Below are 72,089 nucleotides of genomic sequence, written 5' to 3'. Positions count from 1 at the left end.
CAGTCAAAAAATACACTCCTACTAAACCTTTTAATTAAACTAATTAATACATTTTATATCCACTTTCAATACCGAATACATCGGTATTGTCTGATTTTTAAAACCGGTATTTCGGTATCGAAAAATAATCCCTAACTGATACATAATAATCACAAAATATATATATTTTTTAATTTCCATCACTGTCTATTACGTTATAACTCAGAAACTACTACACCAATATTGATGAAATTTGTACAACTTAACGACTAGATTATTGATACCAAATACAATGCTTGCAACATTTCATTCGAGATGAGGTGCGGAGAGAGAGGCGTGCGCCTTCATACAACCGTTGTCGCTCACTCGGCAAGGGTGATCGAGCTACCAGTTGTGTGTGATAATGTGTAGATGGGGGTGCGCCTTATCTAATGTATTATTAATACTAGCATGAATCATGTTCAAATCGAATTAGTTTACTTCTTATTTGTATATAATATAAGTATCAACTTTATATCTTCGTATTTCATGGACGAAGTCTTGAACAATCGCTAAGAAAAATAAAACTTTTATTGTATACAAAAATTGTATGTAACTTAAAACACCTGAGCAAACCCGAGTACTTCAGCTAGTTTAATATTATAATATTTAAAAAAAAAAAAAACGACAATACGTATCCTTCTTGCTTATTTTATTTAAAATATTTAAAATTATATACGCAAATTCGTAAGAAGATGGAATATCAGATATTGCAAAATATTCTATATTATTAAATCTCAATTCAATTGAAATTTAGTCTGAAAAAATAAACTTGAAATCAACAATGACAAATTAGTGTGTTTGTACCTCAAGATCTCCAATTAAATACAACTTTATTATTGAAACATCTAAAAAGATGCCAACCAGCTGCTGAAAATCATGAACTGGAAAAGACGTGCGGAGACCGTTCCGGCTGGAGAACGGCGGTGGAGAAGGCCAGGGCTCGACTTGAGCTGTAGCGCCATCAAAGAAGAAGCTTGCTAAAGCACCAATTCGAGGTCAAGAATCTTGGAATAGTATTTGACTCTTTATCTTTTCACTGTCAAATCACTGTCATAGCTCTGTGTGCAAGCAAACTTCTAGGGTTCATCATGAGATAAGCTACACCATTCAAGAATCCAAACATACACTTTATGTGACGTTAGTATAGTATAGATAGAGTATTCTTGAATATTGGTCCATTATCTCGAGTACTTATTAGGTTTCTACAAGATTGTTTTAAACTTTTAGAGCGTGTCCAGAAGAAATTGCTTCGATATCTTTATTTGAATGTATATAACTGTTTTCCTCAAACATTTTTTCTCAAATTAGTATTTTCCGACCATCTTTCTTCAAGGGATGCTTGCTTTTTGCTTTCTTGAAGTTCGTAGGTCACTTCTGCTGTTAAATCAGCCCTGTGATAAAATTGAATTTGTATGCACCCATCAATTACATGCGTGGTTTTCTAGGTAAAAATTGTTTCCTCGTGTCGGGCTTAATATCAGGCACCAATAGCAAGGACTATGCACCTAGAGACATATACATTTTTAGTACTTAATACGAAATGTATTCTGTTTTTAAAACTCTATTTTATCATTTATTTTTTTGCTATGATTATTTATGTTTCGTCAATTTTATTTCATTGTTAATTTTGTATTTCTATTATAATGTGAATTGCTTGATGCGTTTATTCTATATGTAATGCTGTGATTAATTTGTCGTGCACTCAATATGTTTTGTAGTAATATAAACTTACCTCGGTGCTGAATAGGAGACAATTCTGAAGTTGTCGGTGCTTCCAATGGTTCTTCCGCTTCCATTGGTTTTTTTAAATCGACATAAAACTTTTTAACAGTTTCCATAGATTTCACGGCAATCATAAAATCATCCCCAGTAGAAATCGATATTATCTCATCGCCGTCTTCATCTGAAAACATAGTGAAATTATAGCTACCTACCACCATAAATTCCTGCTTTCTTGCTAGTCGTATACATACACGTCATATCATATACACACAAAATAATTAATTACCTACTTAGTTATATTGCTAGAATGTTATGTTAATGTTAATCTACCGATACATCCCCAAGCTGGATCCTGTGTGAGGATGCTCAAGAGTCCTTCATTACGTGATTTCAATGGGGGGACGCTTTTTGTATAAATACGTCGATTGCATGGGTGGTTTGCAATAAAAAATAAACCAAATCGCAGGAGTTGAAATTTTACCTGTATCATCAGAACATAATATACCATAACGTATACACATATACTCACAAAATAATTATTAATTAAAATATATTTTATAACGATCGTTATAATGCTCAATGTCTTTATATTTGATTATCTCCTATATATTATTATCCTAAGAGATTATGGAAAACACACCAACTGCTCATTTAAGCGACATTTTATTGTTATTTTTACATCTTCACTTCGAAATGTACGCTGCCGAATTGTCTACCTATTGAATTGAACAGATTTGAAGAATATCCGACGATTTCACAGAAACGTGACGTTTAAAATGCACATTTTCTTAAATACCCTATACGATTCGCCATATTGCTATTCACGGCCGACGGATTGACGTCTTCGTAGCTTAAGACCTTCTAATCCTTTATTGACCAGATGTAACTAGTTATTTTCATTCAAATATCGTAATGTAGGCATTGGCGCACTTTTTTCCGGTGAGAAAACCATAATATTAGTAACAATTCACTACGTAAATTATCTTTTGACAGCCGCGTCCGCCACTGCAGTAATTTCATAGATAACGTGATATTCCAGATTTGATTTTTTTTAAATACTTTTTTATGACTGTCACATTTATTATTTTTATTACATATTATTACCTACACATTTTTTTATTGAATAATTACCTTTCCATAGATTAATATAACCAAAATTTATGCCAAATTTGAATCTACTGAAGACAAAATTGCCATTGTAATGAATGAAACAGATAATTTAAATCTTTATACATATGACCCCAAATTTATATTGGCAGTGACGACTTGCAAATCGTAAAACTGACAAATCAGCGAAATGTGTAAACTGTCTGGGGTGAATGAAAATCCATTCCGAAGGGAAAACTCTGCATACTTCACAATAAATTATATTAAAATCCAACACCGCCAAGCCGTCTGAAAGACCTAGCGAGACAGACTGGCGACTGCCAGCTGGCTCAGCTAGTATTAATATAATAGTAATAATTATTCGTTTCGTGTTCTTTGCGATCGGTCTTGTATAATATTATTATGTTTATGGTTATTGATTTTGGTTGCTATGGTTTTCTACTCTCATAATATATTCAGCCCATTTAGCTTGTCTGTCCGCCGGTGCTGCCATCTCCACTGCCACACTATCAGGTGCTACATATTATATTACATCACTTTTACTCAATAATAGTAAGTGTGTAACCTAATCTACCGATACATCCTCCTGGCTCGATCCTATGTGAGGATGCTCAAGAGTCCTTCATTATGTGATTTCAATGGAGGGACGCTTTCTGTATAAGTACGTTGATCGCATGGGTAGTTTGCAATAAAAAAGAAAAGAAATCGCAGGAGTTGAAATTTTATATCATAATATCAGAACGCTGTAACGAAAATGCCATTGTTTGAGACATCGATAATTATTTTGGAAACATCGTTTGTAGAAAAGTCGATTATTATGTAACGTTTATGATATTTTTTGAAAGTGTTAATTTGTTTATAAATGTATCTTCTCTCTTGAAACGGAAAATCTTTACTAACCAATTAGTGTGCTCTCCAAAACCTCTCACGATAATATCCTGTACACCCATAGGATAAAAATATATTATTATTTGAAAAAAAAAACTGTCCAATGTCATATATATTATTATATAATATATTTAAATTATTAATGCTCAGAATATGTAATATAATATTTAGTTTTTATTATCGGATTTTAGTGATCCGAATGTGTCAAAAATCGCAAGCACAAGAGACATAGTTACTCGTATATTATGAATTTGAATGGGACAGTATAAAATTCCAATTGATTTGAGTATACTACTATTCCATTTATTGTTATTTAAAATATATCAATTTAATACAATAGTATTCATTGTCAGTGTGTATTTACCATTGGTGAGAATGCATATTGCCTGAAACCCGGGTGACAAAAAATTACAACGGAACAGCACATAACTCAAATCGATTAGAATTTTAATTAAAATTCCATTGAGTACCCTCGGTCGGTAGTATTCAGAACAAAATCAGCTTCTTAAATTTCATATTTGGACGTCAAATATTTTTACAGCAATGATACAGACGGACATATTGTAGAATAACTCAAATATTGAAAAAAAACTACATACCTACCTATACAATATAATATTATGTGCACCAACCCAGGGGTGGGCTACATTTTCATGTTTGGAAGGCTGCCTCGAGTTAGCTGTAATCTAATAATGAATTTAAGATACACTTCGAGGCGTGCATTATTTTGTATACAAAAATAAAGAGGTACAACGTAGTTAGGTACTATGTAACTATAAAAATTAAGCATTTTAAATGCCATAATATATTTTGGTTTAAGACTGATAACTTTTCATTATTTATAAATTAATATTCACTTTAGTATGCAGCTTATGCACTTATCTAATTAACTTAACTAATCTAGATAAATTTTATTGGTTTATTTTGGAAAGAGCATTTCTTGGAATCTTAATATTTAATTATTATTTTAATCTTCATTAAATTAATTTTCCTTTAAAATTTAATAGTATAAAAATATATATTATTGTAGGTAATATATTATTCTTTAACAGATAACAATGTCCTTTTGAAGCGAACGAAACCGGTACTGATTAATATTAAATTGAGTGAAATAAGTACTACATATTGTATTTTTTTATTAATACAATGCATATTAACCAAGAATCGACACTTATTATTAACACCGTAAAAGAAAATACACATGGTTGAAAATATAAATCATGACGTGATAAAGGCATAGCAGAGCATAGCAGAGCATAGCATGTCTGCATGTCACCTTTAAGAACTCGCGGTGCATATGGAGTCCTCGGATCTGGCTCGTTGGTGTATGTGAGTGAGATATTGTATGGGCTTTGTTTAACATTATTATAGGGTTCGACACAATTAATATATTATCGATAAACACAGATTTTTAATTTGTTATCTACGCACGGAGGTAGATTAATTGTAATTATTCAAACATGAGAAATTATTGGATTGATTTGACTTAAAGGGGCTATAGATTTGGCACGGCACTGTTGTATTTAGGGGTTGATTAATTTTTGTCACATTATCGGGATCACACAGTTCACTTTTATTAAGATGTTTTTGGATGCATTTGGATTTACACTAAAAAAAACCATCCATCAATGGTAATATTAGAAATGTTTATCGGTAGTGGTACACTACTGGGACGTTGGTCCTCTACTGGCGTCCACTCTAAAATATTTGAACGGACTAGGCATGCCACCTGATCTTAAGTAGTCGCTTGGGTAAACGAACCGTATGCCCGAGTTCCTTGATTAGTTAAAATGATGATTCTGTGTAAAATCAGCATGCATTTTATGTATTTGATAAATAAAATGTTAGTCATATGTTAGGCATGGTCATATGCGTGTGATTGATTATGTGGGGTAAATGAATAACATGAATGATATTACATAATAATATATTTACTCGATATTAGAATAAGGAATCTTTATATGTAATACTCGTAAGGCTTAAATACTAATAAAATGTTCTTGGATGCAATGCGTACATCTAAGGCGTAAAACCCACTTAACGGAGCGAGTGGGGCTCTCGCGTAAAATTTCACAAGTGGCGCGTAAATCATCGAAAATACAACGTAATCAAATACGCCAGCGCACACTGGATTTGACGACGCTTTGTGCCCGTCTCCCCCATGAGTCACCGTTGGTGGCTTTTCAGCCGGACGAATTAACGAAAATACAACGTAGTCCATTCATTGAACACGGCGAGCAAAATCACGCTCTGGAAGTGTCCTCGATAGAAGCCGTCGTCGTCGGCGAGAAGCCATTATTTAATAACAGAGAACTCATTGTTTAGTTATTGCGTAATTACAAGCCCCGAGAAATAATATAATATTTTTATTGCTTTGTTACGAGAGACGCTGATAATAATAATTATTTTGTGCTTCTTGGGCCCCTTATTACATAGGTGAATTGTAATGCGCGGGTGGGAGGGGGCCTACTCAGTAGTGAGCGCACCGAACGCTTTTTTGGTGGGCTTTATGCCTAAATTTTTACTAAAAGAGTCGTAAGTGTTGTCACGCGATGAAAAAAATAAATAAGAAAGGAACGCGCGACTTGCGGACAGTCGCTTGCGGGCGGTCGAGTCGTCAATAGCTCTCCATCGGGAGAGGTCGAAAAATTTCAATAGCCAAGAACACACCGTCTGGAATCGTACAAAAAAAAACTAAGAATAACGTTTGTACGAAACTCGCGTCGACTCTCTCCGTATTAATAAAAAAAAGATAATAATAATACACACTCTAGTAATATAATTGTAAACAAAACAAGAAGTATACAAAAGAAACTAGTGCTTTAATCCGTCTTGAATTTACTTTTGATCATTGTGTTACCCATCCCGAAAACAAACTTAATAATCAGACACTTACTTTTAACTGTAATCTTTAATAACCACACTACAGAGCTAGCGACGTAAAGTGTTGGTGTATTAGTAGGTACCTATATTAATTATAAGCATACGGTACCTAATTGTTTAATCTGACAAACAATGCGTTTTCAAATTCTTCCGTTTTCCAGTGACATAATAAATTAAAAACTTACCTTTCCACGAAACATAATATTCGGAGTCTTTCAGCGACGGAAAAACCTTTCCAACTTGACACGCATTTGACTATACGTATACTCGCCATCTCCCTCAGTATCCATTGAAAAGCGAACGACCTCCGGTTTGTCTTTCTCTCCTTGTCTCACAAACACTTTAAAAGCGACAACATTATATGCTCTTATTTTGACCGTACGTAACCTAAGAAATACAAAAATACATTCGTTATTCATGTACATACGTCAGGTGAATATAGTATTCGTCTTTAAAAACTGTAAACCTATTGAAGGTGAGTGACAATATAAAATTTGCAATTTGATACAATCTAAAGGGGCCCATTAACGAGCATCAAAAATTGCAGATTGCCGATAAAATTGCCGAAAAAATGGTGCAACTATTGCCAGTTGCTGGGCAATGTATGGCCCGACGTTAGTGTCTGGCAAGTGAGGCCGATGTATTTTGTGCGTACACGTGACTAGAGATAAAGCAACAACGGCCGACAATTAAATTTCTGCACCATATAAATAATCACAATATAAACAAATTAATCCAAAATGAAAGAAGGATTTGGATCGGGTCCTACTTTAAAAAAAACGTGAAACAATAAGTAATATAAACCAGGAATTAGTTATTGATAATTATTTATTTAAAAACTTTAAAAGAATGTCAAAATTTGACGTTTGTGCAGCTTTGATAGTTGGCCTTTTCATATTAGGATCATTATTATAGTCTTGATTCGATGTTCCATAGCTCCGGACGTAAATAAACCACATTAATAAGCACCAATACCCTGTCATTTGCCCATTTACTCATTGTACGTAGTGTGAATTGACGATTAGTAATAACTAGGGCCCGGATTTATATGCTAGTGCATGTTTTGTTAGGGTGTATGCACAGCTATGTGAGTTGCACAGAAACCCGTTTCGCTGCATGATGCAGAATCCAAAAATAAAATTTTATTGTGCATATAAATGCATATTTGAGACGTTAGAGCAAATTTGAGCCCTAACTTACAGGATGAAAATACACCACCGGATCCGCGACTACGGCACCAGTGCGACGAACCATGCATCTCTCCACCCACGCTTAGAGCATAAAGCACCAAAAGCCGATAACATCCCTGCAGAACTTCTAAAGTATGGTGGACGCCGATTAATAGCAGCAGTGCATGAGTTCATGCTTAAAATCTGGGAGTCCGAAAGCATTCCAGCGGATAGGCAGATCAGCTTTATCTGTCCACTATATAAAAAAGGAGACAGACTGCGATGTGAAAATTTCAGAGGGATATCACTCCTGAGCACAAGTTATAAGGTATTCACAATGATCCTGAAGACAAAACTGGAAGGTTACTCGGAAAACATAGTAAGTGAATACCAAGCTGGCTTCAGGGCAGGAAGGTCTACAACGGATCAGCTCTTCACAGTTCGCCAAATACTGGAAAAATGCTGGGAATTCGATGTGGCCATTTATCAGCTCTTTGTTGATTTTAAGCAGGCATATGACAGCATCGACCGGGAAAAACTATTCACTGTCCTTCTGGACTTTGAAATCTCACCGAAACTAGTCAGGCTTGTTAGAATCAAGCTGCAAAATACACTCTCCCAGGTGAAGGTGAATGGCCAACTGACGGAGGGCTTTGAAGTATCTCGGCGTCTTAAGCAAGGAGACGGATTGGCTCCCATGCTGTTCAACTTAGCCCTCGAACCCGCTATCAGAAAGTCTCAAGTGAACAGGAGCGGCACCATATTAAGCAGACCGAGCCAACTGGTTGGCTACGCAGACGACCTCAACATGATGGGCAGATCCATACAGATTGTGAAGAAAGAATTTGACCACCTCCAAAAGGCCGCACTAGAGATTGGCTTAAGAGTAAATGAAAACAAAACTAAAATCATGGTACAAAGCCGACAAAATCAGAGTAGGCTGGTCCAAAGTTCCAGTTTTGGAAACCATCAATTTGAGGTTGTCAACCGGTTCACATACCTGGGTTCCAATATTACAAAAGAGAACGAGGAACTGGAAGAAATAAAAGCCCGAATAACCGCTGCAAATAAATCATACTTCTCATTGCTGCCCATATTCAAATCCAGAAATGTCCACAGAAAAACTAAGACGCGGCTCTATAAAACCGTCATACGCACAGTCGTTGCATACGGGTGCGAGTCATGGACGCTAAATGTGAAAGCAGCTGAAATGGTGGATTGCTTTGAGAGAAAAATCCTTAGGCGGATATACGGACCCATGAATGATGGTGGGGAGTGTAGAATTAGGTACAACACGGAACTATACCGCTTATACCAAGATTCAAAACTCTCCAACTTCATAAAACTCCAGAGGTTTAATTTGGCAGGCCATGTCCAGCACATGCCTGAGTCACGGATACCGAAGAAAATCCTCGAAGGAAACCCAGGGGGAAAAAGGCCAGTGGGAAAGCCACGCACACGATGAGGTGACAATATTACAAAAGATGCCAACCAGCTGCTAAAAATCATGAACTGGAAAAGACGTGCGGAGGACCGTTCCGGCTGGAGGACCACGGTGGAAGAGGCCAGGGCTGTGGGGACTTGAGCTGTAGCGCCATCGAAGAAAAAGAGCATATTTGAGACATTAGTGCATATTTCATTAATAAATGTGACACCCCAGAAGTCCGGGTAAGGAGGGGAGTCGGGGCCGCACAGCCCGATCCGACCTCCGCGCTCAACTCTCCGGTCGACCTGACGTTAATGACGCCCTTGGTAGCGCGCCGTCGATCGATACGTGTAAGTCACACGACCAGCTTCCACCCTTCGACTAGCTCAATGATGGTAAATCATTCAGGGTGGTCAATCGAAGCTGGCTTTGGTTTGGTAGAGCACGTTCAGTGTAAGGTTAGTCTTGACAGTTGGGTTAAGATGTAGGATTGCCAGTTGATGATAGTGGATATTCAAAATGAAACACACGTTGTTCGTAGCATAAATCTTAGAAGAAAGTTTTATTTTTACAATTAAGGTTCACAAAAAGGTTACTCACTATTACACACAGATACACAAATATTAAATTTTTCACATAAATAATTTGCAACAGCCCTTAATTTGTTAAGAATGGGCGCCGTGGACTGCAGCAATTAAAGTTTAAGAATCTATGAATCACTTGATTCGTAACACTAGCGAATTCTACACTACAACGTACGTATCACACGAACTCTGAAATTATTTGACAATTCAGCAAAAATTATAACACTAGGAGTGGCGCGCGGGGACACCGTGTCCAGTCCAACTCTCTTGGCTAACTGCCTGCTAGATTGGACACCTACCGCGTGCCGCCTTCACCAAGGTATTTCCCAGAGAGGATTTATCCGCAAGTTAACCCGACCAAATGCCCTATGCCCTGCAGCGAGCGACTTTGCATTCGGCAGGGGTATAAAATGCTGGGCTGGTCTTAGTCTTTCACGAGATTTTACATACAGCGGATCACAAACAAAAAATAAAATAATACCTATTACATTTAAAATATTTATCAGAAGAACACAAAGGAATTATACCATCTGCTATGGAATCCACCACAGATATTATTCCCCGGCGAACAACAAGTCGACAGAATCTGTGATCGGGAACAGACTTAATTCCCGACGGTCATCGTGTTCAATTTCACTTTTCACCAACAGTGTTACTAATTTTGAAATACCTACAATAATAGTTACCATTGCTATAATTGATACAGAAGGGCCGTCGGTTTCAATTGGAAGTTATTAAAATTAACATCGGTAATCAACAACAAAATTCACGGAAAGAATGTAATCTATAATAATCATTAAATTATTAGTTAGTTGCAAAATATATCAAAATCAAATGTAAATAAAAGCAATACCTTCCACAGCGTGACATACTCCTGGAATTCCCGTCTTCAATGGGGAGCCGGAATAAAGTTTTATAGGCCTACGCGTGCAGCTTGGTCACATAGTCAATTAACAAAATATGAAAGGCTTATGACGTATCACTTGGCTATCTGGATAAAAAGAAATAGTTTGTAATAAGTTTGTAATGAGTGGAAGAGAGTTAGTATGAAAGTTCCTTTTGTAGCAACTGTACCACTCACTCAATTGTCAAGTGAGATTTTTTCCTTTTATTTAAAGGCAGTCGGAAGAAACACGTGTTGCGAGCGGACGCAAGTTGAATTTGTGTACTCCGCGCTAAAAATAAACTATTGTTTTAATTATTAGCATATAAGTGTGTAGCAAAGAAAAATCACTGAAAATATGAAGCCACGTGCTTATAACCAAAAAAAAGACAAATATTTTTCATTTAACCCAAATCTATTTAATTAATTTTTGTGAATTCTGAGTTCGACACAGTTCTGAGTTAGACCGGAACTCGGGATATCTCAGGGGGCAACATAATAAAACAATTCGCCTGTAAAGTTTTGCACCCCTTGGTTACACCTGGCGTTTTATTTACCTGCGCTTCTTAATGCAATGGAAACATGGACTTTGGTCTAACCGCTACCCCAGGTATTCTTCCAAAATTAACCTGCTTTCTCTTGCCTTAATAACGACCCAAGGTTTACAAAGTACGGTTCAAAATTTTGTAAAAAATAAAGATTATATTTCCGCGCCGTCGAAATGTTATACCTACCTAACTTACCCTTTCGCGTTACGGTATTGTTATAAAAACAAAAATTATTTCTCTAGGTATCCTTTAGATACGTACTTCTTATGTTTAGTTTTGTTAATTAATAAAAGTACAGAGCACTTTATTTGATCAAGCGGCGATAGACGGACTTTGGCTTAGCGGACTATAAGAAACATGAATATGGCATCCATAGCTTTGCTCGTAATTTACCCTAAAGGGGTCCTCCATAACGGGAAACGTGGAGGTATCAAATGCATATGTTAGGGCTTTTGCATTTATAATTTTATCGAAACATAATTAAATCAGGTATGATTTACTTGGATTTTTAATGGCATCCCCGAGCATTTCATTAATTTATTAGAAAAGTGAAGTCAACTCGGGCACCTTTGTTAAAATTTTGCGCTATCACCTCTGTGGACGTTGAAAGATCATTTTCTGCATATAAACAAAATACTGACAGATATACGGTAAATTTAATGCCAGAGAAAATTGAAAAAAATGTTTGTACTTATTTTTTCGGACAAAAAACAGCAAATAGTATTTAGGAATAGTGAAGTGTGTCGTTTTTATTTTTTAAGTTGTGTTTTGTTTCCATAGTTTACATTTACATTTCGCATTTTTTGTTCAATTATTTTTAGGTACCTACCTACTAGTAAACAAACTATTTTGAAAATTGTAATTGATTAACTTTATATTGATAATTTGTGTTTTTTTGTTATTGCATTATACCTATTGCTTAAGATTATTAATTTGTTATTCGATTTTTTTATCGGTGATTTATATTGGGTGAAGTGGGTATTTACAATATTTTCCCATAAAAATGATAATTTTTAACTGCATATTTATTTAGTTTTAGTGTATATTTCAATGATTTTAAGTGCATATTATGTGCATGCATAAAATCATCTTTTTTATTGCATATAAATCCGCTCCCTAGTAATAACACCATAATAATGTTACGGCGAAAAATTATAACAATGTATTGTCGAATCGGCTGTCACTAATGTTTTTATTGATGCTAGAGGTGAGGTCAAACACAGACGCACATATGGAGCAGAGCGAGAATGAAATAGATGTATCTAGCAATTATTGCCGTATTTTCGATTAAGTTTGATATTCAATATATCGATCAACCATGCTGCCAAAAGCAAAGGCAATAGATGGAAAGTTTTGACAACGTAGACTACTATTTTCATATTTTAAGGAAGTATTAACAGCAACACAATTGCCGTATCATATTGCCGTAAAAAATTGGATCGTTTACGAGGCCTTTAATACGAGTGAATAGCATTTATTGTTGTACATAAAAGCGCGCAGTGAAGGTTTTTCCACACTGTTATTTGTTCACATTGTTATGATACGCAGACGCAATTTTCGCGTGAAAGAGAAAAAATAATAAAATGGATAATATTATAGTAGAAGTGAATGAAACCAAAAAAACGAAGGAGAAAAGAAACGATGATGAAGAGGGAGTGATTGGAGAAAGAGAAGAAGAATTGCGATGAAACTTTCGTCAGTTGCTGTGCGTACACCGCAAAGGTTTCTGAATTAGATAAACCATCTTCTTCTTCTTCATTCTATCTTCTTTTATTCGTATGGTTCTTATACCATTCTTCCGATTGCGATGAAACTTTCGTCAGTTGTTGTGCGCACACGGCAAAGGTCTCCGAATTATTATAACCATCTTCTTCTTCATTCTATGTTATTTTATTCGTATGGTTCCTATACCATTCATCCGATTGCAATGAAACTTTCGTCAGTTGTTGTGCTAATACCCGCAAAGGTTTATGAATTAGTACAACCATCTACTTTTTCTATTCGTATGCGTTCCTATACTATTCATCCGATTGCAATAAAACTTTGGTGAGCTGTTGTGCGCACACCTGCGAAGGTTTTTAAATTAGTATTTAATATATAAAATACAAATTTTGTTTGTTTTTTTGTTTGTTCCATCCAATTTTGAATGTTTTTACTCCATATTAATACTAGTAATAACGGTTGCATATTTTGAATTCGATTTTAATTTAGAGTTCTTTTGTTTGACCTTTACTCCAATTAGAATTATTTTCATATTGCCATATTGTATTACACAGATATTTTAATATAAAAAAAGTAAATACTTATTATTATTTTATATATCTAAGACAATTGTATCCACGAAGCTACCCTGTGCGAAGCCGGGTACTTCAGCTTGTTTATAATAAATACAACACTGTTAATGACGAGTGTAAATAAAATACCCACTCGTTGAAGCCGTTTATCTTATTTATTACTTACTTACCTGATAAATCGTAGTTTTATCATTTAAATGTAGTCTTTCTATAATATTATGTTGTAATTATTAGTATGTTATTACGATAGCACTTACCTTTGAATTTAAAAAAAATGTCTATTTTCCTTATTTATATTTTTAGATAGGTACATTCATATTCTATCGATAGATGTCCCTGGTGCAAGGCTTGAAATGGAATGGAACGCACCGGAGCGCCGTTCCGGCTCGTGAAATTTGTAAAATTATCGCTCCGTCTCGTGGAAAAATATGTTGACCATCTGAACTAGATAGGCCTTAGAATAGAAAATCTGACACAATTATGTTTATAAAATACACATACGATTTGATCACTATGTAAATATTTTCAAAAAATTTGTCGAGCGCTCCGGTTCGTAAACTTTTCCATTTCGAACGCTGCCCTGGTGAAAGTGCATTCTGGCTTAAGGCTATTCATTTTACTATTCCATCTTTTTTGTCTCGAAATGATCTGTAAACCTCGTTACCTCGTTACGACGCAAACGTATGACCGTAAAATATGCGTTAATATAAAGGTTTCTTAAAACCAAATTTTTCATGTACACTGTTTTACATTACTATTTTTGTGCTGTAAGTCGTAAAGATTGTTAGCTGTCAAAATATATACACAAGAATAAACGTATTTACATTTTTATTTAATATCTTCATCATTATTTTATCTCGTATTTTGAGAATGGGTTTATTTTTCAATATAAATGTCTGAATAAATGGAATCTTTGTTTTGCAACACGAAAAGAAATGTAATGTTTGCCAATTCACCTACAAACATAGACAACGTAACAGAAACTTTGTGATGTTTCATAATTAAATGAGAATTCTTGTGTAAATTATAATTTTCTGATAATTCGAATATTCTCAGTCTATAAAACCATTGTTTTAATTAAATATGAAAGTTACTGCTAGAAATGCTTGGAGAATATTTTTAAATATATAAATAATAATAGTATATTATGTAAGTACATAAGTATTAATCATTTTACTCACATTATTTTAAAAGACACTACTTATGGGAAGGACACTTGCTGGTACAATGTTACGATTGTGATTATTAATATAAGATAGAAAAATAAATTGATATGATAGCAGAATCGATAAGCTGAAATTATTGATAGATAGTATCACTAATAGAAAAAGTGGGGGCATTCATTTTGAATACGTCATTACGACGATTTTAACTAGTAGTTATTATAGATAAATCAGCATATATTGGCACCATACGTAAGGATTCCAATCCCGGGATCCCGAGCTATTTTTGATACCTATGAATCCTGTGATTGATAAACATAATCCCGAAACCTTCGGGATTGATTTTTTTATCAATTTTTATGGAAATTAAATAAAAACAAAAATATAACAGAATAAATACTTTTAATAACAAATAACTACATTAGAAATGAAGAATTTGAATGAAGTTTGATTTATACCCATGTGTAAGTATATTTGTTTTATACATATATAGTTTATAGTTTATATTTATATGGTTTTATTTATACCCATGTGTATATGCTTCGCACTATTAACAAAGTAATTCCACCATGATCTCATACGTTTTACGGCAGTTTCATATTTGGCTGACTAATTAGATTTATGAAGCGGAAAGGCCATAAGTACACCATGATTTGCTTTACTATTTTAAATCTCACTAACCCATTCAATAAGTCTTTACTATCAGAAACAGCAATCTCATATTAAATTCACATTTTTATTTATAATACAATATTATTTACTCCATTAAACTTATGTTTTCCCAAGATTGAACGTATACAATATTAACAATACATGTCTTAAACAGTATTAATTATACAAGATATATTTTTGATTGATTTTATCAATTTTATTATTGTAAATATAAAATTTTTGCAATGGAAAAAAATGCCAATCCCGGAATTGTCAAATTGTAATCCCGAAATCCTGGGATCAGAATTGTGGCTCGGGTTTGGATTCCCTAACCATGAGTGATTCGTGCGTGTATTGAAATTGTTTGCAGCAATGCCTTTTTCTTTGCTAGCAAACCACACCACTACAACTGCAAGACGCTTTTACCGTGTCTATGTTGCCACTGTATACTGATTTACCTATACATGAAATGCTTATCCAATTATTGCGTTATAAAGTTGGCTATCGGTTTTATTATATTAAATTAAGGTAGGTATCAATTAATTCCTTAAAAACTAATCGACATCGCCATGTACACTGCCGTACTAAGCACAGAGGCCGTATCTGCATTTTAGGCAAGTGGGAGATCAGAGCTTTCATATTATTTTACTTTTCCTGCTAATACTGGGGAACTTTTTATTTATTTTATTTGCCTATAATAGTTAATTCTAGTTTAAGATTTGTTTACATACCTTGAAAATTTGATTTATGTTATTATTATTATTATTATTATGTATTGATATTAGCCATATATATGTCAGATACGGCTAAAATGCCTTAGTAAATGATAGTTACAACCAAATCGCTTAGTATTTATCGAGTTTATTTCTCAAACTACGTAGATACGGCTATTAAAACCCTTGATTTTTCCGTAATTATAGCAGTTACGGCTTGGATTTATTCACCGATCTTATACAAAAACTCTGCAGAATCCGAATATCTAAAAACATGAAAATACCTAAATACGTCAGTTACGGCCTCTGTGCTTAGTACGGCAGTACATGCGTCGTATGTACATATTTGTGTTAAATATAGAATGTTACATTCTCAAATTTTGTGTCTTATTTGTTGAATAAATGAAATTGAATACATAAAAATCAATATTTGTTTGTTTGTTTCTTCGTATTTTATGCGCTGCCATACCGTTCATCCGATTGCGATAAAACTTTGTCAACGTATTGCTTACACTTGCACGTAGAGTAAAGGCTATAATTAATATCTTATATATAAAAATAAACGTCTGTCTGTCTGTCTGTCTGTCTGTCTCGTAGGCGTTCCTATACCATTCATCCGATTGCAACGAAACTTTCGTCAGTTATTGTGCGCACACCCGCAAAGGTTTCGGAATTAGTACAACCATCTTCTTCTTCTTCTTCTTTTATTCTTCTATCCGTATGCGTTAATATTACATTCATCCGATTGCAATAAATCTTTCGTCAGTAATTGTGCCAACACCCGCAAAGGTTTCTGAATTAGTACAACCATTTTCATCTTCTTTTTCTTCTATTCTATCTTCTTCTATTCGTATGCGTTCTTATACCATTCATCCGATTGTGATGACATTTTGATCAGTTGTTGTGCGCACGCCTGTGAAGGTTTCTAAGTTAGTACAACCATATTCTTCTCTTCTATTCGTATGCGTTCCTATATCATTAATCCGACTGCGATGAAACTTTTGTCACTTGTTGTGCGCACACCTGCGAAGGTTTTTAAATTAGTATTATATAAAATACAAGTTTTTTGTTTGTTTGTTTCATCCAATTTTGATTTTTTTGGGGGGACATGCTCGTCGAAGGTCAAAATTGAGTTTTTATTGTATTTTCAAACCATGATCCTGGACACTCCTTAAACGTTGTAGATGATCTATTTATATAATTTTGAAGCCTTATTATCCTTTATAGTTATTTTAAACATTTAATGACTGCATGAAGTATTTTTGTTACATAAAATAGTATTCTTTTAAACCTCTCGCTCTAATGTTTTAGAATATAGTCATATTTCGGTACACAACTGTGCAGTGGTGTTAAGATTTTTTACATTTATTAATTTTTAAACGCATTTATAAAACAATTAGCATAATTTATTACGAGATAATTTTTGTAATATATTCACGATAAAAAATTATATTGATAATCTCTGTGATCCCAAATTTGACAAGAATTAGGCATTTTATTATTCAAAAAATCGGCAAGATTAACACATTTGAAAATGATTCTAAAGATACTTATTATAAGCTATGTCTTTGACCATTCAAGTGTGATAAACATCTTATGAATAATGATTGCTTTATAATAATTATTGACCTAAGAATAAGGTAGTGTTTTTTTGAAATACGCCATTTCTTTTGTCATTCCCCAGTGGTTAAGCTACAACATACGGCCGTAGCCATAAATTGACAAACTATAATTAAAGTAGGGAGTAAAATGATATTGACGCACGTGTTTGAACATGTACCGTTTAAAAAAAATTAAAAAAAAATTCGGTTAGGTACATGTTCAAACACGCGCGTTAACATAATTTTACTCCCTACTTTAATTATAGTTTGTCATTTTATGGCTACGGCCGTATGTTGTAGCTTAACCACTAGGGAATGACAAAAGAAATGGCGTATTTCAAAAAAACACTACCTTCTTCTTATGTCAATAATTATTATAAAGCAATCATTATTCATAAGATTTTTATCACACTTGAATGGTCAAAAACATAGCTTATAATAAATATCTTTAGAATCATCTTCAAATGTGTTAATCTTGCCGATTTTTTGAATAATAAAATGCCTAATTCTTGTCAAATTTGGGATCACAGAGATTATCAAAATAATTTTTTATCGTGAATATTTTACAAAAATTATCTCGTAATAAATTATAATAATGGTTTTATAAATGCGTTTAAAAATTAATAAATGTAAACAATCTTAACACCACTGCACAGTTATGTACCGAAATATGACTATATTCTAAAACATTAGAGCGAGAGGTTTAAAAGAATACTATTTTATGTAACAAAAATACTTCATGCTGTCATTAAATGTTTAAAATAACTATAAAGGATAATAAGGCTTCAAAATTATATAAATAGATCATCTACAACGTTTAAGGAGTGTCCAGGATCATGGTTTGAAAATACAATAAAAACTCAATTTTGACCTTCGACGAGCATGTCCCCCCTTAATACTATCAATAACGTTTGCATATTTTGGATTCGATTTTATTTAGTGTTCTTTTGTTTGATCTTCACTCCTATTAGAATTATTTTCATATTGCCATATTGTATTTACACAGATATTTTAATATTAAAAAGATAATTACTTTTAATTATTTTTTAAATATCTAAGATAAATATGTCCACGAAGCGACCCTGTGCGAAGCCGGGTACTTCAGCTTGTAGTTTATAATAATAAAATAATTCTCTAGGATATTTTTAAATATTTATGTTTCTGAGATGTGTAGTTACTCGTATTTATCACTTCATCGGGATCACCATTTGATTTGGTATGATGTCCAACTACTAAGCTTAATTTTTATATCGATACACAGTGACGTCCCGTGGGGGTAGGCAGATTGAGCGTCGCTTGGGGGCGGCAGTTACCCAAAGGGCGGCAAATCAAAGAGAATCAGTAGGTATACATAGAAAGCTACATAAACTTAGTAATAACGGAAATAACTAATATCGGAAATATCACTGGTTGGTTGGGGACTTTATGTTTTGGTCGGGTTCGCGATGTTTAGTGTACCTCCGTTGTCCTTGGACGTCACGTTCTTGGTGAACAATAATGACACGTGCATACCTAATTTAAAACTTATCCAACTATGTTTGGCATTCACTCGCGAGTTTTTGAAGTTGGCAGGTGTATTTTTAAATGTACCTACCTATCTGAAACCGAATACTCACAATATTGTCTATCGAAGCAGAGATGGCATTTAAATTAGATTTAGTGGTATACCGAGGGAACTCAGAAATAATGGGAACTGAAATACACAATGGGTAAGGCGATAGCAGGTGACTGACTCGAGTAAGGAAGAATCCGGGCTAAACTTACACACGTGTTAAGAATACGTTTTACGTCGAATACTAAAAACTGCTCTCGGTTTATGCATTTACGCTCATTTAATGTTGGTGTATTACACACACTATTGCACGTGCATAATGCGTGCTTCATTTTTGTAGGAGACTCACACAAAAAGCCTGCTTCACCATGCGGCGTTTGAATATTGCCTATCGGTATTCTATTTATTATCTGTTCTGTGGGTATACCTATATCTTGTTAGTAATGTATCCATAAAACACGTTTCTTAAATATTTGAGTCACGAAAGGATGATAAAAAGTACTGTATAAAATAATTTGGCGGCATTTTGGCACTGCCTAGGGGCGGCATCTTGTCTAGGGGCGTCACTGTCGATACATAATTGATTGATAAACACAGAACTGTTTTAATGGTTGTTTATTGTTTCATAAATATTTTTATATTACATGATATTATGGCTTTATTATATTAGTAGCTTTGTGTATATTGCGGACAAAGACAGCATGCGAGGAACGATTATTCAGTTGAAAGATTATTTGTGAACTGCTCTATTGAAAGGTTTGATATTGACTACTCATTTTATCTAAACAATAATATGATAAGTTTGAGTGACGAGTCCTTAGTTATATTATAGGTTCATCGTATTAACATTGACTCTAATTGTATTCATTATACGCGGATACAAGTGTGACTAAATTATGAATCCATCGAGTCGTCATTAACAGTGGGTTCCATGACAAAACAGAACAGTGACAAAACAGAACATGACAAAACAGAACAACGATAAATATAACTATGACCTTTGAGGAAAAATATTAAATTAATTAAGATTTTATATAAATAATTAAATAAATAAATACGAAGTTTCTAATCTTAATTGACAAACTGAACGTGTAACCAAAAGACTATATAATATACAAAAACATTTATTATAAATAAATTGGTTCCTATAAATATATTAAATATAAACTTTAATAATTTTATATCACGAACATTACCTTGTGACCTTGACCTCAGATAGAGGATTGTGTTATTGACAATAAAATACAAAATATTTTAAAAGCGAGTTATTATTAATAAAGTGCCTTTAGTGGAGCACCATTTACGAGTGCATCCACCACCTACTCCAATTCCTCACTGGATGGAATCTCTCTAACGCTACTGAGCTAGTTGAATATCAGGGACCACCATTTTGGTGGATACTTCAGAGGGACTGGTAACATCTTGCCGATCAACGCGAGGCTTGCTATCAACCCTTGGCGGTCACACCTGAGGGAGGGGTGACATTAGATTAGGTTACGTTAGGTCATTATTTCGTTGTACCTAGTCACCCAATCATTTTGAACATAATATATTGATTAAGATGAGATATTTTAAGTTTTCCGGCAACACTATATATACTGTACGGCAACACTGTATAATATAATTTGAATTATTGTGGCGTATTGAAAATCTGTGCTATTAAAAATCACATAATAAAGATAGGACAATTTCAATATTACATTTATATTTTTCCTGAAAGGTCATAGTTATATTTATCGTTGTTCTGTTTTGTCACTGTCCTGTTTTGTCATGTTCTGTTTTGTCATTTTCTGTTTTGCCATGTTCTGTTTTGTCACTGTTCTATTTTGTCATGTTATGTTTTGTCATGTTCTGTTTTGTCCAGTTACCATTTTAACAATATGCATACATAATATAAGAAGTGGATTGTTAATAAAAGTTTCATCTTATCTGAAAAGTTCTATCAATCTTATTTTTTAAACATGTGTTGGCGCAGTCCCACCCCATGCGGCGCATAGTCAGCCTACACCCTAGTACCACCTGATGGTGAAGCTTCCTCTTTAAGCCAGCTTCACTTTATATACCATAGATTCTTCAACTGCGCTGCAATCATTTCACGTACAGTAAAGAAAAAATCGTTATCATTAAAACACTGCAACTGAGGCAGTGAACCATGAACAAGTAAAATAAAACCAGAACCTGCCACTTAATACCAAAAAAATGACGGGAGCCTCAAATTTTGTAGAGGTTGAACCACCGATACAACGACATGTCGATATACTAAACGTAGTGAAAAATCGATTCAATATTGCTCTCTAGTCTTCATTGTGATCCTTGGTTCTACAGATTACTTCACCTCTTGTGGACGATCAATATGGAACCCTCAAATGAAATACAATGATCCATACAAACAAATATATCACCATGCTCATTCGATCATAAAGTAACGTGAATCGCGTGATCGAATTTAAGAAATCAAAAGTGTAAAAGGTAAAAGGAAAATTTCCCAAACAAATCACCGAATTATGCGGAAAGCGAAATAAAAATGACCTGTGCTGTAATTCTCTTTGTATTATTTTTACTTTCTTATAATTTTTGTTTAACTAATATTAACTATTTTTTAAGTTCAATTAACACTTTCGATCTGGTTAGTTAAATTTTATGTTTCAATGGTTTCCCTTTATACCAGGGGAGGGCAAACTTTTTGAATGGAGGGCTAATTTCAAGAATTCAAAATGAGCGGCAGGCCGCAAGTAAAATACCAATTTTAGATATACACTATTTATTATCACGAAAAATAAACATTACAAAAAAATTAACGAGAAGAATGAAACTGTTGTACGTTTTTTAATATTTTTTTTAATTAGGGTATTAATTTTGTAGTTGATATTCTCAAAACTGCTTGTAAATGGGCATCGGAGATATTTGATTGTAATGAATTTTTATTGAGGTTCAAAATGTTTGTTCACATTATATAGGTTGATCCCAAAATAACGAACATATTTCTTGCATAATTTTTAAGTTGGTCGAATTTGTCTGAATTAAGGACATTGTAAAATTTGAAGATTTCTTCACGACGATACAATTCTCTTAAACCAGTGTCACACTGCAGATCAATAATCTCAAGTTGTAGCTCTGTCGGTACATAATCAATATCTATTGAAAATGGATCGTGTACTATTGCTAAACTTGTCTCAATTTTTCGGAAGTCACGAAATCTTTGTGAAAAATCGTCATTCAGAGCTTTAATAATTTTACCATATTGTTCAAATTTATATTCTGGTATATTCAGCAACTTCAAAGTTGGAAAGTGGTCCACGTTGTTATTCGATATTTGTCGAAGGAATAACTTGAGTTTTAATTGAAATCCATTCAAACTTTTAACCATATCATGGGCATATATTTTTTTCCTTGAAACGCGGAGTTAAAACTATTTAAATGTGTCACGATGTTCAATGTAGAAAATAGTGGTTACATAATGTGAGACGAGACGCAAGGAAGACGTACTGAGATAATACATTTACGAAACAACAATTCTTCAAATTTTAATCTATTGTCAATATTAAAAAAAAAAATGATAAAAAACTACAATTAATGATGGCGGGCCGCAAAACAATACCCGACGGGCCACATGCGGCCCGCGGGCCGCAGTTTGCTCCCCCTGCTTTATACGGAACTATATGATGTTATTTTGAGTTTTACTTTGAGTGAATAATACAACTGAGTGTTAAGTTATTTTTTTAAAATGGTAGTAAACATTTTGTATTTGTATGTCTTAATAGTAAGCGATATGTTGATTTTAATAATAATGTTTTGAGGCAATATTTAACATGTATTATTTTTTTTAAATCACTAGGTACGTAGTTAGGATTCAACTTTCGTATTATAGTTATACAATGGATGCATTTTTCATATCCCAGGTGCTAAAGGATATCGTTCTACTTCAGCACAACCGCACTGAGGGCACCGTTCTTCTTCAGAGACTCCAGCAGTAAATCATTATCCGTGGTAAACTTTATATTCTGTAAAACAACAAAAAGATTTATGTTACATGGGTCAATTTTAAATTCCTATGCTAAAATTATTTCTATTAATTTAGGATAACACAAATACGAATTTAAAGTGTTAAATTAATAATAAATAAAAAGATCAATATGTTGACAGCTAGAACCACCTAGAAATTGTATTAGAAGAGAGTCTGTGCTAGACGCGAGGTTTTTTTTATAAAAGCTGCAAACCCTAGAGGTATTAAATAAAGGAGAGGCAACGAATCGGCTTTCTCATACAATTGAATGAAGCAGGCCAACAATATCCGACATCGTACGAAAAATAGTGACGCATGGTCATTATAACGTACCCATATAATATAATGTTAACGTGGAAATTTTGTCGCAAATTGATTACCAGCCTGCGTCACCATATTTTTTCACCATACTTTCATATAACCTGCCGCCCCTAGCTGCGAACCCAAGAGGTTGTAGAGCAATATCAACGATATGACAAGACTACCAAATGGGTTCTTCTCTGACGTCATTAATTATCATTCCTTTAAAAAATCTTCATAATAGACATCTTGAATCACCAAATAATCTTCAGCCAGCGAAAATAAAGCCGTCTTGCAGGTTTCTTATTACTGCAAGGGTGTCCAGCAAGGCGACATAATCTGACCCAAACTATTCACCCCTACCCCAGAAAATCTACAGAGACAACTTAAGGCTATACTTCAACTGGGGCACGGTCTAAAACGATCGTGACTACGCGACGCGAAGATTGTGCAAATGACGCGTGCAGAACAAAACATAATTTGTCATAAAAAGTCAACATGCGTCCATTTAATGTTATGTTTATTGTTCTATTACTAATAATAATAATATATTCATTGACATGTTTTCTTTTTCAAGTAAATGGTAACGTTTTTTAGTCATCTTTACACGATTTTAGAATTGTTTCCCCGTCGCCATCACAAAAAAAATTGACGTGTTCACAGCTCGACTTTCGCTCTCCGATTGCCAGCCAGTCCGAAATTTCGTCGCAGTTGAAAATTATTTGCCGTTTCACTGAAGTACCGTCTTAACTGTGATAACAGAGAAATCACAATTTACAGTGAATACTTCAGTCACCTGCGCATTAAAGATGTAATTGTTGTTTTTGCAAAATTTCCAAAATTCTTCCACGGCAGGATCTCAACCCGGAAAGTAGGTGTAATAATAAATATGTCGACGATAAAAAACATGATAAACTGCTTTTCTGAACGAAAAGCGATCCTCATCAATGACACTCAAATCAAATAGGTCAACAATTACGTCTATCTCGGGCCTCGGCAACACTTAATGTCATTTGATGGAGGTATGTACGACAGATTTCTCGCATAACCAAACTGACGTGGGGTGCGATTGGGCTACTAAATAATAGTATCTTCAAAAGTGACCACAGATTATATCTAATGCGTGAAGTCACTGAACCTGCCCGTATTATCAACGGACTTCCAGAAAGTTGGCCGTTTGGCTGGCAATGGCTAGGGTTTAAGAATAATTGTATTCAAAATTTGTTCAGCATGTCCATGTGGCGGAGGAACACAACATTCAAGCCACATTCTCTGAGGATATTGCAAAATATGTAGGGAAAAGGAAGAGCTGCTCAAGTCTTTTCAACAGCTCGATTAAGACCGAGTGTGGTGCGTGGTGGGTTTTGGTTTGGAGGGATTAACTTCAATGGCTGTTGGTCCCATCGAACCATTCGACCTGGTCGCCACAAAGACCAATTTTGTTGCATTTAGAAAATTTTCATCTTTATACTGTCAACGTGAAGATTTCTTTACTTACATAGTTCCGCAGTTTTGTATTAGCTTTTGTTATTTACTACAATTTTAATTCTACTTTCTCTCTCCCATAGGCACTTTCAACTTAAAATCATCTAAAGTCAATCAAAGCACACTTGAATATATGGCGACCTCAGTCTCAGATAACTGCTCTTGAGACATTACTAGTCATAAAAAAATATTGATGCTTCCTGATGGGTCCGGTAGTATGCCTGATTAAGGCAGGGTGTGGTTTGGTGGAGCCATTAACTTCATCCGTATTGTGTATTACAAGTTAAAACTATTATGGACCAGTAGAGTTAAACACTCACAGCCTGATTACTTCTCATGCGTAGACGTTTCCTCAAACAATTTTTATAATTTTCTTTAAAAGTGCATAAGGCAGTAGAAAATCATTTTCTGTGTATTTTCCATCACTCGATAATCAAATTTAAGAGTGTGTCATCAATTATTCTTTTGCAAAATTTGACGATACACACCTGACATTAAAACTAAAACAGTGAAAAAAATTAAATAGACATGTAAAATGATCGTATCGACGGGTCCCAAAAAAAAACCATAGGTTGAAATCACAAATGTTCAGGAGAGGGAAAACACCAAAATATCTATAGTTTTAAATTCATTCTACAATAATTACAAGATAAAAAGAACTTTTTATATACAACGTTTTTAAATTTTCTGTTCGATTATTATGCTCAATAATATGCTCAAAGTTGTACTTGATATGAAGTAAATAAAAACAAACAAATATAGAATACTGAAATGTCATTTTGATTACCATAGTAACGCACGTACCTATATATTAATAATTTAGTTGCTAGGACCACCCACTTAGCAACCAATAATAGTGGATTGGATTACGGATTTCTTTCAAAATAACTTTTCATACAAAACAGAATTAACTGAAAATGAATTCAGTTCGACTTAAAGATGGCTAAAAGTATTAAAAGAATGCATTGACATCGTGTTCTGATATATATTCTAAAAGTTTCAAATGTCTAGCTAGTCGGGAAGTTAGTTAAAAACGATTGCAAGATTTGTACTGGATAAACAACCACCGGACAAATAAGAATATGAGCTAATAAAAACGTTGTAATAAAATGAGTAGGTGAGTATGTTAGTTAAATAAATCTGATAGATAATTTCATGGTATGTAATCTCATCAAAACACCATTTTCAGTGATGAGGCAAAGGATTTGAAAAAAAATGGATATAAGCAGTGGCGGCCCGTGGATAAGATATCTGGGGGTGCTGCGGTTGATTAAAAATAAAAATAAATGTTTATTTGGTTTATATTTTACTATAACATCAAAATTAAATATAAATTATGAATTATTATTATATAAATAATTAAAATAAAGAACTTTGCATAAATTGCTGGCAGAAATAAATTTTAACAGTGTTATTAAGTCATTATATGTATATTTCTTTCCTCGCTATGGCGCGCGTGCACACGTGCGACGCACAAACGGCGAAATACTGAAATTGGACTGTCGGACCGGCAGTACCGATGAAGCTTCCAGCTGCGAGCTTCGCTCCCCGCGCCCCTCTTTCGTCAACTTGAGCATATTCTATCGAAAACGGTACTGTGCAAAATCCAGTACCTACCGCGGTGTATGATAATATTATTAGACATCGGTTGTATCGGTGTGCGGGCGAGCTTATTACACGCTTAAATAATATTGATATTTTCATATTATAATATACATAAATTTATGTAGGTATATTATAAAATTCCATTTTTCTCAATTTGCTTGGGGATGCTGCAGTTTCGCAGTGCAAATGGACGAGCCGGCCACTGGATATAAATGTCTAAATAAAATTATTCATGTCATTAATGTATCGTTGAACTTATTGCTTCCAATGGCAAATGGGCAAATGAACACACGAAAAAATGAGAATCATACTTACTATGTGTAATGGAATCCTGATCATGTAATGGTGGGAATGCTTGTTGGCCGCCTCGCACTTAGAACAGAGATCAAAGTTCTCGCAATTAACACATTTGTAACGGAATCCCACAATAGATGCTTTGCAACCGTCACAGGAGGCTCCAGAATGGAAAAAAAAATCATATACGGAGCAAATATAATTTAAGCACATGATTAACAAAATTATACTAATAATATTTTAATTGATTAATAATCTCAAGAAATAACCAAAGCACTCGAACACTGTACTTTCGATAAATTTTGTAAATTTTGATATCCATTAAAAACCCACTTAGGGTTTTCAAAGTATTAATAATATTACAATTAATAATAAGTATACAAAGTCATAATATTGTTTGAACGAATAAGGAGATGTATTCTGTCTCTATCCATGCGTATAGTATTTAAGCAAAGGCAAACGGCATATCTGAATATTTACCGACCTTAAGTAAAATCTTTGAACGAGTCATAAAACGCAGACTTCAAATCATGATCGATGAAGCAGACCTCATCCCAGAAATCCAACACGGATTTAGAGCAGGACATTCGACCAACCATCAACTACTTAGGGTAATCGAATACATAACCAAAGCATTTAATTATAAAGTCTTTACAACAGGTCTCTTCCTAGACATAGCAAAAGCCTTTGATAAGGTCTGGATCAAAGGCCTTATAGTCAAGCTTTCAGAATCAGGACTCGACATAGCCATGATCAACATGATAAGCTCCTTTCTCCGGAATAGGAGCTTTAATGTTAAACTTAACGGAATTAGATCTACAACAAAAATACCCACAGCCGGAGTCTCACAAGGATCCGTGTTAGGTCCCACCCTGTACAACTTGTACACAAAGGACATACCGATTCCCACCGACAGTTACGGTAGCTCGACCATCGTTGCCCAATACGCAGATGACACAGCTATCCTAAGCAAATCGCTCAATCTCAACAAATCAATTAAGCAAGTCCAGACAGCGGCAAACCAAATATCCAACTGGTGCGATAAATGGCGTATTCAGATTAATCCAGCTAAGAGCGCTGCTATTCACTTTGCCAGGCATACGAATAGGCACCGCCTTAAAATGATAAATCTCAAAATGCACAACCACAAAATCCCTTGGGATAAGTTGGTTAAATACCTAGGTCTTACGATAGACAACAAACTCACGTTTAATAAACATATTCTAGAGAAAAAACTCCAAGCCGTAATAGTTAATTCAAGACTTCTACCCATGATGGGTCCCAAGAGTAAACTGTCTACTCGAGCAAAACTTCTGCTCTACACAGCAATCACCAGACCAACAATCACTTACGCAAGCCCCATATGGGCTTACTCAAATCCTAGACACATTAAACTCTTTCAGACCATTCAAAACAAGGCATTGCGACGAATCACGGGCGCACCGTGGTATGTACGCAATACTACACTCCACAGAGACCTTAACATTGAAACCATCCACGAACATATCATGAAGTTGTCGAAGAGATTCTACAAATCCATGATAAACCATCCCAACGCGTCTATTAAAAATTTATTGATCGAAAATGGAAGCGACACAGACTACGTCTATAGGAGGCCGAAGGCAATCCTGCTGGACAAGCATCCACCATAGTTACTTCACATCCTCACCACAGACTCCCCTTCACCCAAGCGACTAACCTGTTATTTTTCAGCGCAACAGAAAAGGCATTGATACTCGACCTCCCCCCGAGGATAATAAAAGATGAAGGTCACCCCGCCGCCTGACATAGGTGCAGGCGGAGGGAACCCTCCTCCCAAGTATTAAAAAATTTAAATACTTACCACACATTATCATGACACTGGGATTCAAGTATAAAAGATTAAATACTGCTCGGCGGGGTTGGACCATCGGACTATCAATGCCACTGCAGAGAACATCACCGGAATCAACCCGACCAGAGATACGACCTGAAGCTGGGTCATATCACTGTTATTTATAAATAAAAGAATGTTTCTTCTTTGTATTTGTATTTTTTTTTTTTTTTAAATAAAATATGTTTGTATGTGAGATTGTAAACCTGTGCGTGCCCCTGTATGTAATTACAGGGACACGCGCAATGCCAAAGCCTACCAATGTCCATCAATCACAGATGAAGGAGATAGGGGGCCTATCCCCGGGACTCCAGCTAAAAGTAAAAGGCAATATACTAAACAACAACATATCTGAATATACTCACTTGCTGACTGACACTCGCCGAGTAAACATCTCCTTTACCGCGCTCCTGTCTGCATATACCAATCCGAAGTCTTCACCGCCTCGCCGCTATTATCGCCGTATCAGAGGACTCTTGGCAGAATTCCACCGTCGCAGATAAGTCTTTTTCAAGATAATTTCCGACGGCCGAATACACCAAGAACCCACTGCAAGCCTTCATAGCGGAGACGCCCGACAACACCAAAACCTTCCAATATGAGCAAAATTCCATCGCTCGTGGGGATATTGGTACCGGAGTGCCACAGACAAGTGGACGACAATATAAAAGTGGACCTGCTGAATCTTCGTGGACTCAAGAGGAAGCTGAGGGCGGCGGACTTCGCCTACATCTACGGCTTCCTCGAGTTAGCCTACGGGATTCAGCCTCACGATACACTTCCAGATCTATAGCGACAACGAGACTCGCAGGACAAGAAGAGAAAAACGAAAAACATATCAAACTACCAGAGAGTCCTCGACGAAATCAACGCCATCGACTCAGGGCTCAAGCCTACCTCGGAGGAGGAAGACGAGGAGTACGAGGACCTTGACTTTGATCGACTACTTTCTGGATGAAGATTCCGACGATGCCGACAACACCAACGGCAGACCAACACAGACAAAGGAAGCTGCCAAATCCGCCCAAAAACCAACCACGGCTGCTGCCAAAGCTCCCGCCGCGGCCTCAGCCAAGGTACCGGCATCAAGCGGCACGACAGCATCCACCTCTCAGATCGAACAGATGGACACCACACCGGCGGCTACATCTGCTCTGTCAAAACCAGACTACCGCGCAATCGCGCCGGAAAAGCCCGCCTTAACCGGCAAGCCTGACGTCCGCGCTGCCGCCTCGGAGAAACCCGCCTTAACTGGCAAGCCAGACTCTCGTGTAACCGCACCTAAGAAACCTGACACTACCGACAAGCCAAACCCTCCTGCAAAGACATACGCTGCCGCAGCTGCAGCCAAATCCTTGCCTGGAAAAAAGGCGACAAAACGACAAGCTCCCGACCAAGCTGACCAGAAAGCGGCCAAAAAACCTGCCACGACCACACCAAAAAAGCCAGACATGCCACTCATCAACGAGCCGGCACACGCAAAACAGAACACACCCAGGAAGAATTCGAGAGCGAACCCGCCCTCGAAGAAACCGGGAAAGAAAAACTCGGACCGCTCTGAAAAAATACCCCCGATCATCCTGCACGACAAAAAGACATACAGAGAAGACATGAAGATGCTGAAAGAGGCAGGTGTCTGTATCTCTGATGCCAAGAACATCAAGCAAGGGATAATTCTGACCATCGCAGAAATAGAATCCTACAGAAAAGCAGTTCAGATATTAGACGACAAGAAGATCGAATTCCACTCCTACAACCTCTTCGAGGAGAAACCCCTCAAGGTGGTGCTCAGGGGAGTCCCAGAAGAAACGACCGCCGAAGAAATTCGCGACGAGCTCGTGGAACTGGGATTCACCATCAAGAGCGCGTATCGGATGACTCAAGGCTACACGAAAACACAGATACCGCTAATCCTGGTGGATGTAGAAAAGACCAGTGACGCCAAAGATATCTATCAACTAGAAAAAATCTTCGGACTTTCAATAAAAGTGGAGTCACTACGCAGGAGGACGACGGACGGACAGTGCCATCGCTGCCAAGGCTTCAGCCACGCCGCCTCCTGTTGCCACGCCAAACCGATGTGCGTCTGCTGTGCAGGCGACCACCTAACAGCGGACTGCAAGAAGCCAAACACCACAGACCCAGCTAAGTGCGCCAACTGTGGAGGCCCTCATCCGGGCAACTACAGGGGATGCCCGAGGCACCCAAAACACGCTCGATATGGATACACCGACGCAGACAAACGACAAGCCGAAAGGACCCAAGACAGATACTCGTTCAGGCCTGCCTGGATGAATACGCAGGAGAAACCTCGACCAGAGCAGATAGAAGACATGATAGCTGCACTAAGGAATACTATCGAAAGTGCAAACATCATGATATCCAAACTGACAGACCTAAACTAACCATCTCGACAAGACCTGAAGCCCAGCAATCACGATCAAAAGACGAGAGGAAACAAGAAGGAGACGAATTATACATAACATCTGATATTCATCAAAGCCATCCTACAAAACTCAAGTAAAACATGACCTCCAACACGTAGCTAATCCGCTACATGGAGCAAACTTCCATCAAACGCCACAATACAGATGAAAGGGATAGGGGGCGTAGCCCCGGCACCCTATACGCCAAGCATACCACCATCATCTATCTGAATAGTCTTGATAATGGTGTTACAACCGAAATAGCTATCGACAAACTTTTTTTAAAATAAACCTGTAGAATTTAATATTAATTATATTTTCATTTCTTTTACTAGGTACTCAATATGTTTTTGTAATATATAAACTTACCTCCGTGCCGTTTAGATGAAAATTCTGAAATTGTCGGTGCTTCCAATGGTTTTTTTGCTTCCAATGGTTTATTTAAATCAACATAAAACTTTTTACAATCAGCTTGCATACATGCCACTGCAACCATTAAACCATCGTTACTGGAAATTGGTATCTCATCGCCATCTTCATCTGAAAACATCATGAAAATATAGCTACCAGCAGATATTCCTGCTTTTTCGCTATTAGTACACCATATTATATTATACTCATAAAATATGTACTTAATTTAAATCTATCATACCTAGATATATCGTTACCTGAAAGCAACAGTGAGATAAATCGAAAAGAGTTAGCTATGCCAATTTATTGCTGAATATTATACCTACATAATAAATATAATAAAAAAAATGCAATACCCCATTTAAAATAAAAATGCCAATACTTAATTTATTAAAAAAATGTAATGTAACTACAAAGCAACAGTAGGATGATTGAAACAATCCACTGTAAATAATGTTATGCAAACATAATAATTATAGTTAACGATTTTATTTAGGTATATGAAACAAACATTAGTTCAATTATCTCGAAACTTTTTGACTTCCCACTATTTTTTTCAGGTAGTGAATTATCATTATTTATATTGATTGCTGACTAGATAACTACTGTTTAATTACCACATTTAAATAGCATGTTAATTATATCGATTGGCCACCTAATCGTTACGCGCTAGATGCATCTTTAGCGTCCAATGTATTTGGTATGTATGTTACTAGTCTATTGATACACCTTCCTAGCTGTATCCTGCGTGAGGATGCTCAGGAGTCCTTCGTTATAGGATTTGAATAGAGGGAGGCTTTTTGTTTGCAATAAAAAAGAACAGAAAACACAGGATTTGAAAATTGACCTGACCTCTATCATATCAGAAAGTTATTACGAATAGACCATTTTTTTAGATATCAATAGTAATTTTGGAAATACCATGGGGTTTTGTAGAAAAGTTGATTGTTACTGCTTATTATTTGAAAGTGTCAATTTGTTTATAAACTTAATGTCCTCTCTTGAAATGGAAGATCTTTATTAATAACTCTCATGATAATATACGATGAAGTAAATTCTTTAAAAAAAACTGTTCTGTCATAATCAATAATATAAATGTATATGTTTAAATACATCGACGTGTTATTGCACAGAATATTTTATATGGTCACCTCAATACTACAACTAGATAGCTCTGATTTGGTCATTGTTGGGAAAATGAAATTTTAACTTTACTTGATTAACATAAATCTAGGGCAATTCTAGGCTATAATTATTATTTAAAATAAAAGTGGAAAATTGTGCTTCTCTAATCATTGGAAACAATTGAATAATGTTCAATTGTATGAAAAAATATTGTAGATATATTATTTTATTTATTTAATGTATTTATGGTTTTAAAGTTATCTAATATTTTCAAACACAAAATTAATACAGTTCCCATTAGCTTCTGATTATACCTACCTATGATAATTATAAGCATGCAGTTATTCTTTAATATGACAAACATTGCGTATTCAAATTCTGCTGTTTTCTAGTGACATGATGAATTAAAAACTTACCTTTCCAAGAAACATTAAATTCGGAGTCCTTCAGCGACGGAAAAACCATTTTCAACTTAGCACGCATGTACCAATAATTGTTGACTACCGATTTGTCCATCGGAAAGTGACCGACCTCCGGTTTGTCTTTCTCTCCATGTCTCACAAACACTTTAAAAACAACCACATTTTCTGCTTGCATGTTGAAACTATTAAAAACAATACGAAAATAATTAACTATTTCTTTTATTCAACGAATAATTCACAAGATTTAAGAATATATCATTCTGATTATTGAACATATATAATTTTGAAAAACACTTTTTTGAAAAAAGTAAGTCACCCAGACGGGGAATCGAACCCCGTATCTCCCGGGTTTACGCCCCACTCGTCGCATTTAACCAATATGCTAAGGCGTGACATACTAATTGCGACAAATTTTAACTATTGGTCAATTTTAATTCCTACTCATCAGCGTTCTTCCAAATCAAGCTACTTTGGCAATCGATTTTTGTTTCTTAAATCAAAATAGGTAACTATTACTATTACTTAGATTACTAACCGACGTCGTGGAATTTCTCCAATATTTTTTAGATATAACTACTTGCACTTGCTAATAATTTATAAATAACTATTTCTTTTATTCAACGAATAATTCACAAGATTTAAGAATATAGCATTCTGATTATTGAACATAATAATATATAATTTTGAAAAACACTTTCTGAGAGAGTATATTATAACCAATAGAAAAAATCTTTTTTTGAAAAAAGTAAGTCACTCCGACGGGGAATCGAATTTTTTTTTCAAAATTACGGGTATTAATATTGCACAACTATGCATTTTTATTCGATTGGTTTTTACAGACATGTCTGCTTCAGAAGAATTATTAACAATTTTACCAGTGAAGGAACGATCCAGAAGAGAAGATATATTATTTAATGTATTTAATAATAATATATTAATCGTATTCGATTTTCTATTCATAAACTACTCGTAGTATCGGTAATGACTGATGGAGCTCCCGCTATGGTTGGGTATCATGCAGGGTTTATTACTTTATGTAAAAATTAGGAAGCAATACCCACTTTTATCAGTTATCATTGCATTATACATCAGTAGGCGTGGCTCCCACAAGGGGGGTCTTACAGGGCTCTAGCTTGAGGTGAGCTCAGCTTAGAGGGTCGACCAGTTAAGTGAGAAAAACACAAACCACAAATTTGCTCGAATAGTAAAAAAAGTCGCCTGCTGCGCTTTCAAGGGGTTTTTACATTTTAAAATACATGGCTATGCGATGCAATTTGATGTGATATGATTATTGATGTAATTCAAAGACAATTCATTTATAAAATTTATTAAGTATGTTTCCTGGCGAAGAGTTGCATGTGACTTGGCTACTACAAAATTTCTAATATTCGATATACTTACGATATACTTAATGTGTACCTGCTTATTTTTTTTAGAAGTAAAAGACATAATAATATTATATTATTGTCGTTAATTCGATTTTTTTGGATCGTTATTTTTCATATTTATAAAATATCTGTTTTCAAAATACATAGATACATATTTGAATTATAAAAAATTGGTGTTTATTATTCTCGCATGATATAACTTCAAGTGATATCAGTCCATCGCCATAAATATTTGTTTCAACAAGTCGATCATACAATAATAAAAGTGTGGCCACCCCTGATTTAAAAGATGCAATTTAATTCAATAGAGTAAAAATTTATATTTAAAGTGTTTAATTAATAATTAGCAATAATCAAAAAAAACCTCTTATAAAATGTGCACTTGTTAAAGTCGTTTATCTTACCTACATATTTTTATCTTTTAAATGTAGTTTGATAAGATCTTTTGAATGTGTCAGAAATTTTTGAATACCTAATCCATAATTATCTACGAAGTTTCATCTACTTATATAAATTATTATTATGACAGCGTTTATCTTTGAATTAAAAAAATATATATTTTCCTTCTTTATGTTTTTAAATAGGTACGAGGGTGGGTCAATAAGTCCTTAGAAAAGCCGACAGGTGGCGCGACTAGTACTGTAAGCGGTTTGTTTTCATGCAGCGGCACTACCGATTCAGTATGCTGCGAAGTTTCAATCAGATTGGTCGGGTTGTTGTGTGTTTCTCGTACATTTAAAAAAAAAATTTGCTTGTGGAAAATGGAAAAATGGAAAATGGAGAAAATTGAGTTTAGAGCTGTTATTTAACATTTTAATATAAAAGGGTTAACAGCAAAGGAAATAAAAAATGAGTTGGATTTAGTTCACGGCATATCTGCTCCTTCACTTGCAACTATTTATAACTGGTTAAATAAATTTAAACGTGGTCGTACATCAACAAAGGATGAACCACGCTCAGGACGTCCTGTAGAGGTGACTACACCAGAAATGATCAATAAAATCCACGATATGGTGCTAAGTGACCGAAGATTAAAGTTGAGTGAGATAATTGAGGTTACAGGGATCTCAAAAGGTAGCGTCATTTCTATTTTACATGACAAATTGGGCATGAAAAAAATTTCTGCAAGATGGGTGCCGCGTTTGCTCACAGTCGACAATAAACGCAATAGGGTGGTGGCCTCTAAAGCCCTGTTGTCGCTCATGCAACGCAATCCGGATGAATTTTTTCGTCGCTTTGTGACTGTAGATGAAACATGGATACACCACTATACTCCCGAGACGAAAGAACAGTCAAAGCAGTGGATTGCGAAAGGCGAACCATGTCCAAAGAAGGCGAAAACCGTAAAATCAGCTGGTAAGGTTATGGCTACTGTATTTTGGGATGCACGTGGAATTATTTTCGTTGACTATTTGGAAAAAGGAAAAACAATAACAGGGGATTATTATGCATCTTTATTGGACCAGCTAAAAAACAAAATTGAAGAAAAACGGCCTCATTTAAACAGGAAAAAAATCCTCTTTCATTAGGACAATGCCCGTGTTCACACATGTTTACGATCAATGGCTAAAATTGAAGAATTGAAGTTCGAATTGGTCGACCACCCACCGTATTCGCCAGATTTAGCCCCCAGTGACTTTTTCCTTTTCCCAAACTTAAAAAAATGGCTAAGTGGACAACGTTTTTTATTCAAATGAAGAAGTCATCGATCGGACAAATGCTTATTTTGAGGACCTTCCGAAAACTTATTTTTCTGACGGTTTAAAAAAAATGAGAAACGTCTAACCAAGTGTATTGAGCTCCAAGGAGATTATGTTGAGAAATAAAAAAAAATACAAAAATAAAAACTGTTTTAATGCTTTTTTCTAAGGAATTATTGACCCACCCTCGTACATTCATATTCTGTCCATAGATGTCCCTGGTAAAAGTGCGCTCTAGCTTATGGGGCGACATGCTCAGCGTAGGTCGAAATGGAGCTTTTGTTCTATTTTCAAAGCATAATCCTGGACATACCTTAAACGTTGTAGATAATCTATTTATATTATTTTGAAGCCTTATTATCCTTTATATTTATTTTAAACATTTGATGACTGCATAAAGTATTTTTATTACATAAAATAGTATTCTTTTAAACCTCTCGCTCTAATATTTTAGAATATAGTCATATTTCAGTACATAAATGTGCAGTGGTGTTAAGATTTTTTACATTTATTAATTTTTAAACGCAATTATAAAACCATCAGTATAATTTATATCGACATTATTGTAGTGAAATATTTACGATAAAAAATTATATTGATAATCTCTGTGATCCCAAATTTGACAAGAATTGGGCATTTTATTATTCAAAAAATGGGCAAACATTTGAAGATAATTCTAAAGATACTAATTATAAAGCTATGTCTTTGACCATTCAAGTGTGATAAACATCCTACGAATAATGATTGCTTTATAATAATTATTGACCTAAGAATATGGTAGTGTTTTTTTGAAATACAGAGAGAATGGCATTTTCCAGTGGTTAAGCTACAACATACGGCCGTAGCCATAAATTGACAAACTAAAACTAAAATAGGGAGTAAGATCATGATAACGCGCGTGTTTGAGCATGTTTAAAAAATCGGTTAGGTACAAAACGTTGTAGATAGTCTATTTATATAATTTTGAAGCCTTATTAAGAACCTCCAAAGCAACCTCCTAACCTAACCGAAAAAAATCGTTTATTTTAACGGTACATGTTCGAATACACGAGTTAACTTGATCTTACACCCTACTTCATTTATCAGTTGTCAATTTATGGCTATGGCCGTATGTTGTAGCTTAACCACTGGGAAATACCAATATAAATGGCGTATTTCAAAAAAAATACTAGGTACCTTATTCTTAATATTGCTGAATTAATTGAATCTTTATTTTCGAACCTAACGATACGCTACATTAAAAATTTGCAACACGAAAAGATGTTGCAATGCCTGCTACAAAAATAATAGATAATGTGACAGAAGATTTTTGTTATATTATAATAATTAAATAAGAAGTCTTCTTTAAATTATTATTTTGTGATAATTTCAATTTTCTCACTTTATTGAACCAGTGTTTTAAATAAATATGAATGTTACGGCTAGAGATACGTCTTTTATTAGAAATAATAATAATGTATTATGTACGTTTTACTCACATTATTTTTGAAGACAGTACTTATGGGAATAACACTTGCTGTCACAATACTACGACAAAACTAATTATTAATTTAAGATGTGAAAATAAATTGATAAGATAAGATAAAATCGATAAACTGAAATTATTGGTAAACATAAAAAAGGGGGGCATTCAGTTTGAATATGTAATTCACAAAAAAATAAGGCCATTCAACTACCTCCGTTCTTGGATCAGCCTCAAGTCGGTGTCACCATCAGACCCGGTCTTCGGGCTAAGCTAATCGGGTCAGGCGCTCTAAAAAAAGTTTGTTTTCAAATTATTTAATTCACATTTAAGGAGTTGTAAATCAGAATGCAATAACATGATAGAATTATTATGAACATCTGACCCGATTACGAACATTTTAGATATGATTCTAATAGAGATGTTAAAGACCAATTCAACGAAAAACACATTTAAAATGGTATCTTCGACATTAATCAGTTCAATTTAAATAATTTTATCTATCAGCATGCGTAAGTACATGTTCAAGACATTCACAATTTTATATGAAAAATAAGTAATAGGTAGGTACAGTAAAAACAGAGACATTAATGGTAAGTAACAGACAGTGGCTGTTGTGCATTTCGAAAATAGAGAATATCCCTATTAACTCTAAATTAGTACTGTTTGTAACATAATATCGACGAGAACAGTATGAAGATTAGTGCCGGAAGAATTACGAAAACTGACTTTGAAACCAATATCATGTTAAGAAAATTTCATAAAATTGACCACGCTAATGGTACACTTTCATTCAAAATACCGAAATAAACGAGAAAATCAACCTTAAGTATTAAATTATATTATACGCACGTCAATGGCCCGAGTTTTCAGCCTTTTAAGTAACGTTTGTTTCATCATTTTGTATTAAAAAAATGTCGTCGTTTGATTATGGGGTGGGGGAGCTAAACGTCTTTACTGGTAAGTCAACCCCTTTAGAACATAATTAGATAATAAGAATAAGAACATAATTAGATAATAATTTAGAACATAATTAATAAATTAGAACAGAACCACAACTTTTATTTTAATCATATCACATCATACAGTTGGGTGGCTCACAATAATTATGGATCAAATCCATCAAAGTGAATCCTGATATATATGGACCTAAAGTTAAAAACCTTTTGTAAATTTCAGGAATGTTTTCACTGGCTCCATGACAAAATAGAACAGTGACAAAACTGAACATGACGAAACAGAACATGACAAAACAGAACAGTGAAAAAACAGAACAACGATAAATAGAACTGCGACCTTTCAGGAAAAATATAAATTTAATATTGAAATTGTCCTATCTCTATTATGTTGATAGATTTTTAATAGCACGGATTTTCAATACGCCATAATAAATCAAATAATATACCTAATTTCTGCATTCTTAATCGCTATAAAGCCTCAAATAAAAGGGACTTTTCCGGCAAGCTTAGGATATCTCATCTTCGTCAATATAATATGTTCAAAGTGATTGGATGACTAGGTACAACGAAATAATGACCTAACCTAACCTAACCTAAATAGATTCCACAAAAATTAATGTTTCATTTTTTCCCTGGCTGTTCTGTTTTGTCCGATTACCGTTTTGACAATATGCATACATATAAAAGGTGGATTGTTAATAAAAGTTTCATCTTATTTGAAAAGTTCTATCAATCTTATTTTTAAACATGTGCTGGTGCAGTCCGCCCCATGCGGTGCATACTCAGCCTGCAGCCGAGTACCACCACCTGATGGTGAAGTTTTCACTTTATATACCATAGATTCCTCAACTGAACTGCAATCATTTCACGTACGTATTTTGAAAAAAATATTATTAGTAAATCTAATCTCATGTGGCTCGGCATTTCTGTCATCGGTGACTGCGAAATGTTGACATGAAATGAAGCGCCTAGTTTCAAAAGCCCCTTAAACGGTTTTCATAAAATTTTGAGTTAGATATATGTTTAGAGATATGTTTTTGACCATTATGTTGGCCAAAGTTATAGTTTCAAAAAAGGCATAAAACCGTCAATATTTATGATCAAAAATTAAGCTTAATTTCAAAACCCTTTAAAACAGTTGGCGTGTGAATTTCAAATCCCCCTTAAATGAATAAACCAATCAGCGGCTGCTCTGATGGTCATGTGATACGGATTTCAATTTGTCTGTTAAACAAAATTAAAGTGACTTCGTATTGATCGCTCTGTAGGTTAGTAGTATTTTCTAATATTTATAATTATAATGAATTTTGAACTGATTTGTGCCTAAATGTAAACACAATGAGCCAAAAAAGCGTTTACGCAGAAAATAAACATTGAAGGTTAATATCGAACGCCAAAAACAGTAAGTGAATATTGACAATTTCTGCGTGTTATTTATCCAATACTACAGTGGTGTCTCGTCATACTGTCCATATTGTTGATTATAAAATTACTTGATTTAAAATAATTACAGTCTACCATTGAAAACGTTAAATATGTACCCATTGCCTTAATACTTTTTTCACATATTTTATAAATTATCAGGACTGGTTTTACCAACTTTATTATTTTCTACACAAATATTTAAAAATGAATAGTGTAGTGATAGCCACTAACTAGAATTCAAATAATTATATTTACACTATACCAATACCATTCATCTCATTGCGATGAAACTTTGGTGAGTTATTGTGTGTACACCTGCAAAGGTTACTGAATTAGAAAAACCATTTTTTTCTTCTTCTCCTTCATTCTATCTTTTTTATTCGTATGGTTCCTATACCATTCATCCGATTGCAATGAAACTTTCGTCAATTTTTTTAAGAAGAAGATTTTTTGAAGATTTTTTAATAAGTAGAACCATCTTCTTCTTCTTCTTCCATTCGTATGCGTTCCTATACCATTCATCCGATTGCGATGAGACTTTCGTCAGTTGTTGTGCGCACACCCGCAAAGGTTTCTGAATTAGTACAACCATCTTCTTTTTCTATTCTATCTTCTTCTATTCGTATGCGTCCCTATACCATTCATCTGATTGCAATGAAACTTTAGTGAGTTGTTGTGCACATGCCCGCAAAGGTTTCTGAATTAGTACAACCATCTTCTTCTTCTTCTATTCGTATGCGTTGTAAAGCGTCAAAAACATTATGAGAAATAATGATATAATTTAGTAATATAAGTGAAAGTGTATAGAAATAAGTCAGCGGTGCTTCAATAATTTTATTTAACAATACAATAACTCTGTATAAATAAATATCATTTTCATTTGATTATGCTTTTTAATCAAAACTTTATTGATTGTATTAAATATCTTTAATCGTATTTTCTACTTACGTTTTTTTGTTTTGTTACCTACGCCAAAGAAGTATAACTCTTATTGTTATGGGGCTATAAAACGTCAATTCTATTAAAATTCATACTTTATTTGACTGATTTGAAACATGACGTCTCGCGCAATGATGTGATCATAGCCGACCATAGTGACCATAGACTAAGGAGTACCTATGGATTATTTTGCTTGGTGTAAAAATATTGTTTCGCTTTGCGAATTGTACTCCCTTTTTCTATGTAATTAGCTGTCAAAAATAAGTTTACTTATATTTTTAAGTGTGATAGGTACGTTAATTTCTTTATTAAGTTTATAAATGTGAAAACAGTTTTCTAAATGTTTGAATATTTTTGGTTGATGTGAATTTCGACAAACGTCAAAAATTTGAATTTTAGTTACGCCAAGGAAGTACAACTTCTAACGCGCGTTCATAAGTGCACGTACACATGTACACTTTATAAATGAAATTGTGTTTTATTCCTTAATAATATTAGAGTGCTTAAGACCAGTGCTCCGCAACAGTACGACACGAGACGATGCTAGGAGTGCCGCGGTGCATTGCTTCAATTGCAAATAATTTTATACCTATATCATACAATACCAATAGGTACCATACAAATAAATAGCCAAATTTGCGGACATGGCTGGTAATATATTTGAGCACCTGAATGAACTTATGTGGTTATCTCAGCAACAGGAGTGGTAGGTAGATCAATCAAAGACTTTTGAAGATTAACTTGTAATTTTATTCATCTCGAAAGTACAGAGTATAAAATACAGGAATACAGAGTCAAGAGTTCACATGGTGTTTGAAATGTATATCAAAAATGAATGTCCTTAATAATAGAGTTACGTGGTTTATAGAATAATAGGTACACTTGTAAGTATATGTGACGCGGTAAAATACGTGTAGATCAGATATTACAAGGGTTAACATCTACATTGGAGTAGTGATCAATATAATAACATCAACATCGACGTATTGATTTCGATGGGGTGGAATTTATACAATAAAATTCCATAAAAGTAATATTATTGATTTTCACATAAAATCAATGGGTGAAATAAAACATATAAAACGTTAGTCTCGAAATCAGACAATGTATACCTAGTTAGCGAACGCCATTTGACATTTATTAGACACGTATACTATTAAACCAAAACTTTACGAAGGGTTGATACCACAAAAGGTTAAACACAATAGATTGGATAAAGTTGGATTGACTACAAATAAAAATAGGGGTGCTAACCCTAAGAATAGTTAGTACTTACATGACAAACTTAATAAAATAATAATTCGAGGTCAGAATGAGAATATATTGACATGCTCTGATAAATCAGGATTCACAATTAATAAACTCGAAATTTGGCAGAAGGTGCTACTACAAGGATCTCTACAAATAATGTAACAAAGGACCTAACATCGGCACCTTAATTGTCACTTTAATGCTGAAGTTATGGTCGAAATGAGTACTAGCTGATTTATAAACGTTTTAAAGCCCATATTTTCAACCTACATGAAGCTCTTTAATTTATTTTTCTAAGACTATACGCTGTGCAAGGCGTTTGGCCACGTATAATGGCTTATTAGACACGATAAGCGTGAGTGTATCTTTGGTAATTTGCATTAAATGCAAAAAGTTGGAAGAGACGCCTCTTGTCAAGAAGATCTAAATCCGATCTCCATATTACATAGATACTTTTGGGAGACGAGCTATGAATTTAGGGTTATTACCGTTTTTCTACATCGACCGCAGATTTCTGGATATCACGTATAATATTCCTGTCACGTGGTCTGTGTATATAAAACTTAGTTACTAAGCTCTTTTAGCACCCGATCAGAACATGAAAGTATCAGAATTTGTAATTCCTTAGTAAAGTTAGGTATGTGGTGAGCACCGTTTTTCCAAATTCTTCTAAGTGTCCGACTTGTTCGCGATTGGCTGCCTCCGGAGCGTAGAGACGCCTTTTTTCTCAGAGTGGGGAGTATGGAATCTTTCTTCAGCGCGTAGAAAATTTCCCTTATGAAGAATTTGGACCGGTATGCTTTTTAAAACTAGATAAAGTTGTCGAATTTAGTGAGGCACATTTAACAACGTTTTACAAAACAACATTTTCCTAGTATTAACATTTCCTTTTCACACATCTCTCTCCCACCATGTTCCATCCTGTCTCTTTCACACCCGCTATACACTTTCTATTGCTCTCTCGCTATATATCAGTTTATTCTTGTTTATTCCATTCCCACAATGCATTCGTCAAATATTTACACCAGATTACCTTTGCAACACTGACAGCTGCTGTAACCCATATCAATGGCTTTTCTACAACTTGTCAGTGTTGAAATATATCTGATTCTTCTCATACTGGCTATTTTTCCAACTGTCATTTCACCACTTGTAACACCACCACCAATAATTGTAGTCATTTATCCTATTCTTATCATTTATTCGTTAATTATTTGCACCTGATTACCTTTGTGACACTAGTTGTCACCCATATGAATGGCATCATTACAACTCGTCAGCATCAAAACATATCGGTTTTTGTTTTTATCTTTTGCTCTCACATTCATGCGCATATCTGCCTTTCACGCAACACGTATCACTCTTTTGTTCTATAATTTACAATTTAAAGAATTATTCCAAATTCAAATTTTCATTCCGATTTTACTTTACTCGTGCTTCCTGAAGATAGCGGTAAAAAAAGAATCTAAATTCAAATAATATTTCGTCATAATTTTACATGGCACCCGTTTATACTTTTCTACGTTCATACTGGTTACATTTTTGTATGGGAACTTACGAGTTATTACTAGTACAGTCTCATACTGATAATAACTTTTCTAAACATTATATTTTACAAATTTTACCCGGTATTATTGTCGGCATAATAATAATAGTATGTCATTTATATTCCATTAGCACAAGCTAATATTCATCCCTTGGATACGCCCAAAAAATATGACAGTTCTTAAATCGTAAATTTACATCCTAAAATTAATAATTTTACATCTTTTATCAACAGTACAGTTTATAAAAAGGCAAAAGCCGAATAGCATCCTTCACCTTGCATACCGTTTCACCATTTCATCTACGTTTCATACACCCAGCTTCGAGAATACGAAACGTAGGACTTATTCCTGAAACAGAAACATCCTGCTGGTTAATCAAAAAATACGCTCGAGTGCTGCCTAAGCCTAAGCCTGCTAAGCCTTTTTGACTACAAGACCAATGGGTATATTTAGGCTCTTTAAACGATTCAAAAAATACTTCCGGTATAAGACCGGAAGTATGAGAACGTGTCAAATGGAAGCATTTTTTGTTTCTATCCCAGGTGCTAAAGCACATCGTTCTCCTTAAGCACAATCATACTGAGGGCACCGTTCTTCTTCAGAGACTCCAACAGCAAATCAATATCCCTAGTAAACTGTCTACTCTGTAAAACAACAAAAAGAGATATGTTACATTGGTTAAATTCCTAGACTAGCATTATTTCTATTCAGGATAACACAACTACGAATTTAAAATGTAGTAAATTAATAATAAAATAAATAGATGATCAGTCTGTTGACAGCAAAGTTAGGTACTAAACATAAAGCATTCACATAAATACTCTGCAACCACATAGAAATTATATTAGAAGAGCGATTTTGTTTATAAAAGCTGCGGAGCCAAGAATTTGTGGAGCATTATCAACAATACCACATGGGTTCTTTTTGGACATCATTAATTTTATTATTACGAATAGGCATTTGACTCCATTAAAAAATCTTCATAATAGACATCTTGAATCACCAAATAATCATCAGGTTTATATTATAAATATTCTGACAACTAGCGAAAATAAAGACTTCTTTCAGGTTTCCTATTAGCAAAGGTGTCCAGCAAGGCGACACAATCTAACCTAAACTATTCCACGCTACTCCAGAAAATCTACACAGACAACTTAACTGTGATAACAGAGAAATCGTCATTAACAGTGAATACTTCAGTTGCCTGCGCGTTGTAGATGACACTGTTGTTTTTCCAAAAATTCCAAAATACTTCCAGGGCAGGACCTCAACCCGGAAAGTGGGTGTAATTGTAAATACTATTTCGAACACAAAAAACATGTTAAACTGCTTTTCTGAACCAAAAAAGATCCTCATCAATGGCACTCAAATCACATAGGTCAACAATTACGTCTATCTAGGCCCTAGGGCAACAACTGTTAATGATGGAGCATGTACGACAGATTTATCCCAGAAAAAAACTGACGTGGGGTTCAATTGGGCACCTAAATAGTATCTTCAAAAGTGACCACCCATTGTATTTAAAGCGTGAAATCAGTGAACCTGTCCGTATTATCAACGGCCTTCCAAAAATTTGGCCTTTTTTGGTTTAAGAATAATGATATTTAAAATTGCCTACGACGCCATTTTTATATAGAACGTTGCCTACGCTGAAAGTGTGTGGAATAAGCGTATACAAAAACATGTAGTAACCAAATGGTAATAACCGCTTTGACTCCGGACCACTACACACGTCAATTCGTGACTGTACATGATGGCTTCGCTGGCATGCTCTATGAGCTTGCTCTTGTTACCCGTTCAACATGTCCATGTGGCGGAGAAACACAAGATGCAAGTCACATTATCCGAGGATGTTGTAAAATATGTAGATACAAGGAAGAGCTGCTCAATTCAGTTCAACCGGCTGTTGACCCCATCGAACCATTTGACATGGTCGCCACAAATACAAATTTTGTTGCATTTAGAATTTTTTTATCGTCATCCTGTGAAGGTAAACATCTCTTGACTTACACTGTTCCGAAGTTTTATATTAGCTTTTTTTGTTGACTACAATTTTGCTTCTATCTACTTCTCTCTCCCATAAGCACATTAGACTTAAAATCATGTAAATTAAGTCAAAGCACGCTTGAGTGCATGGCGATCTCAGTATAACTGCTCCTGAGACATTCCCACTCATAAAAAAATTATGCTTTACGATGATGTAGGGTCCCGTGGTGCGCCTGATTAAGACAGGGTGTGGCTGAGTGAAGCCATTAACTTCATCCGTATTGTGCATTACAAGTTAGAACTGTGAACCAGTAGACTTAAATACTCACAGCCTGTTTACTTCCTATGTGTAGACGTTTCCTCAAAGAATTGTAAAATTTTGTCAAAAGTCCAAAAGGCCAAGTCCAAACCTTTTTGTATCATTTTATACGTATTTTCCATCACTCGATTATCAAATATACGAGTGTATCATCAATTATTATTTTCTAATATTCGACGATACACACCTGGCATTAAAACAGTGGAAAAATTCAAATAAACATATTAAATGATCCTATCGACGGATCCCAAAAAAACGTTATAGTTTGAAATAAAAATTGTTCAGGAGACCGAAAACACCAAACTATTTTAGATTTAAATTCATTCTTATGAGTAGAGGTTTTCTTATGTTATTTAAATAAATCGGATAGATAATTTTATGGTATTTAATCTCATCAAAACACCACTTCCAGTGATGAGGCAACGGTAGTGAAAAAAATTATATAAGTAATAAGTGTCTTAATAAAATTATTCATGTCACCAATGTATCGTTGGACTTGTTTCCAATGGCAAATGGGTAAATGAACACACAAAATGAGAATCATACTTACTATGTCGAATGGAATCCTGATCATGTAATGGTGAGAATGTTTGTAGGCCGCCTCGCACTTAGAACAGAGATCAAAGTCCTCGCAAACAACACATTTGTAACGGAATCCCACAATAGATCCTTTGCAACCGTGACAGGTGATTCCATAATGAACTAAAAAAGATTTAAAAATTATGTTTCATAATATACCAGCTGGTTGAGCTAAATTGTCGTCGCATTCATCATCAGTCCCCCCTACTCAAATCTCTCCATTTAGTATTGTTACAAGACCAGACGATAAGCAATTATGGGTCAAAGAAGACCGTTATTGCAGACAACATTCAGTGACTTCAAGACAGCCGTTGTGCGTAGTCAGCTCAAGCGAACAAACGAGTGCGTGCATGCCGCATACCGCATTGCGTTATATAGACCTGAATACCTGCCAAGCCGTGATACCGGCTCTCATCATTCATATCACCAAATCAATATCATTCATCAACCTCACATTATCATCCATAAAACTGTGTACCGTCAAGTGCCGCGCACCGAGTGACTTAAAACAAACAATACCGCGGGAGTGATAGTGCAACCAGACCACGGAGCCATCATAAATCATCATAGAGGTCAGTGTCTGGAATTCTGTGAAATCGCACCCATCCCTAGATCCGGAATCCACATCGCCTTCAAATTATACAGTCCACTGCAAATAGCCCCACCACCAGCATTATATTCACCATTTTGAAGAAGTATCTGCCTGAGTAGAGGGGGGTGCACCCAGAGCCAACCGATGCTTATCTAATTTATTTAAAAGAATAATATAGGTAGATAAATTACATTCCAACCAAATCATTTTGTTTTCCTTCGTATAATATTTGCCTACTTTATATTTTTGTATTTCATACGATAAAGTTATTGACGATCGCCAAGAAAGATGAATCTTTCATTAAATACAAAAATTGTATGTAATCTCAAACGAAATGTTAAATAACTACTAATCATCACATCTGGAGCAAACCCGTCTAATTCAGGTAATAATAATATATTTTAAAAAAAAGCATACGACAATATCCACTTTGCTTATTTATTTAAAATATTTCAAATGATTTACGCCGATTTGTATTGAGCTGGAATGTCAGGTATTGCAAATTTAAATCAAAAAGACAAATCTCTCTGTATCTCAAGATCTCCAATTAAATACCAATGCCATACACAATACCATGCCAAAATTTTCCAAATGTTATTTTTCAACTGTCTGATGTGCCGAGCAGTTATGGGTAAATATAGTTTTAAAAACATCTTCAAACTTCATCGACTTCAAACAAGCTTTTGACAGTATCAACAGAGAAAAAATGTTGCATGCACTAAAATTACTAGGAATCCCCTCAAAGCTTGGAAGACTGATACATGTCTCCCTAAATGAGTCAAAGGCCGTCATAAACATACAAAATGAGCTAACGGACCATATTGTGATTGAGTCTGGTGCAAGGCAGGGTAACGCACTCTCCACCATGATGTTCAACCTGGTTCTCGAGGCCATAGCCCGTAAGGTTGACATAAGGGGCTGTGTTGACTCTAACACATCCCAGATGTGCGCCTATGCTGACGACATAGTCATAACTAGCCGATCCAAACAAAGACTGATCGACCATGCCACAACATTGAAAAAGGAAGCGGAAAAGCTTGGATTAGAAATAAATGCCTCCAAAACAAAATACATGGTATCCACGCGAGAGCAGGGTCCACCTCGAAATATCTGTGTGGAGCAGCAGGTATAGTAAGAGGTTCAGAGCTTCACGTACCTGGGCTCTAACCTAAACATACTCAATAAAACAACAGAAGAGGTGAACATACGACTCATAGCTGCTAATAAGTGCTTCTACGCCTGTAAGGGTCTACTGAGTTCGAAAATCCTAAGCAAGAATAGCAAACTGCTTATCTACAAAACAGTTATTCGACAAGTAGCTACCTATGGCTATGAGACATGGTGCCTCACTCAAAGGAAAGAACATAAACTGGCCATATTCGAAAGAAAGATCCTCAGGAGAATTTTTGGGCCCACATTAGAAAATGGAAGTTACAGGATAAAAATGAACCACGAGTTAGAAGAATTAATAAAACATGAAACGGTGGTGAAATTCTGTCGATCCCAAAGACTAAGGTGGGCTGGACACGTTGAGAGAATGCCTGAGCACAGGACTCCAAAAATCATGACCAAGTGGATCCCACAGTGGAAACGGCCTAGGGGCAGACCAAAGAAGAGGTGGGCCGACTGTATCGAAGAGGACTGGAGAAAGATGGGGAGGGCTGGAGACTGGAGACGAGCAGCCAGGGAAAGGAGCGTGTGGAGGACAATTGTAGAGGAGGCCAAATCCCGCCCCGGGATGTAGCGCCGAGAAAGAAGAAGAAGAAGATAGTTTTAAAAAATTCGATTAACAAAATGATGTTTAGATACCACTCACAGAACATAGCATACATTTAGCTTTATCGGTCCACCAATTTTGAAACTGTCTGCCAGAATTACCACTACTACCTTCGCCAAGTTTTTATTTCTTATTTAGTAGTCATTTTTTGTAGGTAGAAATGAAATTGTTTGTTAATATACCTATTAATAAGAGTGGTTATTTACGCACGATATGACACCAGAATGAGGCATTTTTTCGCCACAGTGGTCTCAAGCATTGGAAATCGATCAAAATTAGAGTTCGCAGCGTTGCATTTCCCGCCCCCTGATGAGGTTAGTGCGATCATATTATATGTTACGCATAAAGTCTAAGGACCGACTTATGCAGATATATATTTAAATTAAACGTGATGCTTATTATTATATTATTTTCCTGCTATTTTTTAAACAATGTGATCTGTCATTTATTATAATCATTATTGTTTTAATATTTTTATATTCTTCAAGCGCGTGCCATGCAAAACTGTTGGGACTAGACATCTAAAAGCTCAACATAAATTTGGCAGAAAATCAAACATTATAAAACCATAGTTCATTTAAGTACCATTTCAATGTAAATTTATACTTTGCAACCAAATGTTCAGACCATTGTCATATGCACTCTCTCGAGAGTGTTGATCTCTCCTATTAGTGCCATGACTCTCATGCCCTGAGATTGGGAAATCAAGACTGCAAATTTATTAAATATTAAAAATGCACGTTTCGCAATATTGTCGATACTAGGGATTCCAATCCCGGGATCCCGAGCTATTTTCGATACCTATGAATCCCGCGATTGATAAAGATAATCCCGAAACTTTCGGGATTGATTTTTTTATCAATTTTATGGAAAATAAAATAAAAACAAAAATATAACAGAAAAAATACTTTTAATAACAAATAACTACATTAGAAATAAACTGAGTTTGAATGAAGTTTGATTTATACCCATGTTGCCGATTCATTTTAATTTTTCACATAAATGTAATAAAATTGAGAAAAATTGGAAAAAAACAATGCTTCTCACTATTAACAAAGTAATTCAACCATGATCTCATACTTTTTACGGCAGTTTCATATTTGGCTGAATAATTAGATTTATGAAGCGGAAAGGCCATAAGTACACCATGATTTGCTTTATTATTTTAAATCTCACTAACCCATTAAATAAGTCTTTACTATCAGAAACAGCAATCTCATATTAAATTCACATTATTATTTATATTACAATATTATTTACTCCATTAAACTTATGTATTTCCAAGATTGAACGTATACAGTATTAACAACAAATGTCTTAAATAGTATAAATTATACTAGATTTATTTTTGACCGATTTTATCAATGTTAAATTGTTATCGGTTTTATCAATGTGAAAAAAATGCCAATCCCGGGACCAGTCCCGGGATTGTCAAATTGTAATCCCGAAATCCAGGGATTAGAATTTTGGCTCGGGATTGGATTCCCTAGTCGATACTACAAAGTATTGGAAAACAATAGTCATACAAAGTAAGCGAAATTCTGTTGCATTGCAAATTAATAAATATTGTTTGGCAATGCTTGACCTCAAAGAAAGTTCATATCGAGAAACAATCAAAAACGTTCAGCAAACTTAACCCTCACTACCTTACAAGCGATTCCTTTGTTCATTTACACTATATAAAGGGATTACAAAATCGGCATAATAACATTTTATTTCAAACCATGCCTAACGTCCTATTTGATTTGTAATTTTTGAGAAACGCATTAATTATTCAATTATTTAAGTTGTCATTTTTTATACGACAATAAATTCCTTTGCTAGCATAAATTCAAATCAGTAATACGAGAAAGGATTTGTCTCCACCAGCTGTTTGTAGTAGACTTTTAAATAATAACCTTGTCTGTACTATATTTATGGTGGAAGATGAAAATAAAAGGGTATTTACTTTTCGTCCACGCAACATTATTCTGTATTTATCATTGGAGTCAACCTGCCCTGTCTTCCTTATCATCACCATAAAACCATCTCGCGTGCCATAGGTTTGCCACCACTGAACTATATTATGTCGGATAGCTTATGGCATACTAAAGCGCCAATCCAAGGTCAAGAATCTTGAAATATTGTTTGACATGTCATTATCTTTTCACTCTCACATCACTTCTGTAGGTTTGCATGCAAGAAAGCTTCAAAGGTTCACTGTGAGCTAAGCTAAGCTATTCAAATCTCATTCAAATCAATCTCACATTGTGTACGTCTTGAATTTAGATTTGTTATGTCCACGATGTTTTGTTTTTTTAAACAAATAAATAAAAATCCTAATGACTTAGTACATTTCAGGTGTCTTTAGTATAGAGTATTATTGAATATGGGTCCATTATCCGGAGTCCTTATGAGATGTCCTACAAGCTTTTTTTAGATCTAGGTGTTCTTTAAAATTGATTTCGTATGCACCCGTCAGTTACATGCGTGTTTTTCTAGATGAAAATGTTCACTCATGTGAGGCTTATCGGGCACCAATAGCGAGGACTATACACTTAGTCAATGCGTTTTCTAGAGAAGTATACATAATAATATTTAGTAATGCAAAATGTATTTTCTTTTTAAAATTCTATTTTATCGCATTTTCTCTATGATTATTCATGTTTAGAAAACTTTATTTCATTGTTAATTATATTTTGCTTGGTATTTCTATTATCTCATACAATTATTATCCTAATACATTTTGGAAAAGTCATTTAAACGACACTATTTTTACATCTTCACTTCGATCTGTGCGCTACCGAATTATCTACCGATTGGTTTGGATACATTTCAGAATTGTCCCATGATTTTACAGGTACATGTCGTTTATATCCATACCGCATACGTTCGCCATATTTACTGTTCAAGTCTAACAAAATGAAATTTTATTCTAATCCTTTATTGACAGATATAACCGATTATCTTAATTCAAATATGACGATGTACGCATTGGCGGACATCATTTTTTCCGGTGAAAAAATTATAATCTTGGTACAATTCACGATGTACATATTGTCTGACAGCGCCGTTACTGATTTAAATTCATAAATAAACTAGATAATTCCAAATTAGATTTAAAAAATATATTTTTACGGCTATCCACACACTATTATTTTTGTTGAATATTTTTTTATTATTATTAAGCTACGAAGTCTCAATTGAGTTTTATTTAGCTAATTATCTAAGATATTTGAGACTACTAATAATTTCCATAGATTACAAATGAATATAGTCATAATATGCCAAATTTGAATCTACTGAAGACACAGTTTCCATTGCAAAGAATGGAAGAAATTATTTTTTTTTATTTTATTAAAGTCTAATATTACTATGTGGCACACAAAATTATTATAAACCGGTGATATTATAATATAATATCTACATATTAATACCAAATACACCCTTCCCAAAGAAATGACTCCAATCCCATATCAAAAATCTAATGTAAAATGACAACATACCATCCCGTAAATTTACCACCCCTGCTCGCAAACACATAGCTTCCAAAGGCAATTGTATGCCAGCACAGAGTCCCTTCAACACAAATAGGTACCTGATCGTCTTCTCGGTGAAGCACATTCGACCTTGAAGAGAGAGCAAGCCAAATTTACCGTTAATGTTCCCGAGATTTGTCAAGACTCTTTTGCCCCTCCCTAAGCTTACTTCCCCAAGAGTGAAGAGTGCTTTTTAAAAATCAAGTAGTTGCAAAAATACCTCCGCCACGTAAGGCGCGATGCTTCGGACATCGACCCATATAATAATTATTTTTTATTTATAATAATTATAGCTTCCCGCGCTCAACTCGCCGCATAGTGCAAAAATGAAACTTCATACTTATTAAATAACATACCTTGTTGTGCAACCCCTATCATGCGAGATCAACCCATCAGTGACGTAGTACTAGGTGAAGCCGAAAACCCCCTTAGAATTTAGTTAAAATAATGTAATAATGATAATGTTAAACAATAATAATAAATCCAACTCTGCGCAGTGTTAGGAAATTATAAGTTTTGTGTTATTAATATTTCATACCGTTATACAATGTCCATTCAACCATGCCACTCTGCCACACAACAAAATACCAGAGCCGAAGAGACTTCACACCCCTGAGTTTCCAGGAGGTATTATAATATGTCGCCCGAACGTGGTGCGCGAAGGACATTAGTGTGATTCCGCGAATCAACCCCTGAGATACCCCAGTAGAGAGAAGCATCAACCGATTAATCGAACGGACCGTTTTTGTGAATTTTAAAACTTAAATTGTCTGGCGCCCTTCCATAATAAGTTATATAACCCTAAACAACAATAATAATATCTAATCTCCCACGCTACCGATAAAATAAAGTGACACAAAAATACCAGTTCCGAAGAGACTTTACACACCTGAGTTTCCAGGAGGTATTAATATTATTATATCAATCCACTACGGGCTCCGCAATCTGATTCTACTGATATTGGTTATACGAATTGCTATATTTATAAATAATTGTGATATTGTAAAAAATCTACCTATTTTTATCGTCCTTATCATCATCAACTTGAACCAATCCACTGCTGGATAAAGGCCACCTAAACCTTATTCTCGTCCTTTCTGTCATATGAATAAAATTGTTATGTTTTATCGAAATCGGTGATATTATATAATATATATATATATATATATATATTTATCTATTTATAATGCCATTATCATCATGAGCTTGAATTAATCTACTGCTGGATGAAGGCCTCTCTAAGTTGATTGTATTCCTATCAGTCATATGAATTTATATATTTATCAAATTTGCTGATGTTATATCTACCTATTCATATCGTCATCATCATCATCATCAACCAGGATCAATTCACTGCTGGATGAAGGTTATCCCGACCTAATTTTACTCCGCCTGGTCATATGAATTGTTATATTTATCAATATTGGTGTTATTATATACCTATCCCATCTTTTTTATAATGCCATTATCATCACCAACCCACTGCTAGATGTAGATGAAGGCCTCTCTAAGTTGATTGTATTCTTGTCTGTGACATCAATTTCTTTGTCAACATTTTTGTTTCAATATGAACGTCACGAACTGGATAACGTTTATTGTTTTTACAATAATTATGTGATGAAGGACTAAATTTTAGTTCAAATTTGATTTTTTAATATTATTTTATGTTGTTTTTGTTATAAATAATGAAATAATACAATGTTTAAATTTAAATTTATCTTTTCTTTTACACGGCTAACCTTCTTCTTTTATCTAAATGGGAGATTAATAATAATGTTATAAGATATAAGAATAAGTATAATAAAATATAGTAATAGTAGATAAATATAAAATAAGACTATCTTGGCAATTAAAACCCATTCTAATGAAAAAACGATGACTCTATCCAAACTATCTACGACATAAATTAGGGGAAGGTTGCGATCATTGGACCAGTGCTTTCATTGGACCACGTAGTTATATCAGAAATAAAAGAAGTTAGAAACCATCAGTGACCTCACAAAGCAAGCTTTCCATGCCTCTTCCGGGCCTCTCTTATTTCAGTCTCGTCTTGGACGTGGTAAATGAGTCACGTTCGTTAGTGTGTTCATCGTGCTTAAAATATAATAATCGAGTAAAACTAAAACTAATAAAACTATGATTCCATTAACTATATTTGGTTGTACTTACATCAATTATATTAGGTAATTTATTACTATTTGCAACTATTATAATAGTTGTTACGCTATAACTTTGGTTTTTTTGTGAAACTTGTTTTTGTGACAGCACCCGTAGTTGCTATCATTGGACCATGGGTAACCTCTACCATTGGACCGGTTCAATCATGGGAACGATTTTATAACATTTTTTACATTATATTCTTTTTTGCATTCTATAATGAATTACAAAACCTGGAATGAGCCCAGCATGTCATTGGCATTAGGTACAGGCATTAAGGAAAAAAGAAGTAGGTTTGAACGCGGCAAGTCGAATGTTTGGAGTTCCTAAAGCGACACTGAAACGAAGATTAGATGGAAGCAATCAAAAAAATTGTACAACAATTACTTGTAAAGAAGTCGTAAAACACAACGCACAACGGAATTGACATCGTCACCGTATAAAAGGACTTTGGAGCAAGCAAGTATCAAGACGCCGAAACAAAAGGCGAAAAGTAAAAAAAAAACTTCAAATCAAAAATGCAATAAAGATATTGAGAAATGGTTTTGAAAAATCTGCCTCCAGTGTTCCGTAGAGGATATGATACAATGCCTAATGCGTCAAGCCTGGATCCACGAAGTCTGCGCTTGCGTTAATAAAGGTGCAAAAAATATATTTGTCCTTTATGCAATACATAAATAATAATTATCTGCATAATCACAATCACAGTCTATTATTATAATATACGATACCTACTATTATTAAAATGTACTTTTGTTTCATTTTTATAAAATATTATTATAAAGCACCTTGATTGGACCACGTGTGTAAATTATTATTATTTTTTCAAAGTCCAATGATAGAAACCTAGTGGTCCAATCAAGGAGCATGAGGTCCAAAGACGGCAACAAACAAAAATTTGGTTTTCCTGTTAAATCTCGAAAACGGTTAATTTTATTGGACTGATGCTAAGTGTATACATAATAAAGTAAATAATACATTGAAATGAACAATTTGTTTTATTTTATCAATAATATTTGATGAGTTACACCATCACAAAGTTAAGTGGTCCAATCATAGCAACCTTACCCTACCTAGCATACAAAGTCAATGGGTTTCATGGTGATTACACTGTTTATGATTTTATATGATGCCAAGTGACCTGCAAGGTCTAGTGAGGCAGCTGGCTCTGCTAGTAATGTGAATTACCTGATTTATAAATGTAATGTTGTGATTAATTTGTCGTGCACTCAAAATGTTTTTGTAATAATATAAGCTTACCTTGGTGCTGAATATTAGAAAAGTCTGAAGTTGTCGGTGCTTCCAATGGTTCTTCCGCTTCCATTGGCTTTTTTAAATCGACATAAAACTTTTTAAAACCAGTTTGCATACATGTCACGGCAATCGTAAAATGATCCTCAGTAGAAATTGGTATCTCATCGCCATCTTCATCTGAAAACATAATGAAATTATAGGTACGAGGAGAAATTCCAGCTTTTTTGCTAGTCGTATACACATACATACTCACAAAATAATTAATTAAAATATATTTTAGAACAATCGTTCTAATGCTCAATGTTTGTAATTGTATTTGATGGTGTTTAATAGTAATAATGACATTAATAATAATTTTTTTTCGTGTTCGTTGCGATCGGTTTTGGATATGGTTGTTGATTTTTGTTTGTTCTGGTTTTCTACTCTCATATTTTCAGCCTGTCGCCGGTGCTGCCATCGCCGCTGCCACATTATCAGGTGCACTGTTTATGTTTATTACTTAAAATTAGTAAGTGTGTAACCTAATCTACCGATACATCCTCTTAGCAGCATCCTGTGTGAGGATGCTCAGGAACTCTTCATTATGTGATTTCAATGGAGGGACGCTTTTTGTAGTACGTCTATCGCATGAGTAGTTTGCAATAAAAAAGAAAAGAAAACGCAGTTGGAGTTAAAATTTTACATCATAATATCAGAACGCTGTAACGAAAGTACCATTGTTTGAGGTATCGATAGTAATTTTGGAAACATCATTTGTAGAAAAATCAATTATTAACGTTTATGATATTTGAGTGTTAATTTATTTATAATAATGTATAACTCTCTTGAAACGAAAGATCTTTACTAACCAGTCAGTGTGATCTCCAAAACCTCTCACGGTAATATACGATGTACACGTACGTCGTACACTCATAGGATAAAAATATATTATCATCTCTAAGTACGAGAAAATTCCTTTAAAAAATCTGTCGAATGTCATAAATATATACGCGGCGTAAATGTGAACTCTGCCATTCTTGGTGGTGTTGGCTTGTGTGTCTCTGATAATCACCTTAGGAATCGAGGGCATACGTTGTTTGTTCTCCCACGGTGCAGAAATAACCTGCCATTAGTAATGCCAATTGGGAGGGCAATAATCATGTTTAATGAAATCGCTTCGGATATTGATATATTCCACTTACGTGAGGGTGAATTTAGTTGGACGTTGTTTTATAAGTGTTTAAGATATGGTCTATCAAAGTTCACTCTGTGTGCTTCAATCTACTTTTATTTTGTTATTTTTATTATTTATTTTATTTCTTTTCTTATTTTATTACTTATTGTATTATTAACTCACACTTCTCTGTATTTTTATTTTTAAAAATTATTAACACTTATTTTATGTCATGTCGTGAACGCTTTGATTTTATAATTTGTTATGATCATTATATGTAAAATAAATAAATTTGATTTGATTTGATATATATATATATATATATATATATATATATATATATATATTTAAATACATTGGCATATTAATACGAATCGGTTAAAGATAGAAGAAGAAAGGAAGCACAATGGACATAGGTGTATTAAGAATGTTAATGAGACAATGTTGATTTGAGTATTGTACTATCCATTGGTTGTTGTTTATTTATAGACCAATTGAATAGAATATTAAGTATTCGTAGGCAGTGTGTATTTTCCATTGGTGAGTGCGCATAGTGCCTGAAGATGCAGAAAGGCGAAACCCGGGTGACAAAAAATGACAAACGGAACAGCAAAAAACTCAGATCGATTAGAATTGAAATTAAAATCCCATTGAATACCTACCGTCGGTCGGTAGACATTTCTTATTTGGACGTAAAATATTTTTACAGCAATGATACAGACGGACATAATATTGTAGAATAACTCAATTAATTCAATTCAATTATATATGGGAAAAAAAAACTACATAATATACAATATAATATTATGTTCACCAACCCAGGGGTGGGATACATTTTCATGTTTGGAAGGCTGCCTCGAGTTAGCTGTAATCTAATAATGCCGTATTTAAGAATTTGTTTAGGAAACACTTCAAGGTGTGCATTATTTTGTATAAAAATAAAGATGTACAACGTAGTTAGGTACTTTTCTTTTCTTTTCTTTCTTTCGACCATGTCCGATCCTAATAGGATCATATGGGCCTCCACAGAGTAGAGGTTTGTATTGACAGATTTTGTTTTTTTAAGAGAAATGGATGTCAGCCACTTGCTCAACCTATTAAGCCCATACCCTGACACACGGAGATTGAAAAACAATGTGTGATTGCCAGACCCAAGATTCGAACCTCGGACCAGCGGCGGCTCCTCTAATACCATCCAAGTGCTACGCACCGCCTGCATCTTTGAAGACATCGCTCAACTTTTCATTGTTATTCATACGTGTATCACTCACTTCGCGAACTATGAACAATACTCCGTTTGTGCGCAAAGCGATTACGATCCAAACAGATTTTCAGTTTGCACAGGATTACAATGAGGTCATTATATACTTCTTAAACCGTGGTCGAATGTCCCGTGATGACGTTTGTGTAGAATTTTTTACACACTTTTAGATCGGCGCACAAAATTAGGACTCTAGAAACAAAAACGCCAGTTTCTGTTTTATAACAATGTTGGTGAGTTAATTTTTAACAATTTCACATTTAAGATTTAATGAAACGCCAAACTATTACGAAAATACAAACTGCCGCGTTTATTTCTAAACCACTCAAATACATTAAAAATAATAAAAAATACATCAGCGGCTATTTACTTGGCTGAAGCATTGTTCGCTTGGAGCGTAAAGGCATAAACTGTGACATTTATATTACTTTATTGATATTAAATCATTCTGTTCAAAAACTTTTTTGAGAAATAGTATAAATAAACAAAGACATATTTAATTTACCTTCTGAGAAGTAGGTAAGAGAACACGGCAGCTTTCGGTGATTGAGGTAATCAGGAAGAGACGCTTTACGACCTTACGTGGCTAGGACACTTGTCCGGATGCCGCCAAGACTGCCTTGAGATGGCCTTAAGACTGTGCCATAAGGGTAAGAAGTGTCACTCTTACCCTTATGGCACAGTCTCAAGGGTTCCGTCGCCATGGCCAGCCCTCCCTCACCCTGCAGCGGTGCCACAAAAGCGACTTACGTGCTGCAGGTCTGACATAGCGGGAGGCGCAAAAGTTGGCGATGGACCGAGGTAAGTGGCGCGAACTTGTGCTTGCCCTATGCCCCAATGCTGGGTCGTGACAGGGTGAACGAAGAATGTCTTCTCTTTATAGAAGGTAAAACCACTGCGCACTACCAGAAAATGCTATTCTGAAGACCACCGGCCGCCACTGCCTCGGACCCACGGCGTTATAGTCCAACGCTTAAGCCACGCGGCCACTGTGGTTTCTGTAAAATAATTAAAACGCGGGACCAGTCTCGGGATCCCGAGATTATAATCCCCAAATCCCGGGATCAGAAATTTGGCTCGAGATTGGATTCCCTAGTCATATAGTAATATTTAAAATAAAACCTCGCCGTTTTCGACTCCATTCCGGTGTTGAATCCCCGAAGTCTCCACACAGACGATAATTACCATACTGAGGAGGAGAATGCACTCCTCGTTCGCGCATTTGGACGGAGATGTCAGTACCTAAATTGATTATAAGCATACAGTAATTCTTTAATCTGACATACAATGCATATTTAAAGTCTTTTGTTTTACAATGGCATAATAAATTTAAAGCCTACCTTTCCACGATACATAATATTCGGAGTCTTTCAGCGCTGGAAAAAACGTTGCCAACTTCAGACGCATTTGCTTATACGTATACATGGCTGCTACCGACTTGTCCATTAAAAAGCGAACGACCTCCGGTTTTTCTTTCTCTCCTTGTCTCACAAACACTTTAATTGCGACCACATTATCTGCTTGTATGCTGTACCTATTAAGAAATCCAAAAATACATTCGTTATTCATGTACGTGCGTCAAGTGAACATATTATTCGTCTCTGTAAACATTTAGAAGGTGAGTGACAATAGAAAAGATGCAATTTATTACAATCTAATAAAATAAAAGATTTATAATAAAAACAGCACTGTTGTCACCGGCTATATTGCGCAATATGCAATATCGTTAGCCAACTAACATTGACAGGCCAAGAAAGTGGGTGGTGGTCAAAAAACACGTATGACAGTTTGCACAATATTTATTTGACAACAACAAAGTACATACAATACAGATAAGTACAGGTACAATATAAGAATAGTCAAGGCGATATATAAGTCAATAGGCACAACATGAGAATAGTCAAGGCGAAAATTCAATAAAAAAAATAGCCACACAGGCTTACGAAAACACTTCCCTAACATTGAAGTTATACTAACGGTAACTGACCGTGTTATAAAAATAAAGCACTGATTCTAACTGGCAAGAAAACGGTCGACGTCATAGATGTCCCTGGTAAAAGTGCACCTGGCTTATGGCTAGTCACTATTCCATATTTTTTGTCGCCGCGAAATTATCCGTAATCCTCGTTACCTCGTTACGATACAAACGTATGACAGTAAAATACGCGTTAATATAATGGTTTCTTAAAACTAAATTTTCCACGTACAAAATTCATCCTAACTAATCACTGTTTTACATTACCTTCTATTTTTGTGCTGGAAGTTGTAAAGATTGTTAGCTCAGCGCTCGAAATGGAAAATTTTACGAACCGGGGCGCTCGATAATTTTATGAAAATATTAACGTTGTTATCTAATTGTATATGTATTTTTAAAAATAAGTCTGTTAGATTTTTTATTATATGACATATTTAGCTCAGGCGATCAAATTAATATCTCCACGAGACGGAGCAATAATTTTGGAGATTTTATGAACCGGAACGGCGCTCCGGTGCGTTCCGGTCCATTTCGAGCCCTGTGTTAGCTGTCAAAATGTATACACAAGAATAAACGTATTTACATTGTTTCTTATCTGCATCGTTTTATTATCTCGTATTTTGAGAATGGGTTTATCTGTTAATATAAATAATGTCTGTCTGTCTGTCTGTCTGTATGAATGAAATCTTTGTTTTTCAAACCATTGATAAGTTGCATGAAAAAATGATGGACGAAAATAAATGTAATACTTGCTAATTCATCTACAAAGATAGACAGTTTGTGGTGTTTCATAATTAAATGAGAATTCCTATGTAAATTATTATTTTGTGATAATTCTAATATACTCACTCTCACTCTATAAAACCATTGTTTTAAATAAATATAAAGTTACGGCTAGAAATGCTCGGAGAATTAATATTTAGAAATATATAAATAATAATAATGTAAGTATTATGTACATAAGTATTAATCATTTTACTCACATTGTTTTTAAAGACAGTACCTACTTATGGGAAGGACGCTAGCTGTCACAATATTACGATAAAAAGAATTTTTAATTTTAGAGAAAATACACCAAATCAATTGAATGAGAATTATCTGCATTAAAAATGCAACAAAACATAAATAATTCGCCAAATCACTTGATTGTCAATAGTATCCAGATTGAAAAATCACCGAAACATAAACAAACACGTCATGTAGGAAGTCTGTAATAAGAACGTAGACGGTGGTAGCCGGCATTAATTTGGGAAATAATAATAATATATTCAGTGTTGCAAATGCTTAAAAAAATCCAATGCGTTGTAAAAAATAGTTTCGTGTGTAAATATTATCAAGGATCAATCAAATACATTTCAAAAATTCAAAATAAGAAAGATAAATTCTCAAATTCTATGCTGAATAAATACTGAATAATGAATAAAGAATTTTAAAGAAATGGATTTGTGAAGTTATACTTCTTTTTGCGCGTTTGGTAGAGAGTGAAATTGAGAGCTGTGCACGCACACCGTTACGGAAATGCGCGATGATGAAATTAGCCGCGTGATCGGGGTATACCGGGGTATATATATTAAGCAGGTACTTTAAAAATAAAAAAAAGAGAAATAATTAAATAATTTAGTAATAATATAAGTTAAAGTGTATAAACCAGCGGCTCTCCAAAAAGCGGCCCCTTTTCTTGCGTGTGTAATTTAACAAGATAATTAAAATAGTAATGTTAAATTATATTAATTATTACGAAATGAAGCAATCAAATAATTTCAAACCAGCGGCGCTCCAATAAGCGGCCCCTTTTCTGAGTGTAATTTAACAAGATAATTAAAATAGTAATAGTAAATAATATTAATATTTACGGAATGAAGCAACAAGATAATTTTAAACCAGTGATACTCCAATAAGTGGCCCGTTTTTTTTAATGTTTAATTAAACAAGATATTTAAAACCTTCATAAGAAATAAATAAGTAAAAATTAATTAAAAGTTAAGAAAATATTTCTAATAAATATATAGACAATATGAATAAGAATTTTAATGTTAATGTTTAATATACGGAGTTGGTATGTTAGTATATACCGTCGAGTTGAAAACTTTAAGTGAAATAATTATTCTTACCACTAAATTTTAATATAATATGGGCGTTTTTTTTAAATATTATAATATAATTTTATTGTAACTATTTGTTACTTGTCTTGCTATTGTTTGGTCAATGTGAAATTGGGCCTTACAATATTCCCATCTGGGACATATTTTGATTAGATAACCTAACTGCAAAGTTAATGCTAAATTGGGTTATTATCGTAGCATATAATTGCCGCTTAAAATGGAATGAACGGAATATCAGTTCGATATTTGCTTAATTTCCTCAGTCTCCCATATGGTATTTTTCTCAGAATTACTATTGAATAACCCTGCTGATTTTTTTTTTGTGTTTTTCTCAAATTAATGTAACATATTATTATTCTGTACGTTAAAAGGTGAACCTTGATTCGCAAAGTAATTTTAAAAACCTTTATTATCAACTTTAAATATGAATACTGTCTGCTGAATTTTTCCTATTTTCTCAAATTAATGTTACATGTTTTGTACGTTAAAGGGTGAACCTTGATTTGCAGAGTTGTTTTAAAATCTTTATCAACTTTAAATATGAACATATTGATTTTTTTTTTAATTGTGCATAAATAATTCTTGTATAATTATTCTTATTTTTATAATTTTTTAATATGATAACAATTGCCTCATTAAATTAAGTACTTCTTTAACCGGTAATTTATATAATTCGAAGTAAATTTATTATTTTAACTAAATACTAAATGCAACTAGAAATCTCCTATATATTATTATCCTACGACTTTTCTGTTTTGGCGAGCGATTGTGTGCCTTATGTATCATGTCCGATGGGTTCAAAAAAAATGCATTACCGAAACGTTCTTCATTTGAATATCTCAGTACCGTATGAGAGACATGGTTTTTCCTTATTTTGAAATCTTGCAATGTATTTGATGTATCCCTATAGCTTTCCGACACGATACGTGACTTCATTTACCGCGCACTCGATTGGAAAAAAAAAATCACTTACTTGCAACACTGGTTTAATATCATTCATATGAAACGATTTTAAAATTATGCGTTTTTGACAAACTATACTTAATCGGATCGACAAATGCACATATGTTATTTTATTTATTAATGTTTCTGAGAGATTTCATTCGCAAATTTATTTATAAGGTCGTCTCAAAAATTATACCCCTATAACCTAAAAATATCCGTATCAAGCAATTATTATTGTAATCATTATTTGCGTTAATTACTTAATAATCATTATATTTTTAATGTCTCTATAAACGAGTATGACAAACAATAGTTTAATTTAGTAGTTTAGTTTAGTAGTTAGTAAACAATACAATATTTAACACTGTTAAATCAAAAGGAAATGATATCACATATTAGCTGCACTGGAGGGGATTGTTAGTTCACAGTTTTAACACGTATACAAGAAGTTCTTGTTCGACAGTAGGTAGTTATATTGTTATTTGCAGGTATTTTGCTATGCTTTGAGTATTCAGAATTACGAAAACTGACTTTGAAACCAATACCATGTTTAGAAAATTTCATAAAATTTAGCACGCTAATGGTACACTTTCATTCAAAATACCGAAATAAACGAGAGAATCAACCTTAAGTATTAAATTATATTATACGCACGTCAATGGCCCAAGTTTTCAGCCTTTTAAGTAACGTTTGTTTCATCATTTTGTATTAAGAAAATGTCGTCGTTTGATTATGGGGTGGGGGGGTTAAACGTCTTTACTGGTAAGTCAACCCCTTTAGAACATGACAAAATGTATTACTCACATGGAACAAGAATTTTTATTTTAATCATAACATACAATAATTATAAATATAATAAGTATTATTTTAGTGGCAGATGCTGATTCGACCAATACTGACCCACGGGTCGGAGTGTTGGACTCTCACCGAGGCCAATGAGCGTGCGCTTGATATATTCGAGAAGAAGGTGCTGCATAGGATGTCCCTAATAGAATGAGAAGAATGGCATATTCGGCATATCTCTTTTCATAGTTCTGAATTGTCACTGTTCTGTTTATTCATGGATCCGGGTAAAATATCCAAAACCATCGCCAAGTAGTGAGTCTAATGGGCCTTAAATTATCTGTGACTATTAAAATGGTTTTAAGAGAGGAAAATTAAACACGTTAACAACAATGAATATTAATTAGGTCCCGTTGTAATAAGTTGTTTTATTGACCCCCTCCTCTCAATATTATGTAGGTATTAGAACGGGACCTCGTTAATAACATTATAAAATTTAATGATGGTGAATGGTGATTATTAGACTGAATATTGAGTGCCAGTGTCGCACGTGTTAAATAGCTGTGAAGTTGTCCGCAAAAGTTAGCTAATGAATCGCCATTTTGTTGTATCTCCGCTCTTCCATTTTGTGAAGGGGATTCCTTAAACACGCGGAAGCGGTTCGCGTTTCGAGGGGATAAGAGGATTATAACTTTCACAAACTTCTAAATTATGACAAAATTCAACCCCCCCCCCTAATCTACTTTCTTCATGTTTCAAATGTAATTACATGCTTTTGAATGGAATGGTGTTTGAGTTTTGATAGAGATGCAGCATTCATCGTCCGAGCATTGATTTTCTATGAGGATGCGAGGTTGCGTACTTCCAAGGGTTTTTAGGTGTTATAATACCTACCTACTCTGTTCGTTCATAGCAGGCTTTAGAATTGGTCAATTGTAGGCTTTATGGCGGGTAGTGATCCGAATATTCTTTTGAGACTTCATTAATTCAGAATTTGTGTGGGTACTATCCGACTGTCTCTATTTTATATAATTTAGTCTAGATTTTTCTGATATTGACATGTGTATACCAGATAACTTTCGTAAAAATCTAAACAAGTGGTATGTGGTCTTACAAAGTGCGATGATGAAAATGATGTGACTGCATTGAAACTACCCTTACACTTATTCGTGTGACTTTCTCGTGAGAAAACTTTTATACTGAACTTATTTTAACAATAATAATTATTATAAGACATAATTATTATGGATACGCTTTTTCAGATGTATAGATACTACCTAGTATAAATCAGAATACTTTTGAGTGCAGTCACAACCAATAACCACATACACTGGTGTTAACCACAGGCTATGGACTGCATTTTCTTGACTGTTTATATAGGATGTCGACACACGCTATTGGGAATGGGCAGATACGACTCGCAACGAAGTTCGGAGTCCACAACCAGCCGGTGCGACTGAGCGCCGCTCGTAGAGTGGCCGCCACATAACCTTGCCATTTGGAATAGATTTTTTTTTTAAATTAAAACGTGAGTAAACCAATCAAGTGCTTGGAATTTACTAATACAATTATACGGCGTACGTGAGTAAACTAATCAAGTGCCTGGCTTTTACTCATACAATTATACGGTTGCGTATACACACAAATCCTTATCACTTTGTGGGTACAATGGCAAGGTTACCTGGAGGATACTCTACCGCGATTGCTATCATACCGCATCACATAATATATAGAGATGGACACGTAACGTTCAGCTAGTCCAGTGGTCGGCAAACCACGGCTCGCGAGCCACATGTGGCTCTTTGGCCCCTTGGGTGTGGCTCTGCCACAAATGACCACGAAGGGGTAAACAGTGAAAGATAGAACAGTCAAAATGTCTTCGAATATAACCAACCAGCAAGTCAAAGATCTTTAATTGGTTTCAACTTTATCAATAGCAGTTTACAAACACGTGGAGAGGATATTGCAAATGCTGTAATTTAGTGTATGGAAAAACATCATATTCCCCTCGATAAAATTGTGACAATTTCAACAGACGGGGGGACATAAAGTATGATCGGCGTAAGAAAACGGGTTGTTGCTATTTTGAAAGAAAAAAAATCATGAGATACTTGCTTACCATTGCATCATTCGGATAAAGAATTATGGAGCTCTAAATTTAAACGTCTCTGTGCTGATATGGACATATTGGAGGAAAACAAATGTGAACATAGGTCACAGCACAAGTTTAGTAGTCTGCTTTGAAAGACCTGGAGAAGAAAGACATGGTGATTTTTAATACCTGGAATAGTATTCTTTACTCTAGCATGAACCTCTATTGATGAGAACCTGGAATCGTGCCTAAAATTAAAAACAACAACATACAAACCTGACTTACCCAAACTTTTCATGGAGATGCAAAGCCATTGTTCACATTAAGTGTTTGTCAGTCATTGTCATGATTTAATTTTACGGATACCTTACGTACAATTAAATTTTTATCAATAAATAAGTTCATTTTTACGAATGATATCAAGTTAACAGTGTACCTACCCAGTGATTTTCCTAGACAAAATGCCACCCCTAGGCAGTGCCAAAATGCCGCCACATTTTTTTATACTTACAATACTTTTTATCATCCTTTCATGACTCCAATATCCAAGAAATGTGTTGTATGGATACATTACTAATAATACCACTAATTAATCTAATTTGAATGTCATTTCTGCGTTAATAGAAAATATTGCGAATCAACGATTTCAGATAGGTACATTTAAAAATACAACTGACAACTTCCAAAATGAGTGACTAGCAAACATATTTGGATACATTTTAAATTAATGTAAGTATGTACCTACCTACAATTCAAATATTATTTGTAAATCTACACGTGTCATTGCTGTTCACTAACGACGTGACGTCGAAGGACAACGGAAGTAAACAAGACATCGCGAACCCGACAAAAAAAATAAAGTCCTTTTAAAATTTTTATAGTAATAATTAATACATTTTGTTTCCAACCAGTGAGCTGAATTTTTTATTGGAAATATATTTCCGTTATTACTAAGTTTATGAAGCTATTTCTATATACATATCTAATGATTCTCCTCGATTTGCCGTCCTTCGGGTAAGTGCCGCCCCCAAGCGACGCTCAATCTGCCTACCCCACGGGACGTCACTGTACCTACCTATATAGTAAGTTTAACAAATTTGGCTCTCAAAAGAAATCTCAATTGTTGTACTGTTGATGTTTGGCTCTTTTGACTAATGAGTTTGCCGACCACTGAGCTAGTCGAATGCTTACCCACGATTCGACGTAATATTTGAGCCAATTTTATCCTAAATACCACCATAACTCGCCATATAGGTATGCAACAATAACTTGTTTCACAGTTAAAAGATTAACTAAGTGATTTTAAAATCTCGCTAGGTACGACCTCTCTCTCATACACGTTTCGGAAATTTATTTAGAACAACATACGTTCAAGTAATCATCCTGACCATATGATTGCCATCTTCGGGTTCAATATCAAGGTCAATACTAGCCCATCATTTATCCACATTCACTTAATCCCTTACCCTGTGGACACAAGACGCAATTAAGCCCCAACCCATACAGCAGTTCTCCGCAACCGGTGTGCCGTGAGACAATGCTAGGTGTGCAGTGGAGCGCTCCCAAAAAAAATTGTATATTATACAATTTGAATGATAATTCTGCGGAAATGGCTAGTAATATATTTGAGCACCTGCATGAACTTAATAAAACAATGCAAGGGCAAAATGAAAATAATATATTGACGTGCTCTGATAAATAAGAAGGAGTTAAGACATGGATCTCGACAAATGTACTAAAGAACCTACCAGACCACCATTAAAAACAAACAATGAATTTTGGGTCCGTCTCAAAAACATTTAACTTTGCTGCAAAAGAAACTTCATCATTACTCTCATACAATCAATACGACTGGATTCGAACCACTTTGCAACCAATGCCGAAAATTCTATAGAAGCGGTTTCCCTATCAATTTGAGAGGAATTGGTTGAATTGAGAAACGCAGGGACGCTAAAACTGAACTTCGCCGATGTTCCGTTAGCTATTTTCTGAAAATATAAAGAATATCCTTGGATTTCCGTCAAAGCTATCGCAGTTCAGCTCCCATTTTTTACGACATACCTATCTAGATGAGCAAAGTTTTTAACTCAACTTATAATTAAAAATAATAAGCAGTTTTGCTTGAAGGGTCTTGAGCGAGAACTTCGAGTTGCTCTTTCAAATATCAAGTCAAAATAAGTACCTATATAAAAAATTTACGTTCATTGAAACAAGCTCATTTATCACATTAATTAGTAATTATACATGGAAAGATATACATTTAATTATTCGGCGTGTGGTTTGTTGTTTGTATATTTAATTATTTAACAAATGAAAAAACATAAATTAATGTAATATTGGTGTGTGACCCCCACAAGGGGGAAGCTGACATGGCTCCAGCCTGGGGGTCCAGGCTCAGGATGGGCCGGGCCGGCGTGGCAGTTCAACCAGATAAGTGAGATAAACACAAATTAAAAATTGACTCGAATAGTAAAAAAAAGTCGCCTGCAGGCTATTTTACTACGCTGATATCAATATTTTAAAATATGCGATTGTAGGATACAATGTATTATTATTATGTCAATACTCGACAAATAATAAAATTATTCAACCCGACAACAAACCACAAATTCAAGTGGATGTATTAATTAAAAAAATCGCTAAACATACAATCAATAACATTAATTTTACCTCGAACACCATTTCAAAAACGCTATTTTAGAGTATCACACTGTCTTCAACATTAGCGATAGGTAGGGGGCCCCGCCAAAGATCCTGGCCTGGGGTCCCCCTTCAAGATCTGGGGTCCATGTTTTGGTGTATAAATAAAATTGTTTTGCGTGTGGTGTGCCGCGGAATTCTGGGTAGACTTTTGGTGTGCCGTGGGTGAGAAAAGGTTGCGAAGCACTGCCATACAGTACACTTTTAGTCGTTGCGAAATCAATTCAACCAGGTAGGTACCTACCTACCTACTATTAATTGCGAATTGCGAATCAACGATTTCAGATAGGTACATTTAAAAATACAACTGACAACTTCCAAAATGAGTGACTAGCAAACATATTTGGATACATTTTAAATTAATGTAAGTATGTACCTACCTACAATTCAAATATTATTTGTAAATCTACACGTGTCATTGCTGTTCACTAACGACGTGACGTCGAAGGACAACGGAAGTAAACAAGACATCGCGAACCCGACAAAAAAATAAAGTCCTTTTAAAATTTTTATAGTAATAATTAATACATTTTGTTTCCAACCAGTGAGCTGAATTTTTTATTGGAAATATATTTCCGTTATTACTAAGTTTATGAAGCTATTTCTATATACATATCTAATGATTCTCCTCGATTTGCCGTCCTTCGGGTAAGTGCCGCCCCCAAGCGACGCTCAATCTGCCTACCCCACGGGACGTCACTGTACCTACCTATATAGTAAGTTTAACAAATTTGGCTCTCAAAAGAAATCTCAATTGTTGTACTGTTGATGTTTGGCTCTTTTGACTAATGAGTTTGCCGACCACTGAGCTAGTCGAATGCTTACCCACGATTCGACGTAATATTTGAGCCAATTTTATCCTAAATACCACCATAACTCGCCATATAGGTATGCAACAATAACTTGTTTCACAGTTAAAAGATTAACTAAGTGATTTTAAAATCTCGCTAGGTACGACCTCTCTCTCATACACGTTTCGGAAATTTATTTAGAACAACATAAGTTCAAGTAATCATCCTGACCATATGATTGCCATCTTCGGGTTCAATATCAAGGTCAATACTAGCCCATCATTTATCCACATTCACTTAATCCCTTACCCTGTGGACACAAGACGCAATTAAGCCCCAACCCATACAGCAGTTCTCCGCAACTACACACAGTACACTTTTAGTCGTTGCGAAATCAATTCAACCACTACTATTAATTATTTTTATTGTTTTGTGTTAAAAAATATATTATCACAATCCATCACCACCGTATTATGCATAATGACTATTGTTGATATTCAGTACCTACGTAACAATTTGCAATCCTAACCTAACCTAAGAGTGAGGTATTATATCATAAAAATGTAAAATCACTTGTGTGACTCGTTATCGCCAGGAAACGAATGATATTGGAATCGCTGAATACATCAATAATATACTTAGAAGTACGTGACATATTCGTGTTTGCTTTTAGTGATGAGCCGTATCCAATAGCAACCGGTTCGCTTACTCTTCGTTATTCACATATTATTGTTAGGCGTGTCGTAATAGAACTCTTATTTAATTACACATGCGAGAAAGTATTGCAGTGCACTTACGTTGCATTGTCACACCATGGTGTTGGGGCATAGAGCAAGCACAAGGTCCCATTGCTTCACTTGGTCCATCGCCACCATGCGCCTCTCGCCATATGAGACCCGTAAGTAGAGCGTTGATCACTTATGTAGCACCACTGCATAGTGAGAGTTGGCATTTGAACCTTGATAAGATGCCATATATCACACTCATATAGGGGCACAGGTAACAGGCACGTATTTGAACAGACCACATTATTTGATCCTTACATAATATAGCCTTGACCTCCATGCGACTGCAAGTTGGCTAAATGCCACACGCGTGCAGATTCCAAGCTCACTAGAAAGTCTGTCATCGTCGGCAACTTTACTGTGGCATCTGCATTTGAACCAGCCCGTCGGGCAGACCGGAAACCCGCAGATGAGTGTCAGCGCCAATGCATGTAGCACTCCACATGGATTTGGTCATCGCCGCATTCAGATGAAGACCTACACGGTTCGTGTTCGCGGCGAGCCTGATTAACCCAACCGTTCGATTATCGAGTCAAATATGACTGCGCCAACTGCATACCTACTCCAAATCGCAAAAGTTATCAAATATTGATAGTGTAACTAACTAATAATAATAACCTAAAAGTCAATCATTGAGTAAAATTTTATAATCATTATCAAACAATATAGACATGGCCGGTAGCCAAAAAAGCCATTCAATGGTTAGGTACCTCATAAACTGAAGGCGTCGCTACGTTTTGTTGCAATATACGAGCTTTACTTTAAAATTGTAGATGGATAAGGCACATCCCTAAAAGTACATACATATTATCATTGCTGGATAAATATCTTGTCATCGAAGATATTAAAAGGTCTAAAGGGTGACCAACCGTTCACTGGATCGATGAGATAATCAAGTTATGCGAAAGTACGTGGCAACGAAGGACTGAGGCCCGAGAATAGTGGAGACAGCGAGAAGCGGCCTTCGTCCAGCAGAGGATAGAGAGTTTTTGATATTACGATATAGAAATCTTGGCATCGCCTACTACCGGATCGCTCGAACCGTCTCTAAACCAAAGACACGTGCACATCCCGACCAACACGCATTATAATATGTCGCGTGCGGTCTTCCATGCAAATTCGAGCTCCATAAATAATTCGACAAGTCGCGGAAGCCAGGAGTCGCAGACGACGCATTCATGGAATTGTCCCGCCCGCCTCTTCTTCATATTCTTCCGACACTCAGTATACATGTTTGAATATTCTACTGTCAAACGTCTCTGAATGACAAGCCTCGGACGGGGAATGTAAAAATTTGCAGCGGGTTTTCATAAAAACATATTTTATTACTTACACAAAAGTGTAAGTTGCTTCCAGGCATGGCTGAAGTATATTTTTAATGATGACTATTAAAGGGAAAATAAACCATTTAAATCAGGTTAATACGTAAATAAAAGTCACAAATTAAATGTGGGAAGGTATGTACCTACCATTAAAATCTTTTTATTTTAGGATAATTAA

General features: G+C 34.8%; 2 protein-coding genes across 4 annotated transcripts; both read right to left on the bottom strand.

Moving 5' to 3' along the window:
• Nucleotides 1–22,559: 22,559 nt before the first annotated feature.
• LOC147069309 (protein ref(2)P-like) lies at nucleotides 22,560–37,990 on the bottom strand. The gene is made up of 4 exons (XM_085950365.1): nucleotides 37,914–37,990; nucleotides 31,561–31,731; nucleotides 26,914–27,053; nucleotides 22,560–23,206 (listed from the first exon to the last, which is right to left on the bottom strand). The coding sequence occupies exons 2-4, from the start codon at nucleotides 31,685–31,687 to the stop codon at nucleotides 23,123–23,125; spliced, it is 351 nt and encodes a 116-aa protein (XP_085806491.1). The 5' UTR covers nucleotides 31,688–31,731; nucleotides 37,914–37,990; the 3' UTR covers nucleotides 22,560–23,122.
• A 3,763-nt stretch (nucleotides 37,991–41,753) lies between these two features.
• Nucleotides 41,754–61,639, bottom strand: LOC147069308 (sequestosome-1-like). Of its 3 annotated transcripts, none has more exons than XM_085950343.1 (5): nucleotides 61,375–61,639; nucleotides 59,757–59,950; nucleotides 56,009–56,179; nucleotides 46,676–46,827; nucleotides 41,754–44,464 (listed from the first exon to the last, which is right to left on the bottom strand). In XM_085950343.1, coding segments are annotated over exons 1-5 (618 nt in total). In that variant the 5' UTR covers nucleotides 61,377–61,639; the 3' UTR covers nucleotides 41,754–44,365. The 3 variants fall into 3 exon arrangements, with proteins under 3 accessions (XP_085806469.1, XP_085806470.1, XP_085806471.1); XM_085950344.1 differs by lacking the exon at nucleotides 61,375–61,639 and adding an exon at nucleotides 60,404–60,868 and having other exon boundaries at nucleotides 41,760–44,464; XM_085950345.1 differs by lacking the exons at nucleotides 59,757–59,950; nucleotides 61,375–61,639 and adding an exon at nucleotides 56,524–57,433 and having other exon boundaries at nucleotides 41,760–44,464.
• Nucleotides 61,640–72,089: the final 10,450 nt, after the last annotated feature.

The sequence above is a fragment of the Rhyacophila brunnea genome, unplaced genomic scaffold (genome assembly GCF_057557595.1).
Source record: "Rhyacophila brunnea isolate RB1 unplaced genomic scaffold, BYU_Rbru_1.0 scaffold_23, whole genome shotgun sequence".
Classification (NCBI taxonomy): Eukaryota; Metazoa; Arthropoda; class Insecta; order Trichoptera; family Rhyacophilidae; genus Rhyacophila; species Rhyacophila brunnea.
This window is presented reverse-complemented; position numbering and strand designations above follow the sequence as displayed.

Bases quoted from the DNA above. Each gene is read 5' to 3' on its own strand.
- LOC147069309 (XM_085950365.1), bottom strand. From the start codon at position 31,687: ATGGTTGCAGTGGCATGTATGCAAGCTGATTGTAAAAAGTTTTATGTT. The intron at 27,054-31,560 runs GTAAGTTTATAT...TCCATTCTGGAG, and splicing joins TTCATCTAAACGGCACGGAG to CCTCCTGTGACGGTTGCAAA. The intron at 23,207-26,913 runs GTAAGTATGATT...GTTGTTTTACAG, and splicing joins TCAGGATTCCATTACACATA to AATATAAAGTTTACCACGGA.
- LOC147069308 (XM_085950343.1), bottom strand. The intron at 46,828-56,008 runs GTAAGCTTATAT...AATCTTTTTTAG, and splicing joins TTCTAATATTCAGCACCAAG to TTCATTATGGAATCACCTGT. The intron at 44,465-46,675 runs GTAAGTATGATT...GTTGTTTTACAG, and splicing joins TCAGGATTCCATTCGACATA to AGTAGACAGTTTACTAGGGA.